General features: G+C 53.2%; 2 protein-coding genes and 1 long non-coding RNA gene across 3 annotated transcripts; 2 read left to right on the top strand and 1 right to left on the bottom strand.

The window, feature by feature from the left end:
• On the top strand, positions 24,423-37,610 carry WNT6 (Wnt family member 6). Its single transcript, XM_018059324.1, has 4 exons — positions 24,423-24,724; positions 34,366-34,586; positions 34,814-35,148; positions 36,752-37,610. The coding sequence occupies exons 1-4, from the start codon at positions 24,645-24,647 to the stop codon at positions 37,211-37,213; spliced, it is 1,098 nt and encodes a 365-aa protein (XP_017914813.1). The 5' UTR covers positions 24,423-24,644; the 3' UTR covers positions 37,214-37,610.
• Positions 37,649-46,373, bottom strand: LOC102172108. The gene is made up of 5 exons (XR_001919215.1): positions 46,291-46,373; positions 45,175-45,355; positions 40,341-40,500; positions 40,123-40,166; positions 37,649-38,895 (listed from the first exon to the last, which is right to left on the bottom strand). It is a non-coding gene; the product is annotated as an uncharacterized LOC102172108 (long non-coding RNA).
• WNT10A (Wnt family member 10A) lies at positions 44,714-58,290 on the top strand. The gene is made up of 4 exons (XM_018059319.1): positions 44,714-45,269; positions 46,301-46,563; positions 53,961-54,340; positions 57,021-58,290. Exons 1-4 carry the CDS (start codon positions 45,160-45,162, stop codon positions 57,516-57,518), a joined length of 1,251 nt encoding a protein of 416 aa, XP_017914808.1. The 5' UTR covers positions 44,714-45,159; the 3' UTR covers positions 57,519-58,290.

The following is a 63,548-nucleotide window of genomic DNA, read 5'->3' as shown; positions in this document are numbered from 1 at the left end:
ACAGAGGCAGTTGAGCTGAACGCTCTTCCTTGTACAAACCTGGGTCATGGGTGGTGCTGGAATTAGAAAGGGCAGGTTGCAGCCGGCTAGCAGGTTGGGGCTAAGAGGTTTGTGGTGGTACTGAGAGAGTGGTCAGTGTGTGCCCAGATGTCACTATTCAAGTCCCAGGGGCCCGTTCCCTAGGTGAAGGAGCTGGAACTGGATGGTTCAGGCAGGTGGGGAGTCCTGAGAATCACCTTGACGGCGTGTGGTGGGCTTGCACTTGTCTCCAGTGTGACAGACACCTGTTTGTACCAGTGGAGGTAGATCCAGGTGCGCAGGAGCCACTGTCCCCTCGTTCCGCTGTGTGTGCTGTTTCTACGTCTCCTGGGGCCAACAGGATCCCAGCTGGTTCTGGTGGCTGCCCACCCACCCCCCCTTCCTTAGCATTCCTGGGGCCTGAGTCAGCGTCCAAATTGGGAATGCTGACCCAGCTGCTCCAGCTCTCCTCTCTGCCCCCCTCCCCTTCTTCTTCTCTTTCCAGCCTCTTCCATCCCGATCTCACCATGGAGTGAACGGATGCTCCGTAATGGGTTACTGGATTTCTTGCTGATTTAGTGAACGTATTTCCCATCATCCCTCAAAGCCCCTGTACTGCCTATGGGGATGGAGGAGGAGAACAGAGCCAGGAAGAGGCTAGCCTGCCACGTGTGTCTTGGTCAGTACTGGGGATGAGAGTGTGCAGTTCCCCTTCTGCAGGGCCCCTGAGGCTTGTTCCTGTTTGGTCCCAGATGATGGAATAGAAAAGGCACAGCCAATGGGACATTTCAAATGGGGGAAAGGTCACGTAGACCATCCCTGGAGATAGGTGGTGCCTCAGTCCTGTAAAGCCCCATCCCCTTATTCTCTGGACACCTTCACAGCCAAGCCAGATACAGAACATGTGCAGCTCACACCACTGCCTTCTCCTGCAATACCTCATTCTCCCCTTTTCCTCAGACATATTTCACCTGCAAGACCAGAAGCAGGGGCTCCTCTTCCAATAAAGTCTCCCTTGAGGCATCACCCTAATTGTGGTCGTTCAGTCGCTCAGTCACTCAGTCGTGTCCTACTCTTTGTGACTCCATGGACTGCAGCACACCAGGCTTCCCTGTCCTTCACCATCTCCAGGAGTGGTAGTTTGCTCAACCACCCTCATGCACTGATGCTATAGCCATGCTCTGTGTGCACATCTCAGTGTACACTGGGCTGGCACTCACATAATTATTCACGTGTGAATGTCTTTTATCTCTTAGTAAACACTGGGTACCTTGATGACCACACTATGTTGGTTGGATGTGAGGGAAAATCTGTTTTGGTGTCAGATTGACCTTGTTAAAATTCTTGTTCTGCCATTTGACCTTGGAAAGCATTGCTTGTTTTCTCTGAGCATGTTTCCGCGAATGTAAAATGAGGATAAAAACATTCTGTGCCAGACACTGCCAGTTGCCTCCTAATAACTCTTTCTCTCTTCTTGCTTTTGTAATAGAATCACTTGAATTTTAATTGGAATGGCTGCCTATAACAAAGACCTAAATTCCCAGCCCTTGCAGTTAAGTCTGGCCTTGAGACTTAATTTGACCAATGTGAGTGGTAGTGATGGGAGCAACTTCTGGATCCGGCCTTAAAAGAAAGAGTATGAGTTCCTTTCCTCCTCTGATGGCTGGAATGCTAATGTGATGGCAGGAGCTAAAGCAGCTATCTCACAGCCAAGATGGAAAATGCTTGTTCAAGTTTTTAGAGTCACCCTTCCAGGTTTAGACTGTCTGGAGACTACAACACTAGAGAAGGAAACTCCTTTGTTTAAGTCATCCTTAAATTGACTGTTTGTTATAGCAACCGAACATGTATACTAACTAATGCAAAATCTGATATCTGGGAGTGACACTGCTTTAAAAGCCTAAAACAAGTGGCATTGGTTTGGAAATTGGAATTCAGGTAGCAAAGAAAACTATTGCATGCTGGTAAGCTGGTGACCATTGTTATGTTACAGCAAAACTTATGATCTGTCATCTATGATGCCTTGAAATGTCATCATATGCTAACAGAGCCTGTAGCTCATGGAAACTAGCGTGTTTTGGCTTCTGCTGGCTGCTACAGGCAAGGTCTTATAAGAAAAATGCACTCAGGCAGCGAGTTGTAAGTGATGGCTTGAAAGAGGCAACCTTAGCAAAGTTGCCAAACCTTTCTTGAGTGCACCCAATTCTGTAGATAATGGAAACCAGTCCCATGGGCAAAACAGGAAAGTTCCCTGGTGGCTCAGAGACAGTAAAGAATCTGCCTGCAATGCAGGAGACCCAGGTTTGCTCTCTGGGTGGGGAACCCCATCCCCTGGAGAAGGGAATGGCAAACTCACTCCAGTATTCTTACCTGGAGAATTCCATGGACAGAGGAGCCTGGTGGGCTACAGTCCACGGGGTTACAAAGAGTCGGACATGACTGAGTGACTAACACTTTACAACCAAGCATATTTTTTTGACGACCTCAAGGTAACCACCAGCAGTTCAAGAGAGAATGGGAAGAACGCCAAGTCCAGAATAATCAAGCAGGAAAATGATGAGACCTTTGGCTGTGGTTACACAAATATGAAGTCAATCAGAAGACTTGGGAGATTTTGAGGGTGTAACATTGGCAGAGAAACTATAAGCCTGGTCAGCAAAGACTGGTTTGCTCCCCACCCCCACCCAGTTGTCCCTAGCTCTCGAAATCTGCACCAGCAGAAAGAGGGCTGTGCAAGGTCCATAAGGACAGCCATGTTCACCAGCAGCCTAGGGGATGTCGTGTGAGAAATAACTTCCAGGAGGCAATGGCAGAAGCCACTAGGAGAGTAGGAAGCTTCCCTCCCAGAGAGCAGGACCAGCAGTGGCTGGATGAACTCCCCTAGAACCCACTACTCTGTGGGGAAGCCATGCTGCAACTCCTGTCCAACTGGATTTAGTTATTGCTAAAGATCAGGTGACTGCCAGGTGTTTGCCGTTCTTTGTGTTCTGGAGTTTATCCTGTTCCTCCTCCACTGTTACTTCGGGGAGGGAGAGGGCCCGATTACCTGCCTTTTGGTTCACAGGGCTCTAGACTCAGGATCCCATCCGTCCCCAGGCCCTCACATACTCTGAGTTCTGAGCTGGAGCTGAGTCTAGATGGAACTCTGCCTTGCCTCTCTTCATTGTTATTATTGTTCAGCCTCCAAGTCGTGTCTGATTCTTTGCAACTCCATGGACTGCAGTATGCCAGGCCTCCCTGTCCCTCACCATCTCCTGGAGTTTGCCCAAGTTCATGCTCATTGCATCAGTGATGGCCTCAGCTCTGGTGGCTCTCTTCAGAGGGTGCTAAATGCAAGGTAGGGTGAAGGGTGGCCCAGTATGGGCTCTGGCAAAGCAATAGTTATTTTCCCCTTCTTCCTCTACTGGTAATTCCCCCACAATTTTAATGAAGTGCAGGATTATATTTCCCAGCTTTCTTTGCAGATAGCATGGCCATGTGACTAAGTTTGACCAAAGGGATCTGCACAGCAACGTTATCTGCAACCTCTAAGGATGCCCTCAGGAGGAAGGAGCAGATTTTCCTCCTCCTAATGACTGGAATTATAATACGATGGTGGGAGCTGGATTGGTCATTTCAACTCATCAGTGGGAGGTTGAAAATAGAATTGAGGTTGAAAATAATAGAATCTCATCCACTCCTCATCTCTGAACTGTTATGTTATAAAAAGAAATAAACATCTATCTTGTTTAAGACACTAGTCAATAGAAACTTTGCTACAGCAGCCAAGCCTCTGTCTAACTAATATATTTACATGGCAGGATTGGGGTAGGGTGAAAAATTACAAATGTATATAATGATGCTTCATATGTATGCAGTGCTAAAGATCTGCCAGACACTGCAAAACACACTGTGGGCAGTATCCTTCACAATCCTATGTGGTGAATGCTTTACTGCTATGATTCTACAGATCACAAGATCAAGGCACAAGGGATTAAGTAACTTGATCAAAATCCAAGAGCTAGAGAGATGAAAGTGAAAGTCGCTCAGTCATGTCCGACTCATTGAGACTCCATGAACTATACAGTCTATGGAATTCTCCAGGCCAGAATTCTGGAGTGGGTAGCGGTTCCCTTCTCCAGGGGATCTTCCCAACCAAGGGGTTGAACCCAGGTGTCCCACATTGCAAGTAGATTCTTTACCAGCTGAGCCACCAGGGAAGCCCAAGACATTGCCCAGGGTCAAACCCGGTGTTTCTGAACTAGCACCACACTTTCAGCCACTAAGCGTACTATAAACGAAGCACAGGCCTGGCATGTAATATATGCTCAGTAAGTGGTTACTATAATTACTACCTCACTACCTGCTTCCAGTCCCCTAACCCTCTAGCTACAAGGTTCTGAAAGCAGGCAGGCTGGGGTTTGGAGAGGGTGGTGGGTGGGTCTCTGACTCTCCAATAGTCATCTCATGGTGGCACCAAGGTTGGGATGGAAGAAGGCCAGGCTGGGGCACACACCAGCACTGCCCAACACTAAAATCATAGTGATTTTCCAGTCGTGAAAAAGGAGCTCCCACACCTGCTCTTGCAGCCAGCCCAGCCCCACCCATCCTCTTCGTCTGGGCGAATCAGCAGAAGGTACTGGCTTTGGTTAGGAAATAAATACTTCTTGGGTGTTAGAGTTTAGTCTCTGGCAATGGTATCATATTTCTTGAAACCCTCCTTCTCGGCGCCATCTCAAAACTGGGTGTAATAAGGACACTGCCCTCTGACCCTACGGTGAAATTGGCCACCATCTCTGGATTGCTGATTTGTCTAGGACATGGGGTTGGGATCCTGTTTAAGTGTTATTTTTATATCAGAAGGAGTAAAGCAGCAGAAGGGGGTCCAGGGAATAGCCTGGATGAGACCATTACTTATAAATCACAGAGGGGGTCCCCTGTGCCAGGGTGGTTGGGAGGCTGTGGAGCAACCTTTATGCCAGTCACCCAGACCCCAGCTCCTGTCCTGTCTGTGTGTGGCTGAAACCAAGCAGCTTCTATGCTAGTGTCGCAGGGACCTGGACTGAACCAGCACCTTGCTACTACAATTTAGTCAGCCCCTCAGGCCCCATTCCTGGGCCTTTTTCTGTCAACTGTTGGAGATTGAAATGGACAGATGATGCTTTTGTCTACCCAGGATCCATTTCACCCCTCTTTTGGCAGCCCAAGTTTTCCTTCAGGGAACCACATTTCCTCCAATCTCAGAGCATCTGAATCTCAGAGGAGCTCACCCATCAATTCCAGGAAGTATACAGCTGACTCAGACTTAGCCAATGAGCACATCAGATTCCCCTGACCACAGTGAAGGGGCATGGACCGAATTAGCCCAATAGAAGTGAACCCTGGGACTTCTGCTACAGGTAATGGGGACTCTTTCCAACTGGGTTTGAAGCTATGAGGATGTATGTGTGGAGATACTGCTACCACACAGAGCAGAGCTGCTTGAGAACGAAGACAAAAAAGAGAGTGAAAGAACCACGATATAATAAGAAATATCAGGTCCTCTTTGACGTTCATTGAGCCCCTGGATCAAACTGTACCTGAAGACTTTATACTGGTTTTTTTTTTTTCTTTTACATTAACCAATGGAATATTTTTGTTGTTGTTTTTTTAATGCAGTTTGAACTGAGTCTTCTGCCACCTGCAGCTGAAACAGCCCTGATACCGGATTTACCAAAGAAACAACCCCGAGACACTTGCAAAAGCTTTTGGGCATGATGTTCATTCACTGCACTTTCCCAAGAAAAAAAGGGATATTTGAAAACACAATTGGAGTGATCAAGATGACGTCAAGGGATAGCAGGCTAAGTTAATTTGATAAAATGCAGTAAAAGAAGAACTGGAATCCATGGGACGAAGTTAGAGAAGGAAGGCCTCATAGAGAAGATGAGTTTGGACATAGAAATAATAATCATAACAGCAACTGTTTGCTGAACCCTAACTATGGACTAGGCACCAAGTTAAGCAGTTGACATATGTGAAGGGATAATATTTTTAAATAATACCCAAATTGAGGGGTACTTCTTTCTCCCCAGTAGTCCTTTGCCCATTTGAGTTTCCCTGCTTATAGTCTCAAGGAAGAAATGACTCAATATAAAGAAGAGCATCTTCTGGCTTTTGAGTTTCAAAAGTGATTTAGTCTTCTGGGAATACCTTTGGCTTAAACAAAAGATTTGAGAGCTTTGATAGGCTAGGTTATTGAGAAAATATATTCCACTAAAAACAGTTAGTGAATAAAGAGCATCTTCTTAAAAGCACGGAAAAAAATAAGATAGTAAAGACTAGGCCCAACTGAAAGGAAAATAGGTACACAGCGAAGTTAGTGAGAAAAGAGGTGGCTTTGCTCTAGGGCAGAGGTCCAAAAACCCTGGGATCTAATGCCTGATAATCAAGGTGGAGCTGATGTAATAATAACAGAAATAAACTGCACAATAAATGTAATGTGCTTAAATCAGCCCCAAACCATCCCTTACCAACCCGGGTCCATGGAGAAATTGTCTTCTCTGAAACTGGTCCCTGGTGCCAAAAAGGTTGGGGACCACTGCTCTAGAGCACCTGCCAATTCTATCAAGAGCCGTATGGGGTTATGGAGGCCAAGGGCTCATACAAGTTGGGAGTATATAGGAGATCCCATCTATTAAAAAACTGGGATCTCAAAAAACCACATCCTCTACGTGTGCTCCAGAAGCAAGCTAACTCTTACACAGGTTGGCAGTCATTGTCTTCCCTGTCTGAGTGGTTCAGGGAGTGTCAAAGTTCAAATTTGGCTTAGGGTATGGTAAGGTCAGTAATGACCTCAAGGCCTGGCAGAAGCAAACAACAAATGTTCTCTGGAAAAAATTATCTCTTCCAAAGCCACAAACAATTCCAACAACATCCAGTACATAGTTGAAAATAATTAGATATACAAGGAAACTAGGAATTATGAACAAGAGCCAGCATAAAATACACATAACAGGAATAAACCCAGAATAATTTCAGAAACTGGAATTACAGGCACTTTATTTATAACAAATGCTAATTTAATAAAATAGGAGACAAGTTTGAAAAAGCCTGGAGCAAATGCGAAGCTATAAAAAGCAAGACTTTTTTTTTTGTTTTAAAGCAGGGACTTCCTTGGTGGTCCAATGGTTAAGAATCTGCCTACCAAGGCAGGAGACACAGGTTCGATCCTTGGTCCAGAAAGATTCCTCATGCTGCAGGTCAACTAGGCTTGCACCACAACTACTGAGCCTGGGCCCTAGAGCCCATGCTTCTCAACAGGAGAAGCCACCATAATGAGAAGCTCATGCACTGTAGCTAGAGAGTAGCCCCTGCTCGCTGCAACTAGAGAAAGCCTGCACGCAGCCATAAAGATTAAATAAGTAAGATAAAAACGTAGAAACTTATTTTAAATTTTTTTAAAAAAAGCAAATAGGAACTTCCCTGGTGGCTGAGTGGCTAAGACTCTGAATTCCCAGTGCAGGCGGCCCAGGTTTGATCCCTGGTCCGGAAACTGGATCCCACATGCTGCGACTAAAGATTCAATGTGCTGCAGCTAAGACCTGGAGCAGCCAAATAAATCAATTATAAAAAAAAAAGCACATAGAACTAGAAATGAATGAGAAATACACAAATGAAAGCAAAAACTTAATAAATGAGGTTAACAGATGGAACGCAGCTCGAAGAGAAAACTGAATATTGGGTCAGGATTTACCCACAGTGTAATACAGAAAGCTTAAAACTTTGTAAAAATACATATGATAGAGAGTGAGAGGCATGATGTTAAGTTGAAAAGCCTACAATATATTTAAATAGAATCTCAGAAGGTGAGTAGAGAAAGAAAGGGGTAAAAGTGCTTTTTGTAGAGATTAGTTGATATTTTCTGGAACTGATAAATGATAATCATCACTAGATTTGAAAAGCCTATGAATCCCAAAGAGGATAAATGAAAGAAACCCACATGTAGAAACATCATAATGAGAACGGCAGAAAATCAAAGACAAAGAGAAAAAATGGAAAAAAATTACAGTCTAATAGTTGACTTCTTGGTAGAAAATGGAAACCCAGAACTGAGTACAGTACCTTCAGAGTGCTGAAAGAAAGTAATTTCCAACTTACAATGTTATACAAAGAGAAAATGTATAAGGAAGAGAAAAAAAAATATTTTACGACAAGCAAAAATAGAGAGTTCATCTCAGGAAAGAAAATTTCTAAAGAATGTGCTTCAGAAAGAAAGTGATCCCATATGTTAGATATGAGAAATAACAAGGAAAATGGTTTAAAAAAATAGATAAATCTAAATGAATCATAACTGCAGAAAACCACATTAAGCCTAAGAATTACAATGTCCTGTGAGATTAGAATTAAAATATTGCCAACCATAACATACAAATCAGAGGTGGTGAAAATGGAGTATATGAAGTATTTGAAAGTCTCTGTGTTATCTGGGAAGAGGAAAAAGTTTTGATTAATTTTCAATTTTCAATTTTTATTTATTAATCATGCATGCTGTAAAAAGAACAGAAACAGAGCTAGCAAATAAAAGAAGGAAGAAATGGGAGAGAAAGAAACAACAGAACAAATGGGACAAATAGTACCTCTGAAGGATTTCGGAAGATATGAAACAGAGTGACTTCTGTAGCCCCAAGAGGAGATAAAGATCTCGTGGTTTGGCAGGAAGAGAAGAGTTAGATGGGAAGCAAGGGTGAGCAGCTGTGGGTCCCTGAAGAGGGGTAGCCCATCTTTTGCCTCCTCCCCATACCCCCTAACCCCTCGCTCTGGCTAGTGTGTTAGGTATCTGAGAGCAGAGGTGGCCTGTGCTCAATTCCGAGATAAAATCCAAAGTAGGAAGTGTCACATGGTGTTATGTGGGCAGAGGGGCCCTTAGGTCACTTTACAGAGTTTCTCCAAACCCAGCATGGTAAGAGGAGCACTCCTTGGATTGTAGCATCCAAAAGCACTGCTGGAGACCAAGCTGTTGAAAGTCACATGACTTTGATCTAGCCTAACATCCACATGGCAAGAGTGTTTATTGTGAGACCAAGAGTGGGACAGAAACGGCATAACAGCAGCCTATATGGTCCATCAGCTAAGGACCACGTGATGTGATGGGTGCCTCTGTGGATGCCCAGGTGGACAGCTGAGGACTGAGAACCCAAATACCTACTCTGGCTTCATACCAACCTCAGCTTCATGTAAGTACTCAGAAACTTAGACACAAACCCAGGAGAGTTGAGGAGACCCTGATTTCACTGAGATTAAATTTCTCAGAAGGCAGGCTGTATCAGTCAGTATCAGGCACAAATCATAGAAAATTCAACTCAAATTGGTTTAAACAAGATGGAGACTTGCTGGTTCACCTAACAGGGTATCTGGGGGCAATCTGGGCTTCCAGTGATCTTGATCCAGTGGCTTGGATATACTTCCCCCTTGATTGTCTCAGTCATGATTTCCTCCGGTGTCAGCTTCAACTACTGAGGTGGCAGCAGCAGCAGTTTTGAACTCCTTATCAAAGCCCAACCACATCCAGAAGAAAAGAGACCATCTTTTCCTGTACTTTCTTTTAAGAGAAGGAAATACCTTCCAAAAAACCTTCGCAAACTTCTGTTTGTCTCCTACTGGCCCAAACTGAGCCATGTACTTATTCTAGAACCAATCCCTATCACCAGAAGAACACAATTGACCTAAGACTCAGTTCAGTTCAGTCGCTCAGTCGTGTCTGACTCTTTGTGACCCCATGGACTGCAGCATGCCAGGCCTCCCTGTCCATCATGAACTCCCAGAGCTTGCTCAAACTCATGTCCTTCAAGTCAGTGATGCCATCCAACCATATCATCCTCTGTTGTCCCCTTCTCCTCCTGCCTTCAATCTTTCCCAGCATCAAGGTCTTTTCCAGTGAGTCAGTTCTTTGCATCAGGTGGCCAAAGTATTAGAGCTTCACACAACCCCATGGACTGTAGCCTACCAGGCTCCTCCCTCCATGGGATTCTCCAGGCAAGAGTACTGGAGTGGGTTGCCATTTCCTTCTCCAGGGGATCTTCCTGACCCAGGGATCCAACCCTGGTCTTCTGCATTCCAGGCAGACACTTTAACCTCTGAGCCACCAGGGAAGTCCTAGCCCACTACATGACTACTGGAAAAAACATACCTTTGACTAGACGGACCTTTGTCGGCAAAGGAATGTAAGACTAGCCAAGGCTCATCCTTGACTGAGGTCAATCCTCCTAGTGGTATGGCTGCAAAATAAGGAGGAACGGAATGGATTCACAGGAAGACCACAACTACGGTCCTCCCCTTTAGTTGCCCAATATTCAAATTCATCCTCCATGCTTCATTACACACACTTCAGAAATGCCCATACCGAATGAAATGTGCTCCCGCACTACTGAAAAAAGCACCATCCAAACTTCATCTCATTATGTATCCAGGTGCAAACCCAGCATTTCTGGGAGATGTACACGTCTCTCCATCGAGTCAGCTACATGCACCTGATTTAAGAGAAACTGGGTGGGGGAATGAAGTGATTGTGTCTTGTTACATGCGTTTAGAAAACTCTGAGCTTAAGCCTCCTCAGCTATTAAATGAGATTAAAAATGTCTGCTATGGAGGCTGTGAAACTGATTTAAACTTAAAAACGACAAAAAGAAACCAATATGAGTTGTGTGTACTCATTTCTCACCTGCTGATTATAACAGTGCTGCTTTTGATTCTGATATGCCCAAATCCCAGAGCTCAAAGTGATGCCCTTTGATTAACAAAAGACCTATTATTTTCCTCTGGGATTAGCCCTTCCCCCTACTCCTTCTCTGAGCTCGAGTCTGTTCTGCACACAGTCAGTTCTTTCGTGTTAGGCTAGGGTCCCATGGCCCTCCTGCCCCTTGCACTAGCCACCCTCTCTCCACTGGCTGAGGTTGCCCCACTGCCCACACCACTCCCTATGCCATTTCCTTACTCCTCTGACCACAGACCTCTGGGGCTTCTGTCTCTCTCTTTGGCCAACAGAAACTTTCCACCTACTTCAGATCAGCTATTTCAAAATGGGTTCTCATAGTCAAACTTCTGACCCCTAGAAATATCCTTCATTCCCTTGTACCAGAGCCTTCTTCTTCCCAGAGTCTCAGGGTGTGGAGTGCAGACTGGATTATGGTTAAGTACAGTCTCACTTCCTGGGATTCCCAGGTGGCGTTAGTGGTATAGAACCTGCCTGCCTACACAGGCAGACGTAAGAGACTCACTGGGTCAGGAAGATCCCCTGGAGGAGGGCATGGCAACCCACTGCAGTATTTTTGCCTGGAGAATCCCATAGAGAGAGGAGCCTGGAGGGCTACAGTCCATGGCGTCACAAAGAGTCAGACACGACTGAAGTGACTTAGCATACATGCCCACACACAGCCTCACTTCCCACCTGGCTTCGCAGCATCCCTCAGCATCCCAGCCGTGCTGCTCAGTACAGATTTCTTTCACAGGCTGTGATTTTGCCTCTGGGCTTGTTAGCTGGCTCGCTTTCCCCTGGGTGCCCTTCCCAGTCTACCTTCTTCAGGAAAGCCCAACCCACCAGCTGCACATGTTTAAAGGCCAATGACAGGCCAAATTTTCTCCTGCAGAGCCCCTTGGAGGCATGCAAACTCAAGGGATTTCTGTCCTGAGAAGTCCGATTAGTCTACCTAGAAGCACATTCTGTCCTGAGAAGTCCGATTAGTCTACCTAGAAGCACAGAGAGAGCTTTTTTTGAGAAGTCTGGGCCTCAGCAGAGCTTCTGCTCTGCCCAGCCAACAGTATCCCCCTGCGTGTGTAATTTCCAGCAAACCACTTATGTTCTTTGAATCTTGATTTCTACATCCCTAAAATGGAGTTGGTGATGGACAGGGAGGCCTGGCGTGCTGTGATTCATGGGGTGGCAAAGAGTCGGACACGACTGAGCAACTGAACTGAACTGAAAATGGCTAAAGCAGTGCTAAGAGAGAAATTTATGGCATTAAACACATACATTAGAAAAGGGGGAACGAAGAAGATGGGAAAGATATTTTTAGTAATACAGAAAGGTATTCAGGACACACTGTTAAATGGAAAAAGTTTAGTTGGTAAGTCGCGTCCAATTCTCTGTGACCCCACGGACTGTATCCCACCAGGCTTCTCTGTCCATGGGATTCTCCAGGCAAGAATACTGGATTGGGTTGCCATTTCCTTCTCCAGGGGATCTTCCTGACCCAGGGATGGAACCCCAGTCTCCTGCATTGGCAGGTGGATTCTGTAGCACTGAGCCACCGGGAGAGCCCATATTTTATGGTAGTATATGCTATAATATCGGAGAAGGCGATGGCATCCCATTCCAGTACTCTTGCCTGGAAAATCCCATGGATGGAAAATCCTGGTAGGCTACAGTCCATGGGGTCGCAGAGAGTCCGACACGACTGAGCGACCTCACTTTCACTTTTCATTTTCATGCATTGGAGAAGGAAATGGCAACCCACTCCAGTCTTCTTGCCTAGAGAATCCCAGGGACGGCGGAGCCTGGTGGGCTGTCATCTATGGGGTCGCGCAGAGTCGGACACGACTGAGGCGACTTAGCAGCAGCAGCAGCAGCAGCAGCAGCAGCAGCAGCAGCAGCAGCAGCATGCTATAATCTAGATAATTATTTCCCATTGAAATTTGTTTATAGCTTTAAAACAAAACCATTACTGGTAATATACTAATGAGCTGTCTTACTTAAACAGCTTAAAATGTTAATTGTTATAATGTGAACGTAGATGAGTCTTATGGGGAATACAATAGTTTCCTCTGTTGCTACATTTCTTTTCCTCACGTATTTAAAACTATTTTTGTGAGGGCAGGAGACAGAGAGAGGAAGAGAGACAGAAACAGGGAGAGAGAGACTAATTTTCAACACCCACTCAATTAATGGAGGCTCCTAAAAGAATGCAGGGCAGGAATAGGAAAGATGCTCTTGGATGCTGTCGGTTTGGTCTCTCATTGCAACTAGCCCAGAGAGATAAATGTCCTGCCAAGAGCCAGGCTAGGACACTGCTCGCCCTGCGTCCACACGGAGCTGTTTCTCCTCAGCAGTCCTGCCCCTCCAGTCAGTCCCTTGGTTACCCCATCTCTGCTGGCAGCTGTCACTCTTCCTGTCCCGCTGTGGCTATCTCCTCCCTTTACTGGGTCTGAGGGGTGCCTCGAATCTGCTCCTTAGGGTCTGGCGCCCTCTGCTGGCTTTGAGGATTCGCCACAACCGTTAAAGGACCACCCGACCTGCACTGAACTTAACAGCTCTTTCATTCCCCAAAGTCATAGGGGAAACTGAGGCAGCATGTGGGGGGAGTGATTGGATCCAGAACACAAAGCAAAGAAACTTCTTGGGCTAAGACTTGGGCCTTCTGACCCTTCTTTCTGCACTCTTTCTGGCACACCGTCGTTGGAAGAAATGCAGAAGACATAGGAGATGGCAGACTTGACTCCAAGGCTGGGGAAGAGGCCACCTTCCACATGGATCCTCAGGAGCCCTCCTGCCATGTTGGGGAGGGACTGAATGTTGAGCTGGACCTTTCCATTGCTGTATTCTAGGGCAGTGGCCCTACTGCCCTCTCTCAGTTTAGTCAGTTCAGTTGCTCAGTAGTGTCCAACCCCATGAACTGTCCATCACCAACTCCCAGAGTTCACTCAGACTCATCTCCATTGAGTTGGTGATGCCATCCAGCCACCTCATCCTCTGTCATCCCCTTCTCTTCCTGCCCTCAATCTTTCCCAGCATCAGGGCTTTTTCCAATGAGTCAACTCTTTCCATGAGGTGGCCAAAGTATTGGAGTTTCAGCTTCAGCATCATTCCTTCCAAAGAAATCCCAGGGCTGATCTCCTTTAGAATTGACTGGTTGGATCTCCTTGCAGTCCAGGGGACTCTCAAGAGTCTTCTCCAACACCACAGTTCAAAAGCATCAATTCTTCAGCTCTCAACTTTCTTTATCGTCCAACTCTCACATCCATCCATGACTCCTGGAAAAACCATAGCCTTGACTAGACGGACATTTGTTGGCAAAGTAATGTCTCTGCTTTTTAATACACCTCAATACTCCCATCAGAGTGTGGATGGACTTAATGATGCCCTAGGCATAGCCTGTGCTTCCCCAAACTTCATCATTCATAGCTTCCTTCATGGATTTTGCATGTCCACGAGTCACTCAGATTATAATTTACTTAATATGTTTCTTTAAAATGTCTCATTTTAAACTTCAAAGTCTGAGGGAATGAATCGCTTTTCCCTGGGTGATGACTCATAGATGGATCTGGTTCCCTCGGAATTGTCTTTGAGCCCTTGCTGTCTGCATTTAGTGCAAGAAGACTTGATCCCACCCAGAATTCCTCCCTTTAAAAACAAAATAAAAACCATTACTTGCTGGAAAGGGTGTGGAGAGAAGGGAATCTTCCTACACCGTTGGTGGGAATGTAAATTGGTATAGCCACTATGAAGAACAATATGGAGGTTCCTTAAAAAATTAAAAATAGAGCTACCATATGACCCTGCAATCCCACTCCTGGGCATTTATCTGGAGAAAAACGTGATCTGAAGGATACGTGCACCCCAACATTCATTGTGGGACTGTTTACAATAGCCAAGACATAGAAGCAACCGAATGAAGCAACTTAGCAGCAGCAGCAGACATCTATTGACAGAGGAATGGATAAAGAAGATGAGGTACATATCTATTAATACAGGTATTTACCTGGTGGTCCAGTGGCTAAGACTCTAAGCTCCCAATGCAGGGGGCCCAGGTTTGATCCCTGGTAAGGGAACTAGATCCCACATGCTGCAACACAACAACAAAAAAGATTCTGCATGCCTCACCTGAGACCTGGCATAGCCAAATAAATAAGGAAATAAATAAATATGTTAATACAAGGGAATGTTACTCGGCCATTTAAAATAATGAAATAATACCATTTGCAGCAACATTGATGGACCTAGAGAGTGTCACACTAAGTCAGATGGAAAGGGAGAAATATCGAATGACATCACTTATATGCGGAATCTAAAAAGAAATGATACAGATGAACTTACAAAATAGGAAACGACTCACAGACTTAGAAAATGAACTTATGGTTGCTGGGGGAAAGGGATAGTTAGGGACTTTGGGAAGGTCATAGACACATTGCTATATCTAAAATGAATAACCAACAAGGACCTACTACATACATGGAACTCTGCTCAGTGTTATGTGCCAGCCTGGACAGGAGAGGGGTTGCAGGGGAGAATGCTCCTGCTGCTGCTACTAAGTCGCGTCAGTTGTGTCTGACTCTGTGCAACCCCATGGACTGTAGCCTACCAGGCTCCTCTGTCCCTGGGATTCTGGCCCCAGGCAAGAGTACTGGAGTGGGTTGCCATTGCCTTCTCCAGGGGGGAGAATGGATACATGTATATGTATAGCTGAGTCCCTTTGCTGTTCACCTGAAACTACCACAACACTGTTAATTGACTATCAGTTCAGTTCAGTTGCTCAGTTTTCTCCAACTCTTTGTGATCTATGAACTGCAGCATGACAGGCTTCCCTGTCCTTCACCATCTTCTGGAGTTTGCTCAAACTCATGCCCATCAAGTTGGTGATGCCATCCAACCATCTCATCCTCTGTTGCCCCCTTCTCCTCCTGCCTTCGATCTTTCCCAGTAGCAGGGTCTTTTCCAATGAGTTGGCTCTTCACATCAGGTGGTCAAAGTATGGGAGCTTCAGCTCCAATGAATATTCAAAGTTTATTCCCTTTAGGATTGACTGGCTTGATCTCCTTGCAATCCAAGGGACTCTCAGGAGTTTTTTCCAACACTACAGTTCCGAAGCATTAAGTCTTCAGTGCTCAGCCTTCTTTATGGTCCAACTACTTGTAAGATTTAAAAATCCTCCCCTGATCCTTATTGCTGCTCTCGCTGTTTCCACTGCATAGTCTTTTTAAAAACTTGTTTATTTGTTTTCCGCCGCGTTGGATCTTCATTGCTACTGGGGCTTTCTCTAGTTGCAGTGAACAGGGGCTGCTCTTCTCTGCCACGCATGGTCGTCTCATTTCTTGGCTTCTCTTGTTGCGGAGCGTGGGCTCTGGGCATATGGGCCCAGTCGCTGGGCTTGTGGGCTCTAAAGCAGGGGCTCAGTAGTTGTGGAACATGGGCTTAGTTGTTCCATCGCATTAGGTATCTTCCAAACCAGGGATAGAATTTGTATCCCTTGCATTGCAAGATGGACTCCTAACCACTGGACCACCAGGGAAGTCCTGCATAGTCTTTATTATAAAAATAATAATTTGGGTGCTCTTTTGGTCACTTGGCATTATTTTATAGGAACTGTTTTTTGTTTCAATACAGTGAATGTATTTGTCATTGTAATGCCTGCACAATATTCTACTGAATGATCAGATCATACTTGGTTTAACTAAATCCTATTACTGGCTAAGTACTGCATAAACTTCTAGATCTTCACCAACATAGAAAAACATATTTATAATTACATTTGTATGCATAGAGTAAGTTCTTTTTTTTTCCTGTTACGTAGCTTACACTGCGTATCACCCCAGAGGTAAAATCATGCAAAGCATATGAGTGATCAGTTTTGTCAGCATGCCCTCTGGAAAGCATGGTCAAATTCATAGTGCCACAAGCAATATGCAAGGGTTTTCTTGGTCAGTTTTGAATTTAGAAATACCTTCTAAAATTTTGTTACTTGCTTAGCAAATTGATGTTCTTGGTTCTAATATTTTTTAAATTTGCAGTTCTGTTATGGTGACCTTGCAGAAAGTATTCTCTTAAGGCCTAGGGACCAGTGTCCCATCTTGCCAAGAGATGGCGCTGTGACTCTGTGCTTAGGCTTCCTGAGACAGCCTAAGCAGCCTGTTAGCGGTGGGGTGTGTGTGTATGTGTGTGTACCAGGAGAGGGGATATCAAGAAATCCTCTGATTTTCCCCACTGGAACCCCAGTTTCACACTTGAGGTCCGAAAGACCTGGTTTGGGTGAGGAGGTAACACCCGCCCCCTGCTGAATCTGCTTTGCCCCCTCTAGTAGTGTATCTACCACCCTCGTTCCACTGCCTGACATAGACCTGTTCAGGCACTAAGTCCTGTCTGACTCTTTGCCACCCCATGGCCTTCAGCACGCCAGGCTTCCCTGTCCTACACCATCTCCCAGAGTTAGCTCAGACTCCTGTCCATTGAGTCGGTGATGCCATCCAACCATCTCATCCTCTGTGGCCTCCTTCTCCTGCTTTCAATCTTTCTCAGCATGAGAATCTTTTCCAGTGAGTCAGCTCTTCACAACAGGTAGCCAAGGTATTGGAGCTTCAGCATCAGCATCAGTCCTTCCAATGAATATTCAGGGTTAATTTCCTTTAGGACTGACTGGTGTGACCTCCTTGCAATCCAAGGGACTCTCAAGAGTCTTCTCCAGCACCACACTTTGAAAGCATCAATTCTTTGGTGTTCAGCCTTCTTTATTGTCCAACTCTCACATCTGTACTGGAAAAACCATAACTTGGACTACATGGACCTTTTGTAAGCAAAGTGATGTCTCTGCTTTTTAATATGCTGTCTAGGAGCAAGCATCTTCTTTTTTTAGTGTCTTCTAATTTCATGGCTGAAGTGACCATCCACAGTGATTTTGGAGCCCAAGAAATAAAGTCTGTCACTGTTTCCATCTTTTCCCCATCTACTTGCCATGAAATGATGGGACTGGAGACATAGATCACACCTTCTCAAAAACTCACAAGCAAGTGGAGGACAAAATCAACTTGAAATGCTGTACTTCCTATAAAACAGCTTCCAAGTGCTCTGAGGGATTGGGAATTGGAAAGATTGTCTCCAACTACAGGGTGGGATCTTGGCGGACGTGGGGGCTGAGCTGGGTCAGCTGGGACAAGAGGCAGGTGAGAAGAGCATGGAGGGGAGGAGGTAGGGGCCAGAGGTGGGGGCCTGACCAAGAACCACTGTGAGTCTGGAGCTCTGGTGGAGACTAACAGGCAGATGAGGTTGGGGAGATCCCAAGAGAGCCCAATGGTAGTGTGGCCTGAATGCCACGCCAAGAAGCATGGACTTGGTTTTGTAAGAGGTATGCTCATGAAAGTGTCACAGCAATAAAATGGTCAGGTTTATCCTTGTGCTCTGGCAAAATAGCCTGAGATCTAACTGATTCAGTGGTTTTCCTAAGCGTGTTCTGTGGATACATCAAGGGCCACAGCCCTCCAGGCTCCTCTGTCCCTGGGATTTCCCAAGCAAGAATACTGGAGTGGGTTGCCATTTCCTTCTTCACAGGATCTTCCTGACCCAAGGATCCAACCAGTGTCTCCTGAACTGGCAGGCAGACTCTTTATCACTGAGCCACCTCAGCTTCTGGGAAAGCGTGATGCTTTTGCCCCCTCCTGCCTCTGTGACCTGCCTCAGTCTCCTTTGCAGCCTCTTCCCCTTCATCCAGCCATGAAACACGACTTCACAAAGGCTGCTCTCACTCCGCACTCTCCTCTGGGCTCAGCTTAATTACACCCGACCTCAGGATGTCTCAGGCCTCCCCTCTGAGCTCCAGACCCATATATCCAATTGCCTCTTTGACAGTTCCTTCTGAATGTTTTCAAAGCATCTTCAATTCATGACTCAAACTCTCCCACTCAGGTTCGCCAAACGCTAGTCCTCTTCCGGCATTCATCGCCTGAGTGGACATCCCACCATTCATTCTGTTGTGGGACCAGTTAAATATCTCAGAGGCACCACCCTTGCCCCCTTCTTCTTCCTCATCCCATTTCCAACCTCTCCACAAGTCCATTGACTCTACTTCCTCCACAGCAGTCAGCACTGGCGGCTTCTTTCCTCACCTCTGTGTGGTCCACGCAGGTGGAAGTTGCAGAGGCTTTCCTGGACCACTTAGGGCCACTGCGGAATCTCCTAACTGATCTTCTTGCATGCGCTTTGGCTCCTCTCCAACCCCCTCTTTTCAAAATGGAGAGCTGATAGTGTTACCCACTGTCCCAGTGAAATCTCCACTGCTTCCCATTGCTTAAAAACATTTTTTTATTAAGATGATACAGAAAAGAGTATAGACCCAATGTACAAATGAAACACTCTTGAAACCAGCTGCCATGAAAGGAGGCAGAACTTGGCTACCATCCCACTCCATGTGCCACCTTCTCTCACCCCCAGAGAAACCACTAACCTGACTTTTATGGTAAGCATCCAAAGATGCTTCTTTGTGATCCAAGCCTGCATCCCGAAATGTTAGAGTTCCCAAAATATTTGGCTGGTTTTTAAAATTTATGTCTGTTAGTTCTCTTTTAATCTAGCAGTTCCCCCCTATCTTTTATGCTCCCTTCTTCACATGTATTTAAAAGAATTGCCATTGGTTTTAAAGTAAGAAAAAACTTCCCTTCCATTCCTGTAAGGTTTTGCTTGGTCTGATCAGCCCCTGCTCCTGTCCCTCCAGCCTCTTTCCCACCAGGTTGCTTTCTACTCTCTTGTCAGTTTCAAGCCAACCTTGAGTGGATGTTCCCCACCCCCACCCTGGTGCCTTCTTCATATCCCTGCAGGGCTTTTTCACAGCTGCTCCCCTGGCCAGAAATGCTCTTCCCTCCCTTGTAGCTCCCAGTTAATTCTGACTTATTTTTGTATCTCACTTGGGGGGTTCCCCCCTCTGAGAGGCCTTCTCCACCTTCCCTGACTTGATCAACCCTCTGCCTGAGCCTCTCACAGTGGTCTCTCTTCTCTGAAGCACAGGTCAGAGTTGTGATTTTTCCATTTGTTTGTGAGATGATATGATTAAAAACCATCGGCTCCATGAAAGTGAGGATTATGTTTGCTTTTGCTCACCATTGTCTTTCCACTATTTAGCTGGGTGCCTGGCACATCGGTGGAGAAGGAAATGGCAACCCACTCTGGTATTCTTGCCTGGGAAATCCCATGGACAGAGGAGCCTGGTGGGCTACAGTCCATGGGATCATAAAGAGTTGGACATGACTGAGCAACTAAATAACAACAACAACTGGCACATAGTGTGTGATCTATAAAAAAAATTGCTGACTGTTATCCAGGGAGAGAGAGCCAGCAGACACCAACGCGGTTAGGAGGGAGTCTGGGTCTGGGTGGAGGAGATCTGATTCCCTGAGAGGTGAGGGCTGAAGCAGTGAGGATAGGCGGTGTGACCGGGGAAGGAGTGATAGTGTGAGAAGAGGATGGGGACTTGTCTCCAGAACCACAGAGGCCATGCCAGGGATCTTCTGCCTACCCCATGGCCTCTAATGCTGGAGCCAGGCCTGGACGGGGATGTCTGGGGAGGCTCCTGGGCCCAACCACTCCTCCTTGGGGCCACTTGGGCTGAGCTAAGTGGAAACAAATGTTCCCTGGCTTCCCACCAGCCTAGTCCTGGTGGGCGAGCAGCAATCCCTCCCTCTCAGCCTCTGTTCCCCCTCCCCCTGTCCCACCCTCCCACCCCACCGAGTTCTTTCTCCCTTTGACTGATGGAGTGATGCGAAGGCTGGAGCACGGATAGGGTTGAGAGATGTGGAAGATACAAGGCAGGTGGGTTCTATGGGGAACTAGGGCCTGGGGTGGGGGTTCCCTTGGACAAAGGCCCAGAGGCAATCTCAGGGGACACTTGACCTAGACTGGCTAAAGCTGGGAACCAGGCGTTTGAGTTCCCACTCTGGGCTGGAAAGGCACATTCTCATGACTTCAGGTGGGCTGGAAAAAGTTGGACTAGCATCTGGGATTCAGAAAGGACAGCAGTTCCTCCTTTCGTCTTTTTCCTTCTCTCCATCTCTCTAGAGGGCTGGCCTTTCCTCTCTCTCTCTTTTGGGACCCAGAGACCCAGGACCCTGAGGAATTCTCAAGTCCCATCACCACCCTAAAAGAATTAGAGTCAGGTCTCATTGCTGCAGAAGGAGGAAGGGAGGATGGTGGGGAGGGAGCGAGAGGGAGAAAGAGGCAATTGGGAGGGGAAGGGTCACAGGCCCAAATTCCTGGGCTCCTGCAGCTTGAGTCATTCTGAGAAACAAAGAAACAGAGAAAATGATTTAGAGACAGATACAAACAGAGACTGAATTATGGAGATGGAAAATACGTGAAAAGACACACAGAAAGACAGTGAGAGAGAGAGAGAATCCGACAGAGGGCTCCGCTTTCCCCTGCAGCGAATCTGATGTTATCTATCCCCAGCTGCCTCTCTCCCCCTCCACAGTCCCCACTTTTGCCCCTCCTTCCTCTCCAACCCCATAGCCAGACAACCTTGTTTCTCCTTCCCCGCCTCTCTTTTGGACAAGCCTAGACCTAAGGTGGAGGGATGGGGGAAGAGGTGGAAGGGGCCTGGAGGACAGAGAGAAAGAGAGCAGAGTGGCACTCCATCCATGCTACAGAGGTGGTGTGTGTGTGCATGTGTGTGTGCCTGATCTCCAGGAAAGCCAGCATGTGTCTCAGTCTGAGCCAGCCCACCTGTGTGGCCAGCCCTACCTGTGGATGAACGTTACCAGCATCATCTAGGAGAGGGGAGGCCTCCTGTGGTTTCTGCGGGGCTGTCTGGAAACCTATGCCCAGCTGTGGGTGTGTGTGAGCGCGCATGCATGTGTATGCGTCTTGATCTGTCTTTGTGTGCCTCTGTTTCCACCTCCTAGTTTCCCAGCCCTTCTCCGTGGAGGGTCTTCCAAGGTGATAGTGATGGCTTGAAGCCTCAGGAACATCTGAACTCATCTCTGTGAAGGTTTGAGGGCTTCAGGAGTGAAGTCATGGCTCTCAATCTGCCCAGATGCCAGCCAACTCCTAGATGGGGGTGCAGAGAAGGCAGAAAGCAGTGACCAGAGGCAAGGTTGCCCTTGGAACAGAGGCCTTGAGAATTGAGGCTTCAGGAGACCTGCCCATCACCGACTGCAGCCCACCCCTCCCTGCCCCAGTGCTTCCATAGGCACTAGTGGGCCAGCTGTTTCTGGAATGGGATTCTGGGGTGCTTGAGTCAGGGGAAGGATGAGGACTTGGGAAATCCAGGGGTGGCCAAATATTCTACAAGGTCTGGCCAGAGAGAGTACTGCAGGAGGGTGGGGCGTTCTGTGTGTGTTTGTAGGAAAGGTGGGGGGTGGGGGCAGAAAGGCCGCCTGCGGGGGAGAAGGCTTCTTGGCAAACGCCCCAGTTTCCTGAGCTGATCCCTGCTCCCTGCCACTGCTCCCAATTCTGTTGTTTCAATAACATCATTTTTATCCACCCCACAGAGAGACCGTGTCTTAGGAGGGGGGAGGTGAGGGGCAGGGCTAGGGCATGAGGGGGTGGTAGTGGAGAGAGGCTGAGGTCTGGAGGGAGCAGGGACCAGATTTGGGGCGCTCCCTCCTCAGGCAGAAGCAGGGCGGTCCCAGAGCCCTGGTCCCCTGATGACAAAGACAAATACATTAAAATTCTTGCCTCGGAGAAGAATGCAGGATCAGGAGAGCATTTCATAATCTGTAATAACAGTAGCAGGGTGGGGGTGGGGGGGGCAGAGGGTTCGGAACCCAGGCAATAGTTCCCAGGGGATTGGTCATTGGCCACCTGCAGCCTCTAGGGACCTACCCCCACCCCCAGCCAGAGCCCTCCAGCCGCCTGTTCAGCACCATCTGGCCTGAGTGTGGGCCCAACCTCTGCTGCATTGTTGAGTGTGCAGGGTCCGGAGTTGGCACTGCCCTACAGAAACAGCAACTGGGTCCAAAATTAAGAGGTGCAGAGGCTGTGCCTGGCATCTGGTTGCTATTAAAGGCTAAAATGGGAGGGGCTGCACTTGGGCCACGCCCCCTACCTCTCTCAGCCACTAGCCCCCGTCTCTAGAGCACTCCAGCACCCTCACCAGAACTCTCAGTCCCCAGGACAAGGGGTTAGACTGATTGAACCCGGACACCGCGGCCCTAGGGTGGGGGTCCCAGCAAACCCAGGGGCTTCCCTGTGTGCCTAGGCCAACGTTTCTCCATTTCTTTTCTCTTCTCCACTTGCTCATCCTTCCTTTCTCAGATCTGCCTCCTCCCCTGGGACCTGCATCTGTGGTTTTTTCTTACACCCCCAGTCCATCCTGATCCACTTTTCCCTACACTCAGAATCGTGGCTTCTCTCTGCTCACCAGGTTGTTTCTCTCTCTTATCTCTCTTGGCAGTGGCCCTACTCCCCAAGTTCAGGTGCTCCCCACTGCCCCCCCACACAGACACACTCCAGAAGACCGGGAGCTTCCTCTAGAGCCTGAAGTTTCTGCCACGTGGGCTTGAGGTCCTCCGTCGTTCTCTCCAGCCAGGAGCACCCGTACAGCTTGATGACTCCTCTGGATAGAGGTGGAAGGGAGACTGGCCCTTGCCATGGAATGTCCTGCACCACCTGTCCCTCTGCACCCCCGGGGCACACGGGGCGGGAGCGGGGAGCAGGGACTACAGCTCCCTGCCAGCGCTCTTGGCGTGATGAATGGAGCTGTCCTTCCTCCCCACGGGGGCCTTTGATCTCCCCTCGTGGGGAGGGGGCCAGGGGCATCAAAGACATTTTTGTGGCATTAGAGAATCAGATAAAATGCCATCTCACCTGAAGCTGCCCTCCCACCCGTTCCAGCCCCGGCCAAGTTGGGGGAGCAGCGATGAGGCAGGGACCCTCGGACCCACGAGGCCCGGCTACAGCGAGTCCTGACCCTTCTCTCTGCAACCTCCACTCTGTCGCTCGCTTGCACGTGCGAGCGCTTGATCGCAGGCCATAAAGAGGTTCCTCTCTCTTGCTGTCTAATCTGCCCTCCCGCACCTCCTCCCCTGAGTGCCGGTCTGATGAGGCGGGGGCTGGGGAGCAGAGTGGAGGCCCATCGCTTCCTCCAGTGCTCAAAAAGGCTGAAAAAGGGGGCTTGTGGCGCGGAGGCGGGGTCCGGTCAGAGGTGACCCCCTCCGGAGTCTGCCCATCCAGCCACCGAGTTCGACACCCCTCCCCGGAGCACCCAGCGCCGGGGGCCGACTGCGTCTCCCGGCCCCCGCTCCAGCATCCCACTCCGCACCGCCCCCCAACCCAAACTCCCTCATTCCTGGGAAGTTTTCTCTCTTTACAGTCAACAAACCTGTCAAACGTCTCCCTTCCAGCCCGTCCCCCATTCCTTCGCTCCTCTTCCTTCCCCCAGCTTACCCTTCTCCACCCTGCTTCCCCGCCCCTCCTTGCCCCCGACTCCGAGAGGCGGCGGGGGGCTCCCAGGCCTTGAGAGAGGCGAGGTGAGGGGGCGAGCCAGGCGGATCCCCCAGCCACGAGCGTGTTCGGGCCCCGCCCTCCGCCGAGCTCCGCGCCCGCCGCCCCGGGGCGCTCGGCTCCCTCCCGAGAGTCCCGCCGCCTGACTGTCGCAACTGCCACCCCCACGGCCCCCCTGCCCCCCGCCCCCGCCCCGGCCCCGCTCCCCTCCCACCCCCGCCCCCGGCTCTGATTTCTTCTCCCGAGCGAGCTCGGCAGGAGACACAGGCTCTGGCTGCCCCGTCCGCTCTCCGCCTCCGCCGCGCCCTCCTCGCCCAGGATGGGCCCCCCCGCCGCCGCCGCCGCCGCCGCCGCCACCGCCGGAGCCATCGCCTCCCGGCCGCCGCCGCGCTCGCCCTGAAGCCCGGGCCCCCGCGCGTAGCGGCTGGCCCCTCAGCCTCGCGCCCTGCCCGCACCCGCCGGCCCTAAAGCTGTCACGATGCAGCCGCCCGCGCCCTCCCGCCTGGGGCTGCTCCTGCTGCTGCTCCTGTGTCCGGCGCACGTCGGCGGACTGTGGTGGTGAGTGCTGCGTCTGGCAGCTCCCGCGGGGCCCCTGGAGCTCGGACGTGGGGACCTCGGGGCCGAAGGTGGGGCTCCGGATCGCGTTCCCGCCGCCTCCCAGCTCTACCTGTGCGTGGAGCCCAGCCCCTAGGCAGCTGGAGACGCGAGGGGGAGGTGCGTGCCGCTCCTGCCGACCTCCTCTAGGGGCATTTCTGTACTGCCACTTAGACGTGCCCACACACCCCTCCCGTCCCCCTCCCTACATTCTACTGTATTTCCTCCTTCTGTGTCCCACCCCCACCGCAGGTTACGCGCTCAACCCAGGTCACCGAAGAATCAGCTTATAGGTAGGAAAGAGATACCGGGAGATGGGGGCAAGATCTGTAGTCTGAGATACGAATGAATAAAAGAGTGTGTGTTGAGACGGCTTTGGATTTAGGGGAGAGAGGCTGACTTTGGGGGAAAGAGAAGAACAAGGTGGGAAACCACTGGCAGGGAGAGTCAAGTAGCTGCCTCTTCCGCCCCCACTTTGCCCACAAACCCATCAGCTGCTCTCTGGGCTCCTTCAGAATGGGTGGTAGAGGCGGGAAAGGAAGCGTAAAGGGGAAAACTGAGTCAGAACCTTCGCTTTCTCTACTTTCTCCTCCCCGAGCAAAGAGGAGGAAAGGCAGAAAAGGGACCCAAGCTCCTGGCCCTTCCAGATGTAGAGGTCATGGATGAAAAAATGTGCTGCTGGGAATCGTGGAGGGTCCTGGTGGAAGGGAGCAAGGCCTGGCCAGCCAAGGGATGGGGTCGAGTTCCCAGACTGCCCTAGCTAGAGCAGACACATAGGCAGCTGAGGTTGCGAGAACTTGGAGTCTTGCGGGATGCATAGAGGCTGGGGAGGTGGGTGCCCGGCCGGGACCGCTCAGCGATCCGGATCCCTTAGACCTTTTTTTTTCCCCTTCTCAGTCTTGGGAGCAGCGAGGACCCGCCCGGAATAGTTGTGTTTAGAGAGGAGGGACTTCAAGGATACCGCTGGTACATTAGCCAATCCTAACAAGTAAAAACCTTGTCTATTTGCATACAGCCATGTCATTGGCTGGATTCTCTACCCTCCACTCCTCTCCCACCCGCGGATTTGGAAGAAGGGGTGGGGCAGGCAGTTCCCTCTTTTCTAGGAAGATAGCTGGATGCCCACACAGGGAGCTGCTGGCCACGATCCCACTTCCATGATGTAGGAGAGAAGTCCCTTAGGGTGTCAGTGAGGGGGCCAAGCCAGGGCGACCTAAGTCCCGGCCAGGGAACATGCGTCCTTGGATCCTGACTTAGAATAATGCAGTAGCAGCTTTGAAATAAAGAGAACTGCGATCTAATCTCCCCCCACTGTCAAGCCTATGACCTTGGGCAAGTCACTTCTCCCTGCTCCCCGATGTCTCAACTGTAAGATAGGGAGTCAGTCCTCCTACCTGGAAGGCTTGATAGAAGGATTGGGTGGGATGACCTACAACATAATCTGACGTTGGGAGGTGCTCCTAAATGTAAGTCCTCTCCTCCACACCCCAGGTTCTGGCCAGAATCTCCAAGGGTGAAAGGGGGATCAATTTAAATTAAAATCTAGGGTCTCTAGCAAAATTTTGCAAAGGGATCTCTATCTCTTATTCCCCATACACACCTGTCCTAACTTTGCCCTTTCTCAAAGTATGGAGACAGGTTTCTCCCTGAGGGCTGTTGCCTTCCTTCCCCACCCCACTCCACCCCCTACTATTTGTCCCAATTTTAACATCCTTCCACTTAAAAATACCACTTCCTCCATGACGCTGCCTCTCTGTCTTCCCTCTCTTGCCTTCTCTATGCTCTCGCTGCACTCCATGCATTCGACACTGTACCCAGTTAGGCATTTCACTGACTGCCCTCTCCTCTTGGGTCCCCTTTCCCCGCTCCTCCCAGGAGCCTTTGCCTTTAGGGCCCTGGAGATTAAAGGTGCTGGGGACAGCTGTATGGAGTTCTGCTGGGGTTTGTGTTCATGGTGGCTCCTTCATCTGGGAGGGGCTGCTGGGTGGGAGCCACGCCAGAGGAAGAGAGACCTCATCCCTTGGAGATTGACCCTGAAGCTGAAAAGGAGGGAGTGGGGGAGGAGGGGAGGAGGGCAGGTGTGGAAGAACACAGAGGCCTTCATGGCCACAGCTGCAGGGCAAGCCGGGTGAAGAGTGAGGAGTTGGAGTGATAAGGTGTCTGGCAGCTGGCTCACTCAGATACTTTGGAGAGGCTGTCCCCACCCCTGGGGCTTCACCTGAAGCAAGAGCTTCTTCAGGCAAGAAACATCCAGGCTGCTCCCTGATGTCTAGAACTGGTTGGCTGGTTCTTTTCTTCCTGCTTCTCAGAGAACACTGACCAGGCCGGAGCTCCAGCGGTGAACAGGAAAGCAGCTGGCCTCACAGCAGCCCATTGCAGCCCATTGCATTCCATGCTGTCATTCTAGCAGCAGCCAGGCTGGGAAGACATAGTTCCCCGGGAACTCTGAGTGACCGGACTGTCCTGGTTAGGAAAGGAGGGCCCTGGAGGGGCGTGGCCCAGGCCTCAGGCTCACGGACCTGGCTCTAGGTCCCCCAGAAGTTTCCCCTTCCAATTTCTTCCCTCTTGCCCGCTTCTTTCCCTCCGGCCCCCTTCTCTAGTGCTTTCTAAACTCTGTCTCTGACCTCTGTCTGTCTCTTTCTCATCTGTAACCATATCTTTGTGAATCACAGAATCCCAGATTCCAGGACATTGGCCAGGCTCTCCTGAGGTCATCTTGTCCAGCTTACTGCCTCCAGGCTATCCAGCTTATGCTCTGGCCCTGACAGATTCTGTCCTGGTCATCAGCTCCCAGCCCTCCCATCCTGCTCTCTGCCCCTTCTCATCCTCCTCCAGGAAGTTCTTCTCAATATCTGGCCCATCTTTATTTATACCTTCAATCAGTGGATGTAGAAAATAGCTCACTCTCACAGAATAGCCAAATCAATCTCCCTTCTTCTCCTTTCCTCTTTCCATTTGATATTTTCTGTGAAAGAAACTAACCCTTCCGTTGTTCCACTAGGAAAAGCACCACTTGGTCTCACTCCCTTCCCCCATCTCATCTTTCCTATGGAAACAGGAGCCAGGGACTGGTCAGCTCTGGCCTCTCAGGGAGGCAGGGAAAGGACCCAGGCCTCTTCCTGACACCCAGGCTTTCCAGTTGTGACTTCCACCACCCCCTTCCCATCCTCTCTTTCGCTAAGGCCCCTGACCCTTCATGGTCAGTCTTGTTGCTGGCTCCCACAAGCTTAAGATAGGGTGCCTGGTGGGGGTAGGGTGGTCATCCAGGCCTCCCCTCCCAGCCCTCCCCACCCCTCGCCTTGGCAGCTTCCCCTGGAGGGAGACAATGGGGCTGTGAGCAGAAAAGGGCAGGGGCAAAAGGAGGCTGGCTTGGTCCAGGCCAGAGCATGCCCTGAGCCCACCAGAGTCCTGGCACCGTGACATTTCCCGGGGGGTGCAGTCCCCTCCTGCCCCGTTCTCATCGGAAGCCAGGAGTTGGGTGGGAGCAGGAGTTGGTGGGGGAAGTCAGAGGGAGGCTTGATCATCAGGGCCCAGCCAGGGGGATTCCAGAATGTGTACTTCGATGAAGAAATGCAGCGGTGGAGGGGATGAGGCGGCGGGATGGGGGGAGGTTGGGGGGTGCGGGCAGCTGGGCTGCAGTCAGGCTGGCGGTAGGGCACCCAGCCAGCCAGAGCAGGAGGTGCTCAGAGGAACACAGAAGCCTGTCCCCTGGGAGTGGGGAGAGCGCCCTCTAGCCTGCACCCTCCTTCCTGCCAGGGGCAGGGTGGGGCGAGGCCCTGGGTGCTTCCCCTGGACTGCCTGAGCAGGAGCACAGGGAGGGAAAGGTCGCTGGACAAGTGCCTCACCCACTTTCCACCTGGTCTCTTTGCCTGTTTCCTCCAGCTTGAAGCCCTCGGCTTGATCCAGAAATTAGATCTAGAAAGGACCTTACAGATCATCTGGCCCAATCTTCTCACTCTCAGTGAGAGAAGTCTAGCAAAGTTCAGGGACAGGAGGTGACTTGCCCAAGGCCACCCAGAATGCAAGTAGCTGAGGGCTGGGGACCAGCAGTCCACCTCCTGCTAAGTACTGTGTCCTGGTGTGCAGTAGGGGTAGGGGTGAGGAAAGGGGTACAGGCCCCTGCACAGGCTCCTTCTGCTTCCCGTCCTCCCCTTCTCACAGTGCTTCCCCACCTCTGTATGGGAGAGCAGATGGCACAGGACAGGCTCTCTGCAGGATATCCAGTGGATGGTCATTGTGTCCAGGCCTCTGACCAGCAGCAAGCCATCTTGTGTGGGGAAGTCATTCAGGGCAGGGAAAGCCCCTGCAAGGGGAGAGGTGTGAGGCGGTGGGAAGGACAGAACCTAGGACTGGGCAGAAAGAACCCAGTTGGGCCAGGGTTGGGGAGCCAGGGAATGGGGTGGCTGGTGGGCAGCGGGGAGGTAGGGGTTAATGGAGCTGGGGCATTACTGACTTTGATGTGGTGGTTGGGGTGGGGGTAGGGACTGGGGGAGGGGGAACAGTAATTACTGAGTTAGACAGAGCAGGACAGGACAGGCGGGCCGGGCACAGGCCCGGGCCCAGCCTCCTCGGCAGCCCAGCTGTCAGGCAACATTTTTCTACCCCTTCTCCACCACCCACCTCCCCCACCCCTGTGCAGCCCCCACCCACAGCCCCAGGGCTCAGGGCTCCCTCTGCTGGCTCTTGGGAGCTGAGGGTCAGACTAAGGAGTACCCAGAATGAGTGTGGGGAACTAGTGGGGATCTGGCTGTGAGACCCTTTAGAGGAGCAGGCCTCAGAACCTCTTGGTCTCAAGAATCCACCCAGGAGCACTGGCTGGAGAAGGGAGGGAGGGGTGGGGTGATCTTGGAGGGTGCTCCTGGTCCATGGTTTAGACTGGCAGGTGAGGAGGAGATACTGGGATCCAGGCTAAGGAGAATTGGAGCAAAGCATGTTCTCAGGAATTCACACATGCTGCCTGATTGCCATGCACTGTGCAGGCCCAGGAGATGATTAAGAGTGTGAATGGGAAGTCACCTGTGGAAGGCCACTCTCTGGACAGGCTCTTTTCATCATGTAACCTGACAAGTAGGCAGGTATTATTATTTATTTCCACTTTACAGTTGAGGACACTGAGTTCAGAAGGTTAAGTTTCCTCATCCATTCAACAAAGGCTTGCAACAAAGGCCAACCTCCCCGGCTAGGGGCTTGCTAACATCGTGGAACCAGCAAAGGGCAGAGCCCAGATCCAAACCCAAGTCCGATGGATTCTCAAGGCCCTGAGTTGTGTTCTGCTAATGACATTATACTTCTCCCTGAGATCTTTGTCTGGAATGAGTTTATATCTAATTGCAAAGATAAGATAAGAAGATGTGACTAAATAATTATGCCACCGGCCAGGATGACAAACAACAGCCACCCCCCAACCATGAGTGACACCAGGAGTGAGGCAGGTGGGGGAGGTCAGTGAGGTCTGGGGCCCACCAGAGGCTCCTTAGAGCAGGTGGGATCTGAGGCAAGTTTGGAGAGATGCTGTGTGAGATTTGGATGACTTAGAAGTGAGGAGGGGGCGGGGTTGTCTCTGAGTCTGGAAACTTAGCGGTATGATCTGGGATGGATGCAGAGTCAGCCAACCCTGATCAGACTAAGGACCATGTGGAGGACAGTATGCAAGAGCCCCTGAGGTATCAGAAGCCCTCAGGGCGGGAGAGCTGTTCCCTCCAGTCCCTTTGGTTTTTAAAATATTCGCCTAAATTTCTTGCAATGGGGATTCCCCCATTGAGTGGCCAGGGTCAGTCCTCTATCTTGCTTGCCTGTACAATAAGGGTGAAATGGGTGGAAGTGGACTAGAAAATTTTCCACCCTCTGAATCCAGGCATGGAAAGGTAAGTTAGGCCAGAAACCCAGGCCTCCAAGGCTTAGATTCACAGATGCTGCCAATAGGAACTGGCTGCCCCCGGATGCCACCCCATTTGGCTACCTATTCCACCAACTGAGGTCCCTGGGAAGGAGATCTTGGCACAGGAGGCCAAGCCAGCTAGAATGGCCAAACCCAGGCTTGTTCCTTCTTGTCTATGTACTGATTTCTTTTAGGGGTAGCTTTGTTTTTTCTATGCCCAGGAGTGGCTATTTGTTTAGGATCTCAGATCATACATATTATATATTTCCTACCACTACTGTGCTCCAACCACCAGCCCCAGCCCAACACGCAGATGCTTCCAGACAGGCACCTCTTCCCTAGGCTGATCTCAGGCCAATGCGAACTCAGAGGCCCCCAAAGCAGAGTTCAGTCCCTAAGCAAGCAGAAGGGAAGGAAGGAGGGCAAAGGAAGAGGGGCGTTGGGGGAGATATTTTGTGATTCAGTTAAAGATGGTGTTAAAGTTAGAGAGGCTATTCGAGTCTGTCTTGCCAACTCCTTATCTTCCTGATGCCCAGAGAGGGAACTGACTTGCTCAGCATAGCTCAGCTCACCCAGAGTGGACAGGCCTGGTGTTTTGCCCAACGCTTCCCTGCCAGTCCCCTTCTGGAGTTTCCTTTCCTGTGACTTGAAGATGGGAGTGAGGACAGGAGGGCAGGGAGCAAGCTGGTCCCTTGGGATTCTAGCTGCTACTATTGCCCATCCCTCCTCCTGACCGGCTTGTAAACAAGTCTAGTTCCCAGGCAGCCAGCCAGCCTGAGGAGCCAGACCCAGACCAGAAACTGACTCCAGGGCAGCCCCTCAACCCTGTGGAGGGCCAGCCCCAACTCCTGGGGGGCTCTGCCTGTCGTGCTCCTCCTGATTCCTCTCCTATCTCAAGCTTCTGGGAAAAAGACAAGGTCAAGAGGTTCTTTCCCTTTCTCGCCTGCACACCCCACCCTCTCCTACTTCCCCAGAGCAGGAGGAGGGAGAGAAGCGGGATGGGACAGAGTAACCTTGGGAAGATAAGGCCAGTCAGCCTTGGGAAAGTAGGGAGTTAGCAGAGGGCAGGATTGGGGAGGGGAGACTGGGGAACTTGGCAGCTTGGGGGTGGAGTGGGGAAGACGAATTTGCAGAGTCCCAGGCTCCCAGGTTGAGTTCTCAAGATGCAGGTGGCAGAAGAGGAGCTGGATGCCTGTGTGGAGGCCTGTTTCCCTGCCTCTAAATCCAGCTGGGGAGAAAATGTTTCTGGAAGCTAATTAGGAGTCATGAAGCCACATGTGGACAGGGTTCAAGTGAGGACCTTCTCCTTAGATGGCTCCTTCATTCATTCAAAAACATGTATTAGATGGTATTCATTGGAGAAGCATAGTAATCGTTTACAATATGCAAATTTTCATAATAAAAATTGGAGGGGAAATACAAATTAAGCAGCTAAAACTCTGCCATGGGAAATGAAAATAGTCCTAACTCTCAAGGTGTTCCATAGTCTTATTTACCAACCTTGTACAACCATACTGGAAGTTGCCCCCAATTATTTTTGTAATAAATGAGATAAGTAGAAGGGGGATGAATAGATTGATAGAAATAAAGATAGATAGATAGAGACTGATCAACTTGTACAGCCAGGGGTTTTCCTACCCTTGGCCCACTTGCCCCTGCCCCATCTATTACTCCTCTAGAGATGCGAAAGGGTTGGGGCTGGACCTTCCCAGGTACAGTGGGAATGCAGCGACGGCAAGTCCTAAGCATGGAGGCAGGCAGGTTTGGATTATGAGAGTCTCTCCCCTGAGGAGAGAACTTTGGTTCCTGGACTACTGGGGTAGGGGTGATGACACTGACTGGGCAGGGTGGTGATGGGGGTGGGGTGGAGTGTGGTAGGACACTTTACAGGATTGAGGACTGAGCTCAAGGATTGAGTTTACACATCTTCCTGCAATCATGTCTTCAAGCATCTCACTCCTTAGTGAGAGAAGTTCTACCTTAAGACCTAAATTCCTCCTGCTGCTATTTAAGCCCATTACATCTCATTGTTGTGGGCCCAGAACATGCCTGGGCAGCCCGCACTTGCGGAGCAAATGGGGACAGTGGAGTGGATGTGCACTAAAGCTAAGCTGAAAAGTAGGCCACCTTGACCTTTGGCACATATCTACCAACATTTTCCTCCACATTTTCTTTCTCGTGACGTCTCTTCTCCCCACCCAAAATCTTATTCCACCCTCTGCTAAAGGCTTTTGAGTGGTTTCAAATTACCATCAGCCTAAATGCTCTACCTACTTATTCCTACCAGACAGAGATCTCAGCTAAGTGCTCAAATAAGAGCATTCCAATTAAAGTAGTCCCCTCCAGGTGTGAATACCCAGCCAAGTGAATCTTCAGGAGTCTGATGTATAGCAACTAAAAGGAACTGCTAGCCTTGGATGAAACAAAGGCTGAGAGTGGAGGGATTTCTGAAAGTGTGTGGAACTCCCAGTAAGGTCTTTACCCACCAAGCCAAGGAGTATCCCCTCCCCAATCAGTTATGTTATCTGCCCTGCAACCCCCACCCCATTCACTGATCTTGGCTTGCTGCCATCTTGCTCTGGAAAAGTCACAGACCCTAGAGCAGGAGAAGGGTCAGTGTCATCTACTTTACAACACTGCTTCAGGGACTCAGTCCCCAGTGCCTTCCTCCTGCTCAGGGAAACAGGGAGATATCGGGGGTGGGGGTGGGGGTGGGGGTGGGGGTGGAATCTGACAGAAGGAGAAATCTGGGCTAGAGAGGGGGTGTGACTTTCCTCAAAGGCACCCTTTCCTGACCGCTCTAACGTACCGTGGCTTGCTGTATTGCTGGGATTGCCCTACCTTTCTCGCATCGGGGCTAATCAGCTAACACAAGACCAGCTTGTGGTCCGCTAAGACCAGATCCTTTTCTGACACTGTCTACTCTTCTTTATATTTCTTTATGATATGTACCTTCTTTTGTTTGACAGCTTACTTTCTTTTTCCTAATTGCATTTATTTGTTATTTTTATTTTTGGCTGTGCTGGGTCTTCATTACTCTGTGAGGGCTTTCTCTAGTTGCAGAAAGTGGGGGCTATTCTCTAGATGTAGTGTGCCTAGCTTCTCATCGCAGTGGCTCCTCTTGTTGCAGAGCAGAGGTTCTAGGGTATGAGAGCTTCAGTAGTTGCAGCACATGGGCTCAGTAATTGTTGCACACTGGCTTAGGTGCTCGGAGGCACGTGGGATCTTCCAGGACCAGAGATCGAACTAGTGTCCTCTGCATTGCAAGGCTGATTCTTAACCACTGGACCACAGGGAAGCCCCATGATGGCTTGCTTGATCTCCCTTCCGTTAATGTCCTCTTCCTTTCCCTTTTGGGTTAGGCCTGGTGAATTTTAACCTTGGTCTACCTGGTGCCAGATGCCTTCACCTTGAGTCAAAATCCTGTAAGGATTTATCAATGAAGGTGTACACAGAAGGATAATACTAACTCTTCACTCTATAGCAATTTCAGTCTAGAATCTAGCTCAGAGGGGACAGACAGACAGACACACACACACACACACACACACACACACGCACGGAATAGTAAGAGAACCAGGTGGGACAATCTTTGTCTCAATTGAGGGTGCTGGTGGAGCAAGAGGCATGTCACAGCTCCCGGCTATTAGCTGGGCGGGGCTGGTCTCCCGCCCCTCCCCCAAGTTTTTCCAGTTACAACCATGGTCTGCTGTTCTTTACTTCCCAGGGCCGTGGGCAGCCCTTTGGTCATGGACCCTACCAGCATCTGCAGGAAGGCCCGGCGGCTCGCAGGGCGGCAGGCTGAGTTGTGCCAGGCCGAGCCAGAAGTGGTGGCAGAGCTAGCGCGGGGCGCCCGGCTGGGGGTTCGGGAATGCCAGTTCCAGTTCCGCTTCCGACGCTGGAACTGCTCCAGCCATAGCAAGGCCTTCGGGCGCATCCTGCAACAGGGTCAGTGTGGGGAGGACCCCAGGAGGGGGCTGTTGTCTCGCCGTTGGGGGAGTCAGAGGAGAGGGTGGGGGTGGGGGGGGGTCCACGAAGCCCCACTCCCCCCACGGGTCAAAGGACACGGCCCCATCACGTCTCCCAGCCCCACGCCACGCTGCCTCGCGCCCACCGCAGCGCCCCAGAACCCAGCCCGGATCTTGCTGTCTGACCGCCCCTCCCCACCTCCGCAGACATCCGGGAGACGGCCTTCGTGTTCGCTATAACGGCGGCGGGTGCCAGCCATGCGGTCACACAGGCCTGCTCCATGGGCGAGCTGCTGCAGTGCGGCTGCCAGGCGCCCCGAGGCCGGGCCCCACCCCGGCCCCCCGGCCTGCCAGGCACCCCAGGGCCCCCCGGCCCCGCGGGGTCCCCCGACGGCAGCGCCGCCTGGGAGTGGGGGGGCTGCGGCGACGACGTGGACTTCGGGGACGAGAAGTCGAGGCTCTTCATGGACGCGCAGCACAAACGGGGACGTGGAGACATCCGTATGTTGGTGCAACTTCATAACAACGAGGCGGGCCGGCTGGTGAGTGGGAACAGGCACCTATAAGGGCGCGCGTGTGTGTGTGTGTGTGTGTGTGTGTGTGTAAATGTGGGAGTGTGGGTGAGTTTGAAAGGATGTGGAGACTGGTATATAAGGAGGAGTGAGTTTGTGGAAGGGGTGAGTGGGGTACACAGTGTAGGAGTTTGTTAATGTGTGGGAGGCCACTTGAGAAGATTGGCTGGCGGTGTGGTTGGGCCAGTGGGAGGCAAGGTGGCTGACCTAGAAGAGGGCGTCACTTGGGGGGGCCTGGGAGGGCTAGGGGCTAATGGCCCAGTGGGCAGGGTAGGGAGGGGACACCCAGGGAAGAGGACCCAAGGCCTCTGGGACCTCAGGTAGGGAGGACATACTTCTAAGACAGGACGAGTAGGGCAAAGCTTGGGTGGCTAGAGGCTGCCAGGGCAGGGGCTGAGGAGGGAGACCAAGGCAAAGGATGACAGAAAGGACAGAAGCCCAGTAAAGGTATGGGGTCTGGAAGTTGGGGAGCTGGGAGAAATGAGGGAGGCTCCAGGGACAATGGTCTTGGAAAGGAGAGAAGGACGAGGAGTGGATCCTGATGGTAGGAGGGGTCAGGCAGAGGCCAGGAAAACTGTGACAGTCTAGGCACTTGTCAACTGGCTGCCTGGCAACCCCAGACCAGTCCCTGCCCAGAGCCCTGGCAGCCTCTCCCCTTCCCTCTATGATGAGGAGGGCCTCAGGAGCTCCTGTTTAGGGACAAGAAGCAGTATGAGTCAGATGTTCCTGGGGGGTGTGGAGGGGAAAGAGAAGGGGCCTAGGAGGGGGCCCATAGACTTCAAGACTGTAGATAAGGTTGGCCCCTGGACTCTGAGCTTCCGGAAATGATCTTCCTGGGGCATCTGACCCCATAAATCTCTAGCAGGCTTGTGAGTTTTCCATTCCAGCTTCAGACATAAATGGTAAATAAAGGGCAGGACTCCTGGGTTTCAGTTGTCAGTAGGGCATTCATAGGGGCCCTCCTGCACCCTATGCCTCAGTTCTAGCTTGTGCCAGGGAACCCCCACATCCTATGTCTTGTAGGGTTCTGGCCTGAGGCATTGGGCAGGGGAGGGATGAGGGGACTCCGAGAGGAATGTCCAGACAGGCCCACATACCTGTCGGAAAGGGTTGGGGAGGGGTGGCGGAGACAGAGCCCAGGCAGCCTGCTCTGCCTGGGGCCCTGAGAGCAGGAATGAGAAGGCTGGCTGGCAAGAGGAATCCGTGCGACAGCTGCCACCTTTACCCCCTCCCTCCAGGGAGAATCTCACTCTTGCTGTCCATTCCGCTTTCTCCCCCATTCCTTGGCTTTGGATCCTGGAATCTCTACACTGCATACTGTCCCCCACTCCCCACTGCTCCCACTTCTCCACCATTCTTCCTCCTCCTCCTCTCCCGGGTGTCGGGCCCGTGATTTCATCCTTCCCATTTTGCGCGATCTCGCTTTTTTATGGTTTTTTTTTTTTTTTGATCTGCTCTTTGCTGTCTTCCATTCACCACTCTCCCCTATCTTATTTTCTGTCGGTCCTCTGGGCCTTTCTGCGTCCCACCTCCCGGATCTGTTCCCATCCGCCTGCTCTTATGCTCCCCGCAGGCCGTGCGGAGCCACACGCGGACCGAATGCAAGTGCCACGGCCTGTCCGGCTCGTGCGCGCTGCGCACCTGCTGGCAGAAGCTGCCCCCGTTCCGCGAGGTGGGCGCGCGGCTGCTCGAGCGGTTCCACGGCGCCTCGCGTGTCATGGGCACCAACGATGGCAAGGCTCTGCTGCCCGCCGTCCGCACGCTCAAGCCGCCGGGCCGCGCTGACCTGCTCTATGCCGCCGACTCGCCCGACTTCTGCGCCCCCAACCGGCGCACGGGTTCGCCGGGCACCCGCGGCCGCGCCTGCAACAGCAGCGCCCCGGACCTCAGCGGCTGCGACCTGCTGTGCTGCGGCCGCGGGCACCGTCAAGAGAGTGTGCTTCTCGAGGAGAACTGCCTGTGCCGCTTCCACTGGTGCTGCGTGGTGCAGTGCCACCGCTGCCGCGTGCGCAAGGAGCTCAGCCTTTGCCTTTGACCCGCCGCGGCACCGGGAACTGCGCGCGGAGCCGCCTCTCGGCACCTGCGGGACCTCTGGGCGCCAGCAGAGGGCGCTGCCTCGGCCCGGCTTCCCCCTGAGAAAGTCCATCTTCCAGGCCTCGGGGAAACTGCGAGGCGGTGGGGCTTGAGACTTATGCCATTTCATCAAGGCCCAGGGCACTGAAGGAGCCACCCGACAGGGGCTCCCGGGGACTTCATGAGGAGACCATATAGAGCCTCTCTCTCCTCGGCCCCCAGATGGAAACCAAAGAGCCAGTTTCTAGGCCTCTGGATGTGGGGCTCCTCAGAACTACTGGCCATGGGGTGGGTGGGTGTGTTTTGTATCAATAAAGATATTTAAACCAATAGGGTATATCAATAAAGATATTTAAACCGAGGGCCAGAGTTTGGGAGGGGGGCGCTGCCGTGGGGAGAGGCTCTGAAAGGAGTAAAGGGAGATGGTTTTGATAGAACGGCCCTCTCAGGGGTCATCACCTGGGTCCCCATCTGTCTTCCAGAACTGGGCTCTCCTGGTGGTGAAGAGTCCCAGATCCCGCCCTTGGCATTATTCTTGTTCACTCTGGTGTACATCTAGGGTCTGTATCTGCAAGCTGAGGGAGAACTGGGATCCCCTTTAATGAGCAGACTGAGGGGATCTAGGGAAAGAGGACCAGAAGCCTCTGGTGGTGTGCTAAGTTCTCAGGTCAGCCCTTGTCCTAATTCTGGGTGGAGGCAGTTTATTTGTTTTTCTGTTTCTGGGAAATTTGAGGGTAGACTTATAAGGCCACCCAAACTCAAAAGTTAACTTTATAAACGGTAGAATATGATGGAAATGTCCTTAGTTACATCAGATTTTGTTGTCATCAAAACTAACTTCACCCCCACTAACACTGAAAGAACTTAGAATGGCATTTCCAATCAAACTTAGAGGGAGGTGAAGCAAAGCTGTCCCAAGGTTACATTTCTGCCTTTCTGATTCCTCTTGGAAAGTTAATGGTGAGGGTAAAGGGACAGAAGAAGATTTGGGGTTCTGGGTTTTCCAGAATTGAGGGTAAGGCCCTCATCTTTCTCCAGAGAGAATGGAAGAGGACATAGCCAAATGGCTGGGAGTCGGAGCCCCCAACGTCCCCACAGTCCAAAAACTGCAGTGGAGAATGACTACTCCCATCAAGGTATGCAGAGCGAAGCATGAACATTAGATTCAGGCACTCTGGGTTGGAAACCAGTGCTGTTGCTTAGAAGTCGATATAGGCCATCTTAGTTCCAGTGTCTTTACCTATGCAGTAGGAATATCATTGTTTCAGTTATCCATTGCTGCATAACAAACAATCCCAAAGTAATTATTCCTCGTGATCCTTTAGGTCAGGAATTTGTCAGGACTCAGCTGGATGGTTCTGCTCTTTGTGACAGAGCTATTGGTTGTAGTCATCCACTTGGCTGATTCTGCTGGTGGCTCTGCTGGGATGGACAGTCCAAAAGGCTTCACTCGTGTATATCCAGTGTCCCAGAGTTTCTCCAGTAGCCTCCTTCTCTCCATGTGACTAGCTTGGGCTTCCTTACAGCATGGTGGCCACAGCATAAAGCTGGATTTCAAATTATACTGTGCCAAACTTGAAGGCAGAAACTGCAGTGTCTTCTTAGGGTTCAGCCTTGGAAGGTACCCAGCATCACTGTCATTCCCTTTTGGTTGACACAAGTCACAGAACCAGCCAAAATTCAAGGGGAGAGAAAACAGACTCCACTTCTCAATGTGCTGAGTGTGTGCTAAGTCACTTGGGTCATGTCTAGTTCTTTGCGACCCTATGGACTGTAGCCTGCCAGGCTCCTCTGTCTGTGAGATTCTCAGTAGGACAAGGGCAACTTGTTACACCCATCATAATCTATCCACATCCTTATATAATTTTAGGGATGACTGTTTGAGATATGCAAAGCACTTAGCATTTGATGCAATATTTTATGTCAAGTTTGTATTTAATAAATGGTAGTTACTGTGAGAAAGGGGATAGAGAGCTGATGCTTTCCAGGCATTGGGCAGGACTTGACTGCAAATGAAGATACCCAACTCAAACTAACTTAGGCCAAAAGGAATTAATTAGTGGATCTCATACCTGGAAATGGTTGGATGACATCACTGATTCAATGGACATGAACTTGGGCAAATTCCAGGAGACAGAGGGACAGGGAGGCCTGAGGGCTGAAATCCATGGGGTCGCAAAGAGTTGGACATGACTTAGCGACTGAACAACAACAAAAATACCTAGGAAGTCCAGGTAAGTCTGAATTTAGGCACTGCTGAGCCCAGGGGCCCAAATGATTGACATCACCTCTCTCTCTCTCTCACCCTGACTCCCAGGTCTATTGTTTCTACTTGTCTGTCTCTCTTCTCATACTGTCCTTATTTTCTCCTGCTGCAGACAGACTTCCTCTATATGGCAGCCTTATGTCTACATTCACTGACCCGAAAAAGACCAAAAAAGAATGAAATTCCCAGCAGAAGTCCTAAGGAAGCTGGGATCAGGTCAGCTTGACCCGCTTGCCTATCCTTGAACTAATAACAGTGCCGGGTCGGGTGTGTAGGGGGGAGACTTCCCTGGCGGTCCTGTGGTTAAGACTCCATGCTCCCCATGCAAGGGCCATGGGTCCAGTTAGTGAGAACTAAGATTCCACATGCTGCATAGTGCAGGAAAAAAAAAAAACACGAAACTAGTGTCCAGGGAAATGTACCACCACGACTGGCATTGTAGCCCCCCAAGAACCACAGGGAATTGGGGCACAGCGAGGAGAGATTTCTCCGAGTGAAAGAGAGGGAAGGGGAACTCATCCTGGGTATGACAGACCCTTTATATGACTTCCAGGGCATCAGCCCTCCCCTGACAATACCCCCTACACACACCTGTGTGACCTCACCTGGTTCGGCCCTCGAAGATCACATCGGCACCCTGGAGTGAAGCCTGTATGGAGAGGAAGTATTAGGCTGCAGTGAGAAGGAAAAGATACTTGGGTTCTCTTTTCTTTTTCAGTCTTCTTCCTCCTGGCTCCCTCAAGTCAAATACCTGAGCTTCAGGGAAGTATCATGGAGAATTCAGACTCAGAATCTCTTGAACTAAGGGGTTTGGCTAACTTACCAAGACAGGAGAATGGAGCCAGCATTGTGGGTCCATGGAAGAAAAATGAAGCACTGTACAGGATAGGGTTTTTATTCACATTTCTGCCTTCTTCAGGCTAAGCACCAAAGAATTGATGCTTTTGAACAGTGCTGGAGAGGTCTCTTGACAGTCATTTGGCCTGCAAGGAGATCAAACCAATTAATTCTAAAGGAAATCAACTCTGATTATTCATTGGAAGAACTGCTGCTGAAGCTGAAGCTCCAATACTTTGGCCACCTGATGTGAAAAGCCTGCTCATTGGAAAAGACTCTGTTGCTGGGAAAGACTGAAGGCAGGAGGAGAAGGGGACGACATGATGTTTGGGTGGCATCACCAACTCAATGGACATGAGTTTGATTAAGCTCCAGGAGACGCTGAAGGACAGGGAAGCCTGGGTGTGCTGCAGTGCATGGGGTCTCAAAGAGTCAGAACAGACTGAGCGACTGAACACCTGCCTCCCCCCTGCAAGAGTTCCCTGGCTGGGTGCAACACTTACTGTTTTAATAAAAAAAAGTCTCCTGCACTTTTCTCAGAGGCCACCAGAGGGTGCACAGAGCCCAGCTTCCCTGTTAACACGGCCCACAGATAGGACCTGCAGGACATCTGGGGAACTGAAGAGCTGTCAGTAAGACAGGGTAGGATGAAAAGGAAGTAAGGAGACCCACGGACAGCTAGGTCAAGCTGCTAGGGATCCAGACTGTCTGAGACCTCTAGGCTGAGCCAGATGTAGGGCTGGGATGCCTGCCTCTGTCTCTACTGCCGGGTTCTGGTACGGGGTGGTGGCACGGGGGCAGTGATATGGGGTGTGGGATGCTGGATTTCCTCTTCTAGGGAGGACAACTGAGGCAGTGGCAGAAAAAAAGGGAATTCAGTGGACATAGCATGAGAACAGTGGCGGGGAGCGGGGGGCAGGCGTAAAAAGGCCTAGTTTGCCAGCTCGAGCTGGGCCAAGTCAGTTCCCTTCTCTGAGCCTGTCTCCCCATTATGAAGTGAGGCTACCTGGTGGCACATGGTAAGAGTGCTTGCAGTCTTTGAACGGGCACTCGTGTGCTGGCGTCCATCTTCTATGACCCTGGAGAGTGGGAACTACAGCAGGAGTCTGGGAGCTGCCGTCTATGAAAGCTGAGAGTGGCAGCCCAGAGGCACCGTTTTGACCATTATCCTGGCCCTCTTTAAGCTCAGAGGTGGCTCTGCATCACTGCCCTGAGGACTGGGATAGGGGCTGGAAGCAGAACTCAGAAATGCCCCAACACCATGACCACCCCACCTCCCCCGTCTTGCTCACCCAGCTGCCCAGCCTCAGGCACAGTCTGAGCCACTGAGGTCCCCCGCTGGCTGAGTGGTGGGGGACATGTGGAACTGGGGAGATGGGGGAAGAGCACAGAGGCGCTCCAGATGTGTGCGTGACCACATCAGGGAACGCCGGAACAAACAGGCAGAAGGGCAGGGAGGCCGGGAGGAAGGCCCAGGACTCAGGAAGCTCTTCCCCTCCCCTTCCGGACCTAACACACAGGGGTCTAGGAGACTGGAGCTGCCGGCTCTACCCACTTCCTTACCTTCCTGAGGGGGCCATGGTCCTTGAGGCCTGGACAAGAGGACAAAGAGCTGCCTTGTCACCCTGGGGCTCCTTTGCCTCCCTTCTTCACAAAGCTAACCTTCTCCAGCAGAGCATCAAGACTGAGCTTGGACTGGGCTCAGCTAGGGTGGTGGGGGTCCCACCTGTTCTCACCCTGGTGCCTCCCTGGCCCTCCCTTCCCCGCAACCTCCGATGGAGCCACCACAGCTGGAACCATTCTCCGGCGGCGCTGCCTTTCATCCCTGGTCTCCCCCACCCCCAGTGGCCCCTGTAATTGTGGTCTCAGGCAGTGGCTGTGGGGGCTGGGGCTAGGCTGAGGGCCAGAGCCCAGGGCAGGGCCAGGGCGGGGCTTGGGGGCTGCTGATAGGGGCTTGCCCATGGCATGGGTCTTGTGGGGTTGGGGCTCCAGCAGCAGACACCCTTTCAGGGTTTCATCTTCACATATGCCAAGGCCATGGGCCCACATAAGCCTTCACTTCCTGGGGCTAGGGAGAAGCACCCCAGACGGGGCACTCCTGGACCCTCATGACAGCAGGCTAGTGCCATGCTTGAGTGCCAGCAAGGCTTGGGAATTGTTTGGTTCCTGGAGTTTTCAAAGAAAGGGTCTTCTCCCTCTCCCTTACATTTCTGTATTTCATGAATAGTGGAGGGTAGGGGAGCAAAGAGATCAGTCTTCATCTGATGAAGGCCAAAGGGAAAAAAAAATCAGCCACTAAACCAGGTCAGTGGCATTTCCCAAACGTGGTCCCATTGAAAAGCACTTGAGACATTGGTTAGAACTGCAGACCCCCAGGTCTTCCCTCTGGAAAGGCTGATTCAGCTTCACAGAGCCCAGAATTGGAATTTCCCACGACGGCCTACCCCAGGGGAAACGTACAATGCATCAAGCGTGGGACACGCTGGTGTGAGCGCTAGATGTGAAATAAGGAGGTCTGCAGCCTGGGTTATGAACCCATTGCTTGAGCCTTTCTGGGCCTGTTTCCCCAGCAGCAAATGGGAGTATGGCTCCCCAGTCTGGCTTGTCCCTGCTGGTGCCCTCTCCCACTCTGGGCTCACGCCTCCTTCCTGGGTTGAGACTGGTTCTGCCCTCCCCCTCCCCATACCCTTCCCAAACTTTAGACCCAAGCTGTCGCTCTTCCTGCAGCCTGGTAGGGGAGAGTGGGGAGGGCAGGGGGCGGCTGGGGTCAAACCCAGCTCTGGCTGACGCAGACTGCTGCCTGCCCCCGGCTGTTTCCCTGCTGTCCAGCCAGACTGCTCCCCCCACTGCCCCACCCCCACCCCCAGCAGCCTCAAGCTCTTAATTCCTGACAGCTGCGGTGGCTCCCGGCAGAGATGGGGGAGAGGAGGAGGGAGATGCCGTCAGCCTGCTGTTGCTCAGGCCACCACCACCACCTGACAGTCTGGGGACAGGGAAGGCCCCACCCCTCTCGTTCGATTCCCCAGGGGGGTGCCGATTCCAGGAATGAGCCCCTTTTTGTCTCTGAGCCCAGAGGCTCTGGTCGTTTATCCTTAAGCCAGGAGGGGCTCTCTTCAGAGAGGGGGGCAGTGAGGTTGGGAGGGAAGCATATGTACAGAGTGAGAGGCTTGTGCCCATTTTACAGAGGGGGATGTCAAGGCCACAGTGGGAATAGGTTTTGCTATCAGGGTGCAGGTTAGAGCCAGAAACAGAAGCTGGAGCCTCTGTCTCCAACTCTCTGGCTTTCGGGCCCTTACCTGTGTCCAGTACACTCATCCTGCTAGGCGAACCTAGTGTTCAGCTGGGATGTGAGGACAGAAAAGAATCCCAGAGAGGTGTGGCCCTGAGCCAGGAAGCTGGTGTTTGGGACCTCCCAGAGGACCAAGAGGCAGGGCCAAGGTGAGACCTGGGATATCTACAGGCTGGGCATGGGGAAGGAGGACTCACTGTTGGGACTGCTGCTGTTATGCTCAAGTGGGCTTTGATCCAGCTCTTCCACTAACTTGCCGGGTGACCTTGAGGAGGTCATGACCCTCTCTGAGCCTCAGTATTTTCTTATGAAATAAAAGGGGATAAAATAAGATAACCTCAAAGCACACTTTTAGGGTTAAAAGGCTCTCTAATCCCTCCTCTTAGGGTATGCCACCCCTGGATGCTCTGCTCACAGACAAACATTCACTGGAGTCCCAGGACTTTTACCTTCACCAGCTCATTGATGAGACGAGGTGGGTCTCATTAACCTCATTTCACTGAGGCACAGGGTGGTTTGGTGTCCAGGAGGCACCTGTTGAAGGTCACTCGCCAACAAGAGCGAGATGGGGGGGGTGTGCTGCTAACCTCCTCTGCAGGACCCCACACCTGCCTCAGCAGCCAAGCCTGGGAAGTCCCTCCTGAGGTGGGGGAGGCAAGCAGAGGGCCAGCCCCTGCAGGTGTGTATATGCGGTGGGGGGTGGGAGGCGGGGGATGGCTCCCCAGCAGCTGTGGCTTAGCCGGGCGCACACACCTCGCAGTAACACACACCTTCCCACACAAACCAGCCAGCCGGCTCACTGGCACCGCCCTGGGCCTGATCGAGCAGACCCCAACACCTCTTCTTCCCGCCCCTCCCCGCACGGTCTGCACCGCCGCTCCCACCCCAATGCTGAGCAGACACAGTGGCCTCGGGAGGAGTACACGCCTCTGCCCCCCCTCTCCCGTCGTCGTGACGTCACGTGGGGTAGAGCCCTGAGACTCGGGGAGTTGGGGGGGGTGAGGAAAGGGGAGGCGGCCGAGCTCCCTGAGCCGGGACAGTCACTCACTCTTTTGGGCGGTGGGGCCGGGCACAGACAGCGCCGCCCCCCCAACTCCCCCCACCCCGCCGCCCGCCTCGCAAGCCCTCGGAAGCACAGGCTCACCGCGCTGTGCTCTGGGGGCTCCCTGGCACCCCAGCCTCTCTTCCCTAGCCCACAGCACCTCCGGGCCCCCCTTACACTCAAGAGGCACCAGAAGTTGTTGCAGGGGGGCCTCGGGAAATTCCCCGAACCCCTGTGCCAGGAGGTGCCCGGTGCGCCCGCCCGCCCGCCGCCCCCCCCCCGAGGGCGGTGCCCGGGGGCGCTGCCCCATGGAGCAGGGAGGCGGGCACCGTCTGCTCCGGGAGCCGTGACCCGAGTCGGAGCTGTGTGTCGCAGCCGCCCCGACCCCCCGCGGATCATGCGCCGTCGCCCCTGGCTCGCCGGTCCCACCGGGCTGTGAGCCCCCAACTCCTGGCCCATCACGGCCTGCGCGCGATGGGCAGCACTCACCCTTGCCCCTGGCTGCGGCTCCGACCTCGGCCCCAGCCGCGGCCCGCGCTCTGCGCTCTCTTCTTCCTACTGCTGCTGGCTGCCTCCGTGCCCAGGTGAGCCCTCACCTTATGCCCCGCCCTCCTGGAGAGCTGGGACCCCCAGCCACAGGGACCTCTGCGCGCCTGCTGGGGCAGGGGACCTGAAAGGAGGGAGGGACGGTGTCGCAGTAAAGTGTTTGTGACCAATGAAAAGAGTACTCTCACAGGAGGGGGTTGAACTGGTGACAGACTAAGGGCAGGCCAGGGAGACAGGGCAGTGCCCGGAAGAGTGATGGCTACTAGAGGGAAAAGTGTGTGTTTAGTGGGCAGCAAGTGCCAACCTGGAGTCCCTGCTATGCTGGGGGTACACACCTCACCCCAGGAATAAGCTCAAATTGCCAAGCTTTATCTTAGAGATTGCCCCTAGGCAGAGGCAGGGGTTGGGAGCCCAAAGGGGGTCGCCCAGGTGGGGTCAATGAGAGATGGCAGCTAGAAGGGTTCTTAGGGTGCATATGCGTGTGTGTGTGTGTGTCTTTCTGTCTGCGGTCAAGTGAGCCCAGCAAGCTGAGTTGTAAACAGCAGTCTGTGTGTGCACATGTGTGGATATGAGGGCTCATGGATCAGTGTATGTTCAGATGAACATGTGTGTGAACTTGTGAGTGTCCATGTGTATGTATATAACTATGTCTGATGAAGTGTGCATGTGGGTAAGTGTTCCTGCATCTGTGTGTCCACTTCAATGTGTGTAGAAGTGTGTCTGCATGAATGTGACTGTCTGAAGCACGCGGTTGAGAGTGGTCTCTGGGAGAACGCTTTGAGAGCATCAGTGCCTGGGGATGTACTTATGAAATACTCTTTGCGAAGGCATACCGGATGTGTGTCCATTTGCACATGTTAATCGGTGTGGGTGTGCAACCCGGTGGGCTGTCTTGGAGAGGAGGATGGTGAGAAGGTTGAGAAAAAGAGAGTGCTTTGGGGATACGCTGATGGGCTCAACCCTCGAAAGCAGGGGTTGGAACAGAGCCTTTGGGACAGAGTGTGTATAGTTAGATGGGGCCCTCCTAGCCCCCCAGACGCTCACCCACCCCAAACCCACCTGCCTGCAGGTCTGCACCCAACGATATCCTGGGCCTCCGCCTCCCCCAAGAGCCCGTGCTCAACGCCAACACGGTGTGCCTGACATTGCCAGGCCTGAGCAAGCGGCAGATGGAGGTGTGTGTGCGCCACCCTGACGTGGCTGCTTCAGCCATCCAGGGCATCCAGATTGCCATCCATGAGTGCCAGCACCAGTTCCGGGATCAGCGCTGGAATTGCTCTAGTCTCGAGACTCGAAACAAGATCCCGTATGAGAGTCCTATCTTCAGCAGAGGTAGCTGCCCCTCACCCCTCACCCCTCACCCTTGCCCTGCCCACCCCATTCAGCACCCTCACTCCAGAACTGATCTGCCAGCTATTAAGCTGGCAAGCTCCCCAGGTGCTCATCTCTTGACCCGTGTTGCTCTCCTCTTGCCTCTTTCTGCTCTGGGCAAGTCCATGATGGGGGGAAGTGGGCAGTCAGACAAACCGGGCAGATGTGGCTCCAGACTGGGCTGTGTGGGATGCAGGTGGCAGGTTTCATGCCTGAGAACTGAACTTCTGGGTTATCCTGCCCAGGACTGACTCTGCATAACTCAGGCCCAGGAAATACCCATATCTGTCACCTGCCTCAATTTACCCTACACCCAACTAGTAAATAGCATTTAGGATGGAGGGCCTGTGATGAAGTACCCAGAATCCACATGAAGAGGAGTCAGGGACCTTTGCCCAACAGTGTAGGTGAGGGAAGCCTAAGCAGGTAAAACTATACTTTTGCAGAAGCCTTTCCCAGTGGGGAACACCACCAGCCTCTGTGTCTTCCTTGCTGCCCTGCAAACCCTCTCTGAATCAGAGGCACTGGGTGTGTGCCTGTCTTCTGCCCAGTAGGCTTTGCTTACAGTTCTGCCTATCCCTTTGCCCCTCATGGTTGGGAGAAGCTGCAGCCTACTATCTGTTCCCCTCCCTGGACTTTCGGGTGACCCACCCGGACAATCCCTAGAGTGGCTTGGGCTGGAGATGGCAGGCCTTTCCTCATTCAGTTCCACTCACACCCACCTCCTTCCCTGGTATCTTAAGCTTTGATTCGGGTCTTTGGAAAAAGATGGGGGTCTTGCCTCCTGGATGGGCCTAACTGGGTATATCTCTCCTCCGTGCAACTACTTGGGTGGGACAGCGTGGGGACCTGACTCCTTGGGGCTTGTACGATTCTCAGGTGACAGCAGAGAAGGCCAGGTACCCCTGTACTCGGTGCCCTTTGGGCCCAGGGGCTTTTGGGAGAGTCAGACTCTAATGTACCCTAATTTCAGAAAGAACTGAGTCAGGGGCATTCCCTGTCCACCAGGATCTCTCCGCGCATCCCGGAGCCCCCAGGTCAGGGTCCACCCCAGCTTTCCCCAGCCCAGCCCCTTGCCGCCCGCCCCGCCCCCGCGCGCTCTCCCTGCTCCCTCCCCCGCGCGCCCGGGGCGCTGTTTCTCCCCGGCCGAGCCCAGCCCGACGCGTGTGGCGGCATGCAGCCGCGAACTAATCCCCGCGGGCCGCGGCAGACGGCTCCCGGCCCCAGCCGCGCGCCTCTCAAAGAGGGCGACACCGCCCCCCCCCCCACCCCGTCCCGAGCTCCCGCCCCGCCCGCCCCGCCGCCCAGGAGCCCCTCCCGCCGTCTGCCCGGAGAGGATGCCCGCGACCCCCGGCCGATTGGCCTGCCCAACTCCGGCCCGGCGCCCCGCCCTGGCCGCCCCCGCTGCCGCCTGGCTCACGGACACGAAGTGACAGGCCCCTGCATCTCTCCTGCCCCGGCCGGGCCGGGCCGGCGCTCCCCGCTGCCGCGCGCCCGAACCCACTCCGGGATTCTGGGTCACCCGCGCTCCCCGAAGTCCGGTTCTCGCCAGCGCGGGCCTCGAGTTTGCTCCGGGTTCCGCTCTCTGAGGACTTGGGCAACCGTGTCTCTTATGGGGAGGCGAGGCTAGCTCTCCGCCCCTCTTCCCGGGGCCGCGGTGTCCCCTCTTTCCCTCTGGTCCTCCTGCCCCCTCTAGGCCGAGTGAACCCAGGCGCCCCGACTGCTTCGACGGGGGGAGGCCCGTTCGGGCTGGTGGAGGACACGGGGGCTTTGCAGCTTGGGGGAGAGTTCGGAGCGGTGGAACCCCGCGGGATTGGCGCTGTGCCAGGCGCTCCCGGGTTCACCTGCAGTTTAATAAGCGGGAGGTGAGCTGGGGGGACGGGTAGGGGGGGAGGTGAGGTGTGGAGGGGGGAGACTTGCCGGGGCTAGCCGGCGCGGGGCGGCGCCCAGCGCGGGGAGGGGGCGGGACAGCGCCGCTCCTGGACTCCTGCAGGGAGGCTGGGCTCCTGCCTTTGGCCTCACAACACCGGCCTACCTCTGTGGCTTCTGCCTCTCCCCCCGCCCCCACCGCTCCCATTGCAACACCCCATTTCTACCTTTCTATCCTCCTTGGAGGATGGCCTTCTCTGAGGGCTTCTGGAAAGAAATGTCCACGCCCCACCCCTCTCCTCACCTCCCAAGGCCGCCGTTGCCCTGCCTCACTCACTCCACACTCTTCTGGGACCATTTTCTTGGCCCATCACCTCAAGGGCTAGCTAAATTTGAATCCCATGGGCCAGTCTTGGCGGTAAGGAGCCCCTGGGCTGGATTCTTCCCCCAGTCTCCCTTCTTTTCAAGACATAGATTGTCCATGAGGAGATGGGGTGACCCCAGTTTCCCCATATGGAATATCAGTAGGATGACCCCTCTTCTGACCCTGGCTGCCAATGGAGTTCTCTTAAAGGTGCACTTGGGCTTCCCAGGTGGCTCAGTGAGTAAAGAACCCACCTGCCAATGCAAGAGACATAAGAGGCGTGGGTTTGATCCCTGGGTGGGGAAGATCCCCTGGAGGAGGGCATGGCAACCTACTCCAGTATTCTTGCCTGGAGAATCCCCATGGACAGAGAAGCGTGATGGGCTACGGGCCATGGAGTTGCAGAGTCGGGCAGAAGTGACTTAGCATGCACATGCATGCCGCCACGTTTAAAATTCAGAGACTGCTACCAGGAGGTGGTCCCCCAAGTCTTCCACCTGAGTGCTGTCACTGTCATCTAATTGTCCTGACACTTTTCCTGCAATGGGTTGGCTGAAGGGATGGGGTTCTCATGTAGGAGGTAGAGGGAAGGGTGTTTGAGCACCTGGAGTGGGTGCTAGGGAAGCAGGACACACAGTAGGGCTTTCCCCAACCAAGCAGAGGGAGGTGGGGCTGCTGGAACCTGGGAGTTGGGAGGCAGGGAGAGTGGGGTCTCTAGGGGACTAGAGTCCTAAATAAACTGTGAGAGGACCACCCCCATCTCAGAGGCAGCTGTGACCCAAGGATCCTGATATCCCCAGCTTTCAGTTCTGAGGACTCACACACGTTGGTGCTTGGGTGGGTGAAATGCTGGACAAACTTGGCTAGAAGGGGCGGCTCTTTATTTTGTGGATTAAAGAACTCCATCTCTTACTCAGGATGCAGGGACCAGAGGGAGATTTGAGGAATGGGCTGTTTAGAGCTGGACTTGGGCACTGGAGTTAGAGGGGATGAGAGGACAGGGACAGATGTGGTGGAGACAGTAGATTCACGCAGCAGGTCCTGGAGCACTGGCACAGTTTGGGTACTGCCCTCCCTAAGGCCCAGACTCATTCAGAATGGATGGAAAGAGGGGGTGTGAGGCTCTGCAGTAAGCCAGGCTCCCAGCCCAGGAGAACCCAGCAATTTGAGAGTCTAGCCTCTGCTCTCCAAGGCCCTGGCTCTTTGTCTCCCACCTCCCTTTTACATTCACCCTCAGGGAGTCTTGTTTTTATGCGTGGGCTTGGGATATGTGATGGTACTCACATGGGGAGACTGAGGCACAGGCAGTCATATCCTAATGATTATCCTAACCATAATCTTAATCATATCCTAACAGGATCACCTAAAGTCCTGTTATTCTCGTTTGTCTAGTCACTAAGTTGAGTCCGACTCTTTGGCAACCCCTTGGACTGTAACCCACCAGGTTCCTCTGTTCATGGGGTTTCCCAGGCAAGAATAATGGAGTCGGTTGCCATTCCCTTCTCCGGAAGGAGACCTTCCCAACCCAGGGATCGAACTAATTACCCAAAACATATTAAGTACTTGCTGTGTGCTGATCACTGTTCTGAAGCACTTTATCTGTACTGTAGGGTCTTCAAACAAACCCCACGCACTAGGTTCTATCATTATCCTCCTTTTATAAAGGAAGCTTAGAGAGGTTGGGTAACTTGCCATTAGTCACACAGCTTGTACATGAGCTGCAGAGCCAAGACTCAAGTGTAGGCCAGCTGTTCTTAGAGATAGCACTCAACCCCCTGCATAATGCCTCCCAAGCTGCAAGGCCACCATGATCTCCTACCTGGTGCCCAGAGGTGAACTGGTATGATGGAGAAGTAATCCAAAAAATGGAGCTGGCATGCACACATGTACACACGCACTCTCACACACCAACACCTTACCACAGTTGTGAAGATGTGATGCTGCATCAGTGTCACCCCTAAGTGTCCCCACATATAGGCAACCCTCTCTCTCTCTCTCTCCCAGGCCGAGAACATGAACACGCACAGATTATTTGCGCACAGATTATTCGTGTGGAGGGAATGGAGACCAGACTTCTCCACCTCTCCTCCTTCTTTGACTTGAATGGGCAGGTCCCAAGCTTCTCTAAACCTTCCTAGTTCCCACCGGCTCCCGAGTCCTCTCTCCTCCACACTTCCCTGCCCTCCAAACCTCCTCCCCCAGCCCCTTCCTGGCCGTTGGCTGCGTCCTGTAGCAGCAGCTGACTCCGGTTAGATGCTGGCAGTCCCTGTCCGAGATCAAAGGCAGGGCGGCTAATTGTGCGTCTTAACGAGCACCCACCCCCCAGTGCTCCGGGCAGCCCAGCTGGCCAAGGCCCCACCCCTCTCCCCCTCCAGCTGGCCAGATGGCACTGTGCCTGCGTCTGCCCCAGACAGTTGGGGCCAGGACCGAAACTGGGGCCCAGAATGGGAGCTGGGGGCAGACCCAATGAGCTGGACTTCTCTGAATGCTTGGAGCAGAGGGTGACCATACAAGCCCTGCCTGGTCACTCCTGTATGTGGCTGTGAGAGGTGCCAGAGGCCATGGGGTGGTGTCTTTAGCTGCCTGGGGTCGCTAGGGGTGTTCTCTGTAGACTGTGGGCTACCTTTCTCCAGACTCCTCTAGGCTTGCCCTTGAATGTAATGGAGCCTGGAAGATGGTGGTTGGATTGGCCCAGCACATCTCCTGGGACCAGCAACTTGCTCTTTCCTGGTGTTATGCATAGACAAGGTCAGAGGACTGGGAACTGTGCTATCTGGGTTTCTTACTCAGCAGCAGGTCTTCTGCAGAGCCAAATGTCCTTCAGTAGAAAGTGGCCAGGCCTGGGAGCTGGGAGAGCTGGGGCTGGGCCCAGCTCCATTACCCCTCTTTTGTACAGTGTGTGTAAGTGTGTGTGTGTGTGTGTGTGTGTGTGTGTGTGTGTGTGTGTGTTGGGAGGGGTGCTTTCTGGGCTGCTTCTGGTGGTCTATATATGGCCATTTGTCCTAGAAGCAGGCTGATGACTCCCCCACCCCAAGCAATAATCAGGGTCCCACAGATAAAAGGCAAGGGATAAATACAGGGTATGCGCCTCAGCTAGAGTCTGCCTTTCTTTCCCTTGGGCCCCACCTCCCAGGGCATTGTCTACTCTTCTGCAACTCCCACCAGTTCCCAGGGCCCCTTCTGAGGGCTCCTGCCTATTCTCTATTCCTTCCTGTTTCCTCAGAGCTGGTTTTTTCTTAGAAAAGGTCCTGAGACGTCATCAGCTGGAATGAGAAGCTAAAGAGGGATCATCTGCTCTATGGGCTTCTGGTGACCCAAGTGATTTGTTTTCGAGTAGGCCATGAGCTGCAGAGCTCCAGGCCTGGCGGGGAAAACAAGAAAGGGCAATAGCCTGAAACTGCAGCAGCGGTGGGTGAAGTCAGACAGCAGGAAGGAACTTCTCAATAATATCAAGTGTTTATGTAGTCCTTGCCTAGAGAATCCCATGGGCGGAGGAGCCTGGTGGGCAAAGAGTCGGACACAACTGAGTGACTTCACTTTCACTTTCACTTCATGTAGTCCTTACTAGGAGTAAGGTATTATCCTAAGCATTTTAAATTTCTTAACTCAGTTCTTGGAACAACAATGAGACAGATGTTTTACAGATGAGAAAATTGAGGCACAGAGAGGTCAAGTCACTTGGCCAAGGTCACTCTATTACCAGCTAGTAAGTGGAAGAGCCAAGATTGAAACCCAGGCAGTCTGGCACCAGAGTTCATATTCTTTTACACATCTTGTTTTTTGTTTTTGTTTTTTGCCAGGCAGGGAGAGGGGGACAGGGCCCTGTGATGCAGAGGGTGAGCATTAGGGGTGGGACTGGGTTAGGGTCTCTGTCCAGTCCTGGTTGGCTCTCTGGGGTCAGTGAGGCCTCCAAGTCCTCTCAATCTTGATGCTGAGGTAGTAGGATTGGGAGTTTTTGCTTCTGAATCTTTGGCCTCTCCTAAGCCATCAGCTCCCAGCCGAATTCTGGCTTCCCCACAGGTGTCTATGGCTCAGCTGAATCTCCTGCTCATGTGGGAGCTGTTGTTGCCCTTGGTTTCTTCCACTGCTCAGACTCTCTCGGGTTCAGAGGCTGGTCAGAGACCTGCCCTTCGCCGGTCCTTTCTCAGATGCAGAATGAGATGCAGCTTGTAGGTCCAGAAGCCCCAACCCTCCCCTGCAAGTAGGACTCCCCCTGCCGCAGACCCAGAGGATGGCTCAAGCTGGGAATGTCAAGGAGGAGGAGCAGTGTAGACAAGTCCTGGGCTCCTGAGAGTCACCCATCTTGGAAGCTTTGCACCCCTGAGCATCTCATGAAGGCATCTACCTTAGCTAACCGTTCCTTCTCAGTGTTCAACATGACTAGTCTTAACCCCGAGTCAGCAGGGGGCTCACTCCTAGCATCCTTGAGACAATCTCTTCAGCTGACCTGAAGAAACCACAGGCAGGATGGCTGGGCAATACCCTTTTCTGAGCAGACTTTCTGGGATGTCACGTGTGCAGGGAAGGGGGAAATTCCCCTGGCTCTTTTCCCTCCCTCTGGTACCTGGCCATCAGAGGGTGTTCTGTGATGTGCCCAAGCGGGTGGCTGCAGTCAGGATATCTTGGGGCTGGGAACCTTAGGAGGACACCATCTCCTCTTACTTACCCTTCTGCCCATTACCATCCCCTGGGGCCCAGAATTCCATCACTGGTTTTTTTTTTTTTTAGGTTAAAATTTGCTTTCTTTCTGCAGGCTTATCTTAAAATTGCAAATATTGCATGAGAGATAATAACTTAAGTCTTTGATGGCAAAAAAATTTTTTTTCTTACTAGATAGTGTCTGTCCAACGGGAGAGCTGTAGACACAAACTCTGAGCTTGCCAAGGGTGAAGGGAAAGGAGTTCAAAAAGGAGAGCTGTGGGGAAGATCTCCCCCATTCCATCCTGCGTGCAGAACTTCCGGCAGCGTAATTTCTGCCCCTCTCTATGTCCTTGTACCAGATCCCTCCCCGGCCCACCACTGGGCCTCTGCTTCCCCTCGGTGCTGTGAGAAAGCTGAGTAGGGAGGGCAGAGGGATGGGATGTGAAGGCCCCTCAAAGGCCGTTTCCCGCATGTCTACGCCCAGGTTTCCGAGAGAGTGCATTCGCCTACGCCATCTCGGCAGCCGGCGTGGTGCACGCGGTATCCAATGCCTGCGCCCTGGGCAAACTGAGGGCTTGCGGCTGCGACGCGTCCCGACGCGGCGACGAGGAGGCCTTCCGTCGGAAGTTGCACCGCCTGCAGCTGGAAGCGCTGCAGCGCGGCAAGGGCCTGAGCCACGGAGTTCCCGAGCACCCTGCCCTGCCCCCTGCCAGCCCCGGCCTGCAGGACTCCTGGGAGTGGGGCGGCTGCAGCCCTGACGTGGGTTTTGGAGAGCGCTTCTCTAAAGACTTTCTGGACTCCCGGGAACCTCACAGAGACATCCATGCGCGCATGAGGCTCCACAACAACCGAGTAGGAAGGCAGGTGAGCGCCCCACCCCGCTGGGCCGGCTCAGACCCCTCTGCCTAGGGCCCCTCCCCTCCTCCGGGCTCATCTCTCCTCTGGAGACCGTACCACTATCCCTAACTCAGCAGCTTATCGTTGTGTGTGCTTAGTCTCTCAGTCGTGTCCGACTCTTTGCGACCCCATGGACTGTAGCCCTCCAGGCTCTTCTGTCCATGAGGATTCTCCAGGCAGGAATACTGGACTGGGTTGCTATGCCCTCCTCCAGGGGATCTTCCCAATGCAGGTCTTTTGCAGGCAGATTCTTTGCTGTCTGAGCCACCAGGGAAGCCCCAACTTATCATTGCCCCCTCCTAATTTGGTCATCAAATGTGTGTTGGCTAGCTACTGTGTGCCAGGCACCAGACTAGGCCTGGGGCTATGAGGGCAAAACAGCCTCTGCCCTGGAAGAGCTTCCCCTCTGCTGAGCAGCCTGATCCTCCCAGTTCCTGCTGTGAGCAGAGGGCAGAGCTCTGGGTTGCAGTCAGGACCTCCAAGTCTAGGCCTCCTCTGCCACTCAATCTCCTCTCCTATAAAGTTAGAAGATTGAACTGGATGATCCGTAAGGCTCCCTACTGTGAATGTTCCATGATTCTGTTTCCCTGTGCTTAGACACCCCTCCTCTCCCAGGCTTTCTGTGCAGAATGAGAAATTCCTGCAAAGGGAGATTCCCTGGGGCCACAGTGGTACTGTTATGTTTTCATCCTCCTTTCTCTGCACCCCCTGCCACCTCCAATATTCATACTCCCTCAAAGGTCATTCATTTTTAAGGGGGGAGAAGAAGGGGGGGAGGAGAAGGAAAGGGAAGAAGAGAAAGGAGAAGAGGGGGAGGAGGATGAAGGAGAGGAGAGGGAGGAAGGAGAGGGGAGGAGAGGGAGAGGACAGAAAGGAAGAAACAAAGGGAGGGAGATGTGGAGGAAAGAAAGAAGGGAAAGTAATAGCACACATTCAGTTTATTGAGTCCTTTCTCTGTTAGGCATTGACCTGGAGCATTTTACTGTATATTAGCATATTTCACTTACACCTACCTATGAAGGTTTTATTATTCACCTCATGTTCAGATATGGAAAGTCAGGCACAAACAGACTAAGAAGCTTGGCTCAGGTGATGCAACTAGTGAGAAAGTGGCAGAGGCGGGATTCATCTCCAAGCAGTTGAGTCCTGAACCCTTTTGTTCTATAGTGTAGTCTATGTGAAGATGCCTCCCTAACCCTCATGGTAGCTCAGCACCGTCTTTTATTGGTTACTCAGCCCCCTGTCCCTTCTCTTGGCCCTGCCCAGTCTGCTCAGGCCTTGTGTCTGGCTTCCCCTCACTCTGGCTGGCACTTTCTCCATCTCACTCCCCCTTCTCCTGGCTTCTCAGCCCAGGCCGGTTCACCTCCTTCTTCCACAAAGACTAGAGCTGATTCAGCTCTCCCATCATGACTGAGAGGTGAGGTAAACTGAGGCATATCCACCCTCAGGTCACATCCAGCTCCCACCTGGTTCTGCCCTGTTCATGCAGCTCTTTTCCCAAGCGTCCATTACTACCTCAGCCCATACCAACAGTGCCTCCTCCTCCCTGTTAAACTAGTTAATTAATGGCTGCTGCCTGTGGGAAGCAGATGTTCTGGAGCTGTTGGCCTGGGGAGGCACTGGGCTGCTTTCCACGTGGTGTTGACACCACAGGCTGCACATCAAGCTGCAGAGCCTTTTAAGACTTGGAGGAATGAGGTCCCTCTTTTATGGCCCTATTGCCCAGGTTTGAGGGCCCCAGATCATTGCTTTGTGTTTTTGGAGTGGAGCAGGGGGAGGGGCACGTGGCCAGTTTCCTCTGGGGTCTCTGGTGAGGATAAGGTGAAGGGGCTCTTTGGGAGGAGACTCAGGAGAGCAGGCTAAGGGCTGGGCAAGAAGTGGGTAGGTTGTATTACAGTAACTAGCTCCCTTGGAGGCTTGGGAACCTTTCTCTACTTTCATTGCCCTGGGGGTCTGGCTGTTTGTGTTCCCTTTGGTTCCGTATTCAGGTAGAGCCTTTGGCTCCTCTTGATGCTGTTTCCTAGGAGGAATGGTGGCACTCAGTGCTGGGCAGAATAAGCCCCAGCCTGTATGATGGAGAGGAGGGGAAGGGAAATCTCTCCAGCCCCTGGCCCTCCCCTTAGGCTTCTTGCAAAGTGCTACAGGGCCCAGAGGAAGAAAGGGGCTTTCTCAGATTCCCCACAGTCTCTGCTCACAGCCTGGAGTGAGGCCAGAGGCTTTGGGCTGGGAGGTAGTGGGGCCAGCACACCCCTGCTCCTGGTCCCCACCTGAGGGTTGGAAGAAGAGGGAATTTCCCTGAGGATCTGGGATCCCCCTCAGGAAGCAAGAGCCTCCAGCCCCAAGGGCCCCCTGCAGCTGCTGGGAAAGGCAGTGGGAGGGGAGGGGTGCAGGAAGGAGGGAATTCCCCTGGGGTCTGACGGGTGGGAGGTGGGACAGAACAGCAGAAGAGTAGGCAGAACTCTTGTCCTGTTTGCCTGGTTGAGAAGCTGTGCCCCGCACCCACCGGCTTCGGGCCTCAGCCTTTGCCTCTGTTCAATGGGAGTTGGTTTGCAAAGCCTCTGAGATTCTCCCAGGCCAAGGTCTGCGTGGGGAGGAGGGCAGTGGGGCCGGCCGCAGGCGTCACCCTCCCCCATGCCTCCCTCTGCAGGCGGTGATGGAGAACATGCGGCGGAAGTGCAAGTGCCACGGCACGTCAGGCAGCTGCCAGCTCAAGACTTGCTGGCAGGTGACGCCCGAGTTCCGCGCGGTGGGGGCGCTGCTGCGCAGCCGCTTCCACCGCGCCACGCTCATCCGCCCGCACAACCGCAACAGCGGACAGCTGGAGCCCGGTCCCGCGGGGGCACCTTCGCCCGCCCCGGGCCTTCCGGGGCCACGGCGCCGCGCCAGCCCCGCCGACCTGGTCTACTTCGAGAAGTCGCCTGACTTCTGCGAGCGGGAGCCGCGCCTGGACTCGGCGGGCACCGTGGGCCGCCTGTGCAACAAGAGCAGTGCGGGCCCCGACGGCTGCGGCAGCATGTGCTGCGGCCGCGGCCACAACATCCTTCGTCAGACACGCAGTGAGCGCTGTCACTGCCGCTTCCACTGGTGCTGCTTCGTGGTCTGTGAGGAGTGCCGCATCACTGAGTGGGTCAGTGTCTGCAAGTGAGCCGACGGCTCTCCTCCCTCAGGCTGCTCCTCTGTGGCGTGCCGTGTTGGCCGAGCATCACCTTGGTTCCTGGGAGTGGAGGCTGGACCACAAGATTTTATAGGAACCTCCCAGCTCTGAGGTCATCAAGACTTCAATCACGGGACAATTCAGGCTTGCTTGGGCCTCCCCCACTCACTTCTGTGGTCTCCAGGACTGACATTTTGCCTCCTGGATCTCTGCCCCAAGCTCAGACAGCTCCGATGGGCTGGGGGTTGCCCCACACTTTAGGGCCATGTCATCCAGGCATGCTCTGGGCTTGCCTCTTTTATCTCCTCACCCCTTCCCCTGGAGTGGGAGGAAACCAATGGAAGCTGGTGGGTAGGGGGAGGAGGAGTACAAAGAAGAAATGGACATCACTGAGCTGAAGTGTTTCTGCAGAGGCCTCAGAGGTTCTTCTCCACCGGCCCCTGCCCCTCCTCGTTCATTTAACAAATATTTATTTTGCACTCTTTGCAGCCTGGCACTCTGTGGGGATGAGAGGTGCTGGGAATACAGATGTGAATAAGAGACACAGCACCTACCCTCTTGGAGTTTACATTCTGGCTGGGGAAGATGGGCAATAAACAAGAAAATGCACAAGCAAGGACATTTCAGACAATGCTGTGTGATGTGAAGAAAATAAAGCAAGGTGCTGGATGTAGAGTGATTTGTGGGGAGTGGGGCCCCTTTAGATAAAGCTGCTGGTCGGAGAGAACTGCACGCTGAGACCTCATGATAAGCAGAGCTGTGGTAAAATATTTGTGTACAATATGTATGCTAAGTCGCTTCAGTTGTGTCTGACTCTTTGCGAGTCCATGGGCTATATGTAGCCTGCCAGGCTCCTCTGTCCATGGGGATTCTCCAGACAATAATACTGGTGTGGGTTGCCATGCCTTCCTCCAGAGGATCTTCCCAACCCAGGGATCAAACCCAGGTCTCCCACATTGCAGGCAGATTCTTCACCATCTGAGCCACTAGGGAAGCCCAAGAATACTGGAGTGGGTAGCCTATCCCTTCTCCAGGGGAACTTCCTGACCCAGGGATCGAACTGGGGTCTCCTGCATTGTAGGCAGATTCTTTACCAGCTGAGCTACCAGGGAAGCCAGAGCCATGCACAAATTGAGGGTTAAGGGCTTACCAGGCAGAGGCCATGTTGAATGCAAAGGCTCTGAGGTCCGAAAGATCTCAGAAGGAACAGCAAAGAGGCCAGTGTGATTGGAGGGAAGAAATCAAGGGACAGATGTCGGAAAGGAGCATCCCAGGTGGGGGTAGGGGAATGGGCACATGATGTGTCCTTCCAGGCCAAGCTAAAAAGTTGGGATTTTATGTAAGAGAAATGGGAACCTTCAGAGGGTCTTAGGCAGGCAAGTGTCATGGTCTGATTCCCACATAGATTGCTGTCTGGGGAACTGAATGACTGGGGACAAGTTGACAGCAGAGGGCCAGGTAGGAGAGACAACCAGAGATAAGCCCTGGATTAGATGGGGAAGTTGGCAAGGGGCCAGATCAGGAGCCCTGGAGGCCAGAGCTCTAGCTGTCCACCTTGTGCCTGAGCCCTCTGCCACAAGCCAGGACGAGTGTTGGCCAGCAGCACCCGTCAGCAGAGACAGGAGGCACTCTGAGAGCAGTAATCCTGGGCAAGACCCAGCTCAACCCAGCCAGCCCAGCGCCCCGGGGAGCAGGTGGGGCTAGGAGGCGCGGCTGGGGAGAAGGGTGGCGGGGGAGGGCCAGGAGACTCACTGTCTGGATTCTGGTCTCTCTGAGTCCAGGTAGGGGAGGCGGGGTGTGTAAGTGAGGCTGGGCCAGGGGGGACATCCTTTCTGGGCGTCTTGTGCCCCCAGATCCCCAGCTTGGGGTACCCTTTGGCAGGTCAGTTGGCCTCCCGTCTAGACCCTCGGAAGAACACTGTGGAGCTGGCAGCCTAGGTCCAGTGTTACCCTCTCCTTGGCTCTCAGAGCTGATGTTTTTCTGGAATAGACCCTCAAGGAGGAGGCAGTGGAGAGGGAGGCAGGGTCAGGATCTTGGGGAAAGTACTCTTTGTCAACTGCTCACAGTTGAGAGTCCTGCTGCCTGTCTCAGTTTACCCCAGAATGGCACCCTTCTTGATGAACCAGCCAAGGATGAAGTCTTGTTCCTTTTCCTAGTTGCCAGCCTACACACATCTCCATACCTCCCTGGCCCTAACTCATGTCTCTGCACCCCTGAGTAGGGGTGAGAAGGAAGGAGGCCCTCCTGGTGATGCACCCCGTAGGCTCACCACCTGGGTGAGCTGCCCCCACTCACTTGCCCTTAGCTCCCTTCCCTCCAACTGCCTGCATCCCAACAGCTCCCAGACATGCCTAAAGCAGCAGGGCCTTCCATAAGCTCAGCTCTTCTGCCTCTGGAAAAGACAGGGTTTCTCTCCCCATCCCCCCAAAGACAGCCCCACAGGCAGGCGGGTGAGAGTCCCCTGGGAGGAGGGGTGGGCAGGAGCAGCCAGACACACCTGCCTCATTCCTTTCCTCTTGTTCACTCAGGAGAGAGCTGTGGGGGCTGGGTTACCTGCCTTCTTTCTCCCTCCCATTCAGGGTAGGAGGTAAGGGAGAGGCAATGAAGGCCTGGGGAGGCGCTCCCAACCCCTCTAGCCCCCAGCAGCGTCCACTGTATCATTAGCTGCGGCTTCAGCCTCCTCTGCCTTCCAGGCTTTAGGAGGACAGAGCTGGGGGAGGAGAGACTGAAGATGAGAGATACAGAATGAGGTTTGGGATAATGAGGTAGGAGCTATAACACTGTAGAAGGTATACCTCTAGAGGGAGGGGTGAGCTGGGGGGGTGGAGCAATGGACACCAGGTTGTGGGGGGCATATCCCAGTCAAACCAAGTCAAGTCATGGTGAGCTGTTGTTGTTTAGTCACTAAGTTGTGTCCGACTCTTTGTGACCCCATGGACTATAGCCCACCAGGCTCCTCTGTCCACGGGATTTCCCAGGCAAGAATACTGGAGTGGGCTGCCATTTCCACCTCTAGGAAATGTTCCCAACCCAGGGATCGAAACTGTGTCTCCTACATTGCAGGCAGATTACCTACCGCTGAGCCACCAGGGAAATTCTCATGGTGATCTGATATATGCTAACTTTACCTTGTAAAGAAAGAGAGGGAAAGTTGGAGAAGGAACAAATAGGGTGTTGCCCACTCCCCAACCTCTCTCTGGGTCTGAAGCTGACTAGAGTTGAAAGCAAAGCTGGACCCTACATTTGAAAAGGAGTGTGTGGGACTTGGTTGGGACCCTAAATGGAGATGTGCAGGTAATAAGGGGTGGGAAATGGGGCCCAAGAGGCACTGGGCTTATACACACTGGCTGAAAAGTGAGGCAGAAATCAATGTGCTGATTGGAAATAGGGGAAATAGACTGAACTAAAGTGGGATGGTAAAGGTAAATGGGAGGAAGAACTTGCCAACAGCTCAGAAAGGACCAAGGTTCAGATATGGAAATGAGAACAGAAGGTGGACTAGAGTTCATTCAGATGGGGAGAAAGCCATCCCCACCCCAACACCTTTCACCTTGATGGACACTGGGCCAACTCCTTGCAGGAGGAAAAAGTACCATGGAGCCTGGATGGTCCCAAAGGTTAGAAGGGAGGGACCTAAGAGAGAACGGGTGGATAGATCAGCAAGCAGTGGTGGGGTTAAGGGTCAGGGAGAGGCAGCCAGACTGGAGTGGGGGATCAGAACCCAGGCATCCTGCTTTTCAGTTGCCCAAGGTCCCTGGGCCAGAAAAAAGAAGGAGAGGCAAAGGCAGAGGCCTCTGCAGCTGTAGGAGGGCCAGGTGGGTGAGAAGCAAGGTCGGGGGCATCCGGGCCCTCCCTTGCCTTCCTCCGAATTAATGCGCCCTTAGCTAGCCCCCGGCAGGGGGCCTTCCACGTTGGAGCTTGGCCAGGCCCTAGTCGAGGCCTCCCTCCTTCGCTCCCCCCGCCCCTTCTCATGTGGTTGCCGGCAGCTGCCTGCGGTCGCCCCAACCCCTGCGCTCAAGGCTCGGGGACTTTCCAACAGGGGAAAAAATGACTTAATGAGAGTGCGAGCCGGGGGCGGGAGGGACAGGTCCCTGTAATCACCGCTCTGCTGTGGGGCCTGCGCGCCTCCGGGCCCTTCCCGGGCTTCCTGCTGCCAGCGGCCCCCTCGGGCTCCGCTGGGGGAGGGGGACGGGCTGGCTCAAGGGGATCCCTTTTCAAGTTCCAGGCTGTTTGGGGGCCCTCCGGCTGCCTTTGCTCCCTAGGATTGTCCTCGCCCCATGATCCCTCGCTGGATTTCGTCCTTGAAGTTGGGGGATTGCAGTCTTTCCCAGGAGCCAGGGTCATCTGCTGATGGATTAGAGGGGTGCCGGATCCGGAGCAGCGCCCTTTTGCCACTTCGCGGCTGCGCACTTCAAAACTCCCCCGGTTGCTGTGGCAACCAGGGCAGTTGAGGTGTGTCCGCGGGGCTGGGAGGCGCCCCCCGCCCTTTTCTCGCCGCCCTCCGGGCCAGGCCCGGCCGCTGCGGTACGCGGGGGTGGGGGTGTGCCGTTACCATGGCAAGGGTGCGCTAGGAGGGCACATTCTTCCCCAGGGTGGGAGCGCCCTGGGGATACGAGAAGGGGGGTGACGGGGGCGGTAGAAAGGGGAGGGGAGAGGGTCAGAACTAGGGAGGAGTCTCGGACAAGACGAACCAGGGCTTTTGGGGTTGGGATGGGGGGTTTGGAATCTGTCCCCCTCCTCCATACCCTAGCTCTCCGGAGACTTCCCAGTCTTCTCCCCCAAACTCTCTCTGGGGCTCAAGCCCCTAATCCCCCCAAACTCTCGCTGGGGTTCAAGCCCCTAATCCCCCGTTCTCGGGGAAGGGATCCAACTACCGAACCCGAAGGTCTTTTGGCTTCCTCCAGGGTGGGGAGGGGTTCGCCGAGCCAAGTGTCCATACCCTACGCACCCCCAACAAGCGGATCTGCAGTCCAGACTACGATCCGAAAGCCCTGCAATTAAGCCCCTCGCCCTCCCCTGCGCCGCCCGCCGGTCCTCTGCCAGGCAGGGCCTGCACCGCCAATTACACCGAGTGCGCAGCAGCTGATCACTCCGGAGTCCTGGAAGCGGCCCGGGGTGGGGACCTGAGGCAGGTCAAGGGGGCGGGGTCCCAGGGGGTAGTCCCTGGCCAGGGGTCCTTAATTAAAGCTTCGGGCTGTGGCCTTATGCCCAACTTCTCCGCTCCAGACAATATGGGGAGGAGAGGTCTACTCGGTGCTCAGTCCTTCTCTGCCTCAGTTTCTTCCTCCTGGAACGCAGAAAGAGCGCATGGTGTGTGTGTGGTGTGTCTGAGGACGCAAGAGCTCAAAGCCCTCAAGGCCGGCTCTCTTTCCCGCCGCAGACAGCCGCGTGGGTCTCTCTTGGCGTGACGCCCCGCGGGATGGACCGGGTTCTGTCCTGCTGAGCCAGCCGGTACCGCGTTTTTCTGGGAATCGGTACATGGCGCCCCCTCTGGGCGGGAGGTTCCCACGCTTCTACCCCCACAATGAAAAACAGTCCCGGAGCCTGCAGGGCAGCGACGTGGGGATCCTGCCACCACATTTGCCCCCTGCCGTCCCTTCTTCCCTCTCCCCTCGCCTGCGGGTCTGCAGGGGCTAGGGGAGAGCTTAAGTCTCCCGTGGTCCAGCTTCGCACATCTGGCCCGCAGCTGGGACCCGCCCACTTGGAACTGCTGTGGACCCAGCGCCCTCTGTTGGTGCCTAGCGGCGGCGCACCAGCTTTCCGCCTGGACCGCCGCCCTCCTGGGGTCTCGCTCCAGTTCCAAGGATTTCGGGTTCCACCCATTCGGCGCCCCATGCCCTTGCGTATACCCCACTCTCTGCCTCACGTCGCTCCCAAATCCGACTCCTTAGGCTTTTTGCTCTCCGCCGGCCGCTGCCTCGCTGACTCTCTTTCCTCGGTCCCTGTGTGCTTAAAACCGTGTCCGTGGGACCCAGCTGTCACCCAACCTCCCATCTCAGTCGTTCAGGCTTCGAGGGCAAG

Source organism: Capra hircus, chromosome 2 (assembly GCF_001704415.2).
Source record: "Capra hircus breed San Clemente chromosome 2, ASM170441v1, whole genome shotgun sequence".
NCBI classification, from domain to species: domain Eukaryota; kingdom Metazoa; phylum Chordata; class Mammalia; order Artiodactyla; family Bovidae; genus Capra; species Capra hircus.
This window is presented reverse-complemented; position numbering and strand designations above follow the sequence as displayed.

Excerpts from the sequence above, each read along its gene's own strand:
- WNT6 (XM_018059324.1), top strand. The coding sequence starts at position 24,645 with ATGCAGCCGCCCGCGCCCTCCCGCCTGGGGCTGCTCCTGCTGCTGCTC. Across the intron at positions 24,725-34,365 it reads CACGTCGGCGGACTGTGGTG|GGCCGTGGGCAGCCCTTTGG; the intron begins GTGAGTGCTGCG and ends TTTACTTCCCAG. Across the intron at positions 35,149-36,751 it reads ACAACGAGGCGGGCCGGCTG|GCCGTGCGGAGCCACACGCG; the intron begins GTGAGTGGGAAC and ends TGCTCCCCGCAG.
- WNT10A (XM_018059319.1), top strand. The coding sequence starts at position 45,160 with ATGGGCAGCACTCACCCTTGCCCCTGGCTGCGGCTCCGACCTCGGCCC. Across the intron at positions 46,564-53,960 it reads GAGTCCTATCTTCAGCAGAG|GTTTCCGAGAGAGTGCATTC; the intron begins GTAGCTGCCCCT and ends GTCTACGCCCAG. Across the intron at positions 54,341-57,020 it reads ACAACCGAGTAGGAAGGCAG|GCGGTGATGGAGAACATGCG; the intron begins GTGAGCGCCCCA and ends CTCCCTCTGCAG.